This window comes from Mytilus trossulus, chromosome 12 (assembly GCF_036588685.1).
Source record: "Mytilus trossulus isolate FHL-02 chromosome 12, PNRI_Mtr1.1.1.hap1, whole genome shotgun sequence".
NCBI lineage: Eukaryota > Metazoa > Mollusca > Bivalvia > Mytilida > Mytilidae > Mytilus > Mytilus trossulus.
Genome location: NC_086384.1, coordinates 12588916 through 12661004, shown reverse-complemented (window position 1 = coordinate 12661004; position 72089 = coordinate 12588916). Strand labels below are relative to the sequence as shown.

The 72089-nt window shown below is 31.2% G+C and overlaps 2 protein-coding genes across 3 annotated transcripts in view; one reads left to right on the top strand and one right to left on the bottom strand.

The window, feature by feature from the left end:
- The window catches only part of LOC134692756 (uncharacterized), a 20711-nt gene extending 7746 nt beyond the window's left edge, over positions 1-12965 (top strand). The window contains exon 2 of the mRNA XM_063553271.1: positions 10545-12965. Coding sequence (XP_063409341.1) covers positions 10545-12958 — 2414 coding nt within the window. The 3' untranslated portion in view covers positions 12959-12965. The remainder of the gene's footprint in view (positions 1-10544) is intronic.
- A 7556-nt stretch (positions 12966-20521) lies between these two features.
- LOC134693899 (uncharacterized) lies at positions 20522-46702 on the bottom strand. 2 transcript variants are annotated; one of them, XM_063554843.1, is made up of 14 exons: positions 46063-46702; positions 45094-45178; positions 44162-44323; positions 42653-42805; positions 42256-42328; positions 40595-40773; positions 39221-39260; positions 36509-36606; positions 32503-33261; positions 31719-31805; positions 29426-29626; positions 28518-28573; positions 27884-27991; positions 20522-26579 (listed from the first exon to the last, which is right to left on the bottom strand). In XM_063554843.1, exons 1-14 carry the CDS (start codon positions 46099-46101, stop codon positions 26490-26492), a joined length of 2130 nt encoding a protein of 709 aa, XP_063410913.1. In that variant the 5' UTR covers positions 46102-46702; the 3' UTR covers positions 20522-26489. The 2 variants fall into 2 exon arrangements, with proteins under 2 accessions (XP_063410913.1, XP_063410914.1); XM_063554844.1 differs by lacking the exon at positions 29426-29626.
- Between the last annotated feature and the right edge of the window lie 25387 nt (positions 46703-72089).

Genomic DNA, 72089 nt, shown 5'->3' with positions numbered 1-72089 from the left:
ATCTAGTCATAATATGAACCAATATTAACTTTATCATCTAGTCATAATATGAACCAATATTAACTTACATGTTTATTTAGAATAAAGAGAAACGTCTATGTTTCAAAGGTAATGATAAAATAAAACAACAACAAAGTAAAGCGCTATTTTTGGAATTACTTTAACTTCTTTAGCATTGTTTGAGATTTGATAAAAATGGAATTTATTTTCAATATATACATTTATATAATACACACACAAATTCCATATTAATTAAGGAATTTTAACAGGTCAAACCGTCTACGTATTTGTGTTTATATATCATATACACATGTAGTTGCATGTATATAAGGGAATGTGCATAGATACAAAATGCTTATCTTGATTTGGGTATATTATATATACTGGTACATATATATTTAAAAAATATATACTTTTTGTTATAATTAAAGCATCTTAGAAAAAGATAAATATGTTCAAATTAAGTTTCATATGAGTTAATATACATGTACATGTACTTGAATGGGGAAATTTCTTGCATAATTAAATGTTTTATAAATAAATATGAAAACAAAACAAATGTTTTCATCTATAGATTCTATTTCTATATCTAGCTGGAATGTTCATGGATTGGGACAGAAACACAGAGACCCTGATTTCTTGGAATTGATAAACCATGACATAAATATATTGATAGAAACTTGGAAAGGGGTAGAACCTGATGTCCAAATACCTGAATATAATTATTATTGTAAGCAAAGAACTAAAGCTAATAAAGCAAAAAGAAATAGTGGGGGTATTATTGTTTACTATAAGAAAAAGTTTGAAAAAGGGATTACTTATCTAAAAAATGTAACCAAATCTCAGAATAGATTATGAATGAAACTTGATAAGTCATTTTTTGGACTTCAAGATGATTTGTATATATGTGGCATATATATTCCACCAAAGAATTCCCCACATTACAATAATGAATATGAAGGTTTGGAATCAGAAATAAGTTTCCTTTCTAGCAAAGGAATTTTTTTTGTTAATGGGTGATTTTAACTCAAGAGTATCTAATTATTCTGATTTTGTAGCAAATGATGAAAACAACATAAATTTGACTCATATTTTACCAGATAACTACAAGTCAGATTTTCAACTGACTAGAAAAAGTCAAGATAAAATCATAAACCCACAAGAGAGGGATTTACTAGACCTCTGTGTTTCTGCCCAACTCCGTATTCTAAACGGGAGATTTATTGGAGATTTGTTAGGAAATATGACATTTTTTAGCATGAAAGGATGCAGTGTAGTTGATTATGCAATAACTAGTGAAAGTCTACTCTCCTCAGTGAATTATTTTATAGTAAAAACTCCATCATACTTTTCAGATCATAATCAAATTGTTACCCATTTAAAATGTGATGGAAAACTGCCAAATATAAATAATATTTATAAAAAAATAGATTTTGAATTCAAGTGGACAAACACTTCCAAACTCTTGCTTGAGAATGAGCTTAAAGAAAAATATATATATGAAGAATTAAACAATTTTCAACAAACAAACTAAGAAAATACTCAAGATGGACTGAACAGAGCTACAGACTTAATTTCAGACATTTATATAACTTTATCACATAAGTGTATGAGAAAAAGATATTTTAAAAAGAAAAGAAAAAGAATATCAAACTGGACAGACTCAATTTTTTTTGCATTAAGAAGTACTTTTAATCTGTATAGTAAAAAAATAAAGTTATCTCCCTTTTATCAATCTATAAGACTGAAATACTTCTTTTATTCTAAACAATTAAAAACAGTTTCTAAACTTAAAAAAAGAGAATTTAAACTTAATGTTCTGAATAAGGGAGGTACCATTTGATTTTTATGGGGGGGCTAGGAGGAAAAATTTTGTCCTGCTTTTTTTTTTAGTTGAAATCTCTGTCCTGCCTTTTTATTTTTTACTCTATTCGGTCCTGCCTTTTTTTTTACTAGTTTATCCTGACTTTTTTTACCCAAATTGTCATCCTGCCTTTTTTTTTTTACCAAGATGCTCATCCTGCCTTTTTTTTTACTCAAAACTCCTGTCCTGCCTATTTTTTTCAAATTTCATCCTAGCCCCCCCCCCCCCCCCCCCCCCATAAAAATCAAATGGTAGGTCCCTAAACTAGACAACATGTCACCGAATGAAAGCAAGGAATTTTGGAAACTATTAAGAACAATAAAAATTAATAAGGACAAGAATGATGATAACATGCTAGATTTAAGTCAGTTTGCAGATCACTTTAATAATCAGTGTAAACCTGAAATGATAGATAAAAATTTTGAGAAAAGTATTTTTGAAGAATTATGCAAAACAGAGAAGTTGCTAACATCAAAAGAAAGTGATACACCAATAAATATATCTGAAATAAAAACACAAATTAAAAGATAAAAAAGTGGGAAAAGTTGTGGACCAGATAAAATATGTTATGAAATTATAAAACATAGTAGTTCTGTAATGTTAACAAGACAAGACAAGACAAAATATTTTATTTCCTCAGACACGAACGTGTACAAGAGGTCAAAACATAATAAAGTATACATATAAATCGACAGCAGAGTAGTGTACGATAATAGCACGTGATTTTCATGACATTGAGACATATACATTTTATATATTACCTATTGAGTTTAAAGGATTACATATGTACAGAATTCTTTCTTATTGTTCACTGATTGTGAGTACATAAATATATATAAATGTATAAAAATTGCATCTACAAAAAATAAGTAATCTTTCTAAGGAAAGTACATACTTTCCTATACACCTTTATGTTGCAAAATGAGAGTAAACCGATTAATTTTTGCCTCGATGGATATTGTAGGTAATAATTAGGTACAAGATTTTGTCTAAGAAGTGATATACTAGGATGTGAACAAACACACAAATAGTGATATTCGTCGCCAATATTTTGATTACATAGATGACATATCCTATTTTCTTTTAAAATATTTTTCCATCTTCCCGTTTCAATTGGGAATTTAAGATTTGAGCATCTAAATTTAGCCATATACAATCTATCAGTATTTCCTAATCGAAGTAGATAGGGTTCTAATTGAAATATACTTTTGAATTTACCATAGAATTCTCCTCTAGAAGAATTATTAATTACAGAAAACCATTGTTGTATAAACTGATCAACAAGTTTTTGTTTGACAAGAGATTTCAATATTTTTCTATTCATAGGTATTTGATCATTCCATATAAAAGTAAGACCACATTCATCAAAAATGGATTTAATGTACGTAACCCATTTAAATTGTGTGGGTTTACTCTGGTGAAGTTGTATCATAAGTCTATATAATGTATTAGATAATGTATTCTCACTTGAGAGCATATCATTCCAAAACATAACCATACGTAGCTTAATAGTAATATCAATGGGATAACGACCCAGTTCCCCGTAAACCATAAAATTTGGCGTACTTTTCCTCACGTGCAGAATATTTTTACAAAACTGCAAGTGCATCCGTTCCAACCCCTGCTTATTTTCAAATCCCCATACTTCACTAGAGTAAATCATTATAGGTAAAATAAGACAATCAAAAAGCTTAAGCTGTATTATATCTACGGGTATTGCAATATTTCTAATCTTTCTATATAGTGCATACAATGCTTTATTGGACTGTTCCAATAATTTCTTTCTAGCTGAACAAAAAGAGCCGTTATAATTAAAATAAATACAATACCCAGATAAGTATATGAGTCTAATACATCAATATTTTTACCATAAATTTCAAAATCTGCTTTAACCTTGAATTTCTTTTTGCTGAAAATTACAATTTTAGTTTTACTTGTATTAACTGTGAGTTTCCACTCATTACAATATTGCTCAAAAACTTTCAATGCATGTTGCAGATCCTCCTCTGACTCAGATAAAATAACTGTGTCATCTGCATATAATATTATAAATATTTTTACATAACATAATAAGGTTTCTTTGCATTTATCAGATATATTTTCAAGGTCTTTAACATCATTATCTAGTAAAAATTTCTCCAGATCATTCAAAAAGAGAGAAAACAGAAAGGGGGATAAATTCTCCCCTTGTTTCACTCCTATATTACAACTAAAAAATGCAGAAATATCCTTTCCCATTCTAATACATGTCTGGATATTCTGATACATATTATGTATAACTCTCAATATTTTGCCTTGAATATTATATTGTAGCATCTTTTGCCAAAGTCCAGCTCTCCAAACTGTATCAAATGCACTTTTGAAATCAATGAACGAGCAAAATAATTTTTTACCAAATGAAAAATATAGAGAAATAAGTGAATGTAAAATAAAAATATTATCCATAGTAGAAAACCCTTTTCTGAACCCAGCCTGTGCTCCTGTAATTAAGCCTATTTCATCTGACAATTTATTCAATCTATTGTTGAGCACAGCAGTGAATGTTTTACTAAGACATGAATTGAGAGTAATACCTCTGTAAGAATTCGGGTCAGATTTTGAACCCTTGTTCTTGAAAATTGGAACCATTATTCCTTTGGTCCAACATTCTGGTATGATACCTGTATCTAACACAATGTTAAATAACATTACATACACATTAATCATATCAGCCATAGCTAAATATTTTAACCTTATATTATCTACCTCTCTATATCCTGAAAATTGGAATAATTCATTTATAATTCCATTATTTAAAAGTGGGGATCATCTTGATCCTTCAAACTACAGAGGAATTTCTCTGATGAGCTGTCTAAGTAAATTATTTAATATGGTTATAAATTGTAGATTACTTACTTTATTTGAAAATAATATATGTCACCATCAACTAGACTTTAAGAAGAATAGTAGGACTTCAGATGGTGTCTTTATTGTAAAGACTCTGTTTAATAAATATATAAATTATAAAAAGAAAAAGATTTATGGTTGTTTTGTAGACCTAAAAAAGGCATTCGATTCAGTGTGGAGGTTAGGACTTTTGTACAAAATAACAAAAAATGAGAAAATTGGTGTAAAATTTTACAATTTGATAAAAAATATGTATAAGAATGCTGAAGCTTCAGTAAAATTAAAGGAGAATATATCTGAATATGTCTCTAGTGATAGAGGAGTGAAACAAGTGGATAATATGAGTCCAAACTTATTTAATGTTTAAATAAATGATCTACCAGAAATATTTGATGAAAGTTGTAAACCAGTGACTCTGCAAAATATGTCAATCAGCTGCCTTATGTTTGCAGATGACATTTTGTTATTATCTGAAACTCCTGAAGGTTTACAGAACTCTATAAATAAACTAAATTCTTATTGTAATAAGTGGCAGCTCACAATAAATACACAAAAAAACTAAGATAATGGTCTTTCAACAGAAAAACATTTTATATAATAAATATGATTTTTACTTAAATGGTGACAAACTAAAAAAAGTTTTAAAATATAAATATCTTGGAAATATAATTGAAGCATCTGGGAAATTGACTTCATCACACACTGAATTGGCTAAGAAAGGTACTAAAGTTTTGTTTTCTATTTTTAAGTATCTTTCTCCTTTAGAAAATGTGTCTATAAAAGTATACAAAAAATTGTTCGAATCACTAGTTAAACCTATTCTTATGTATAACTCTGAAATTTGGTATATGGATTTTTATGAAAAAATAATAAGAGCTGAAAGACGAGCTCAAATTAAAGACATGAGTAAATTTGATATTTTATCAATGATTGATAGTAGCCAAGTGGAGAAGACACATTTAAAATTTTGCAAATATATACTCGGGCTTAGTAAACAATCTGTCAATATAGCTGCAAGAGCAGAACTAGCTCAGTATCCCATAGATGTCTTTATTAAAGTACAATCATTGAAGTACTTAGCAAGAATTTCTAGTGATGAAAATAACCCTTTATTATATGATGCATTTTGTTTATCTAAATGGCTTAGCACTAACGGTATATTCTCATGGTTTTCATATGTAGAAAATATAGCCAATGTAAATAAATTAGACATAAATAAAATTCAGGATATAAACTATAAACAAGAGAAGAGGTCATTCTCAAAAAATATTAAAAAAGAACTTAAAGATAGCTTTGAAAATATTTTCTTTGAAAAATTAAAATTAACTAATGAAACCAGTAAAATATTCTTGTACAGTAAAATAAAAACAAAATATGAAATAGACAAATACATTTCTAAAAATAGTTTTGAAAATAGAAAATTATTATGTAAAATGCGAGTAAGTGACCATTTCTTGGAAATAGAGAGGGGTAGATATAAAAGAATTCAAAGAGAAAATAGAATATGTAAACATTGTAATTTAAATGCGGTTGAAGATGAAACCCACTTTTTCTTAAAATGTAAAATTAATAAATCTTTACGTAATCAGCTTGAAAAAGATATAAATAATATATGTCCAGAATACTTTAATTTGTCTGAAACAGAAAGATTACAATTAATTCTATCTTCATTTGATATTATGCAGCTTACTGTTCCGTTCATTAAAAAGTCATTTGCACTGAGGGGAGTGGACACAACGCCTGCATAAATATTACTGTTTTACCACTTTATATATGATGTTTGATATGTTAATTTTTATATTGTGTATATTGTATTGTATTGTTTGTATATGCCTTCAACCCCCAGGGGTATAAATGTGCATTTCATTAATAAAGTTATTGAAGATCAAATCAGGAGACAAATTTCCGGGGTTCATTTGGGAATTTATTTGAAAGGTGAAATTAATAATTGACCATTAATAATGTAACATTCTCAAGAGCATATTTATATGATATGTAGATTATACCCCAAATCAATATACAGTTTTCAAACATAAATGCATTTTAATATAGGATGTCATTAAAAAGGAGGGTCATTCTTATATAAAAGCTCGCAAAATTATGACCCATATTTTTGGCACATCCCCGTATACCCAATAATTGGAAGTTACCCCCCCCCCCCCCCCCCGTGACACTACTGCTCTATGTTATAGGTGGAGGGTGATGCACTTTGAAACATGTTTACCCATGCATACCGCATACTGTTATATTCCTACCCAGTAGTACAGTGGTTGACATTATCATATATGGTTATTCAACTTATTAGTGATTTATTTTGTAAAGAATGATACTGTTAGTTTAATCGCTTGAATTGTTTCCTATTATCCATGTCGGGGGCATTTTGTGGCCGAATATAAATATAGATACGAAATGACGTATTCCATTGTGAAGACGTAGGGCGGCCTATAATTGCTAACTAACACTTCACCTCAACTCTGGAGGATAATTGTCTCATTTGCAATCACCACATTCCTTACTTTTATACATTTTATTTAAAGGTATCAAAATTCAATATACACAAGTAAATACGAATTTAAGAAGAACTAGTAGTATATATATGAAGATAATTTGGGTTAATTGCATGATTGGTCAAGCACGCCTTACAATCAAGTTCGTCAGATACTGACCGTCGAAATTACCTGTCCACAGTGGGATTTCCAGTGACACTAGAACAATAGAAAAGTGTCTCTTCTTATGAAAGAGATAGAAAAGGTCTAAAAAAAGGAGAGACAATTTACGCATAAAACCCGATATGCATAGGGATGAATATCTCTTAAAACACAAAACCGTATTAAAACTTTTATACAACCACTATAAATAAAGTATATGTTAAAGCTAAATGTGTTAATATATGATTTTTTAATTGCCAAACATGCTGTTAATTGAACAACCTATTGTTCAACATAGGGGAGTGTAAAAAACTGCCACATTTGACTGCATATTTTTCTTTTTTTTTGAAAAAAATATATATCAAACCTTAATAATGTAGCTTTCTGGGTATCCAATTTTTAACGTGTTCCGAAATGTAGTTTCGTCACAAGAATTTTTCAAAGTTGTGTCATTTTGTCTATATGAATGTCGGTAAATTCGTATGATCGAGCACACCGACAAGTATATCGTTGGGACAACTCGATATAATGTAATCAATATACGTGAAAGATTACCTAATGTGAAGTTTATCAAAATCATCATAACATAATTGATCAACACATTATGTTTGAACAACATGAGTCCTACAATATAAGATTTAAAGGTGCATATCATTTACATTCAACGTTTTTATTGGTATTTTTTTTTTACTACAATGTAACCTCGAGGTTCAACGTTGATAGTAAAAAAAAATCCCAGAAATTTTTTGAATGATTTGTAAATGATATTAACCTTCGAATTCTTATAACATCGGAATAGAAAATATGTGATCCGAATTAACCATGCACTTGTGTTACAGAAGATTATGAACTTTTATGATGTACAGGGGGTAAGGGTTTTTCTTAAACAATATTATGATCCCAAATTTGATGAATTTTGTTGGCAATACTTTAATATACACACTACATATAACAAAGTATATATTAAATCTCAATGTATTATTATTAGGAAAAATGTTTGACTCTGTAAAAAAAAATCTTCCCCCTCCCCCGTATTGCATGAAATGGTTTAAACCTAAAGGATTCGCACTAACTGCCTAAAAGGGGTCCGTTCCAGTCTTGAATCAGTGATATTGTTTATCATAAACAAAATATTGTATCACACTGAAAGGGGCAGCCGGGCAACATGCACAGCCCGGATTGTCAAAACAACTAAGATTTACAAAAATGATTACAAACAAAAACCATCAGTTGGACAATCTTACTGGAATCTGATTATCTCTACTGATAAATAATGCAACACTAATGACACATTTAAGTTTTGGAATGATTTTATTCACAAAGAATGTTTCTCATTGGTATACATTTCTATGCTCTTGTCTTTTCAGAGTTTATATTAGAAATTAAAAATTGCTGCATGAAAGACACTAGCTCCACATTCCTATGCATATGATTTTATATGTATGAGAATCATTCCATAAAATATCCGTTTGATATCCTTTCAATGCATGACACTGTCTAGTGGTTGTTCTGCCACAATTACAAGGAAAACCTGGCTAAACTTGTGCTAAATCAAACACTTGAATCTTACATCGCTATTGATGTTAAGCAATTATTTAAAGGGCCATCCGGAACTGTTGGGTTTTATGACAGTCTTCCTTCCATACACACCATTGCTGCAAAATAATTTGAACATTCAATTAGATGATTATAACATTATTTGGCAATCCAAAGAGAACATGAAAACATCAGCCCACAATAAACAGAGACCCCAAAAAAAGCCAATTTTACTTTACAATGAAATTGAAAAAGTAGTTAGTTACATGTCAAATCATCTTTTGGCTGTCGACAAAAAATAAATAAAATCTAAATTTCGTAGCATTTTACCCCCCCCCCCCCCCCCCACCCCTTTTTTAACTGAATTTATTCAAGGTATGGTGGTTTTACCCCTTTTCAGATTTCAGTATGTCATGTTGTATATCTTTTATAAATTAGATGAATTTCTGGCAAGTTTCTACGATATTCTTTATCATTTGACAAAATACTATGCATCTGAATTAAATTGTTTACTATTTGAAAAAGCGCGCCTTCTTTTACTTTAATTTACTTCCCTTTATTTCACATAGCAACACATATTAAAAACTGCCACATTTGACTGCATATCAATTTTTTTCCCCAAAAAAAATATATGTCAAGCAGCATAATTAACTTTACAAATTTGGAGAAAATCAAGATGTTCCGACTATAGGTTAGTAAAAAAAAAAATAATGAAAGGTTGGCATGATTCCAGGTTTGAACCCTGACGACACTTAAAATCGAAAATTCACTTATTTACCTATCATATGAAGATACGATGAGGTGATAAACTTAACAATTAATAATTTACCTGGTGCATTATCATATTCACATTACGTTGACATGTCTCAGTTCGTCTGTGTTAGCTCATTTCAAGCTCGTAAACAATGTACACCATTTCCCGCTATTCTTTACCGATTACCTCTAGTCAGAAGAGCCCACTGTTTACAGGGGCGATAATATTTTGTCACCAGTTCACGCACTGTCCAAAACTGAATTCTATGAGAAGTACGTACGTAGCATATTTGATTTAGATATCGAGTGGTTTAACTTCTTTAATTTTTGTGCAATATATCGCTAACAGGTGCAATATGCACGAGCACGAATTTCAACTGCATTGTTCATTATACAGGACAAAACTAAGCCATGATAAATAGCTATTCATGAACATGGACAATTACATAATGGCAGTCTTATTTGACAAATAGGATTTTTCATAACTTTAAATAAATCTAAATTTTGTTATATATTTATGACCAGAATCAAGATTTCCATCATTGAAGTTAGAATGCCGTTTCATCTCTCTACTTCTGTTTTTTTCATTTACAGAGTTTAAAAGTGAGAAAGGAAATGGGGAATGTGTCAAAGCGACAACAGCCGGAGGCCACCAATGGGTCTATTTAGCACTGTACGACCGTCAGCAATGAACAAATATATTCGAAAGCGTATCTCATTTTGAAAAAAAAAGTTTTTCCCACTTGTGATGCGTTTTGTTCATCATACTAGGAAATACAAAATCTATACACAGTCAAAAATATTTTTTTTGTCAATTTATATAAAGATTTTAATTGTCACAATTTCTATTTTAACAGGAAATATATACAACGGAAAGGGAAAGATACAGGTTGAAAGTTATATATCTGCGATCAAAGAATTCAGTAAAAAGTTCCCAATACGAACAATTTGTGAGATCGGATTTGCAGGAGGACATAGTGCAACACTGTTTCTACATTCAACAGATTCTGCTAGTTATACAGCTTTTGATATGTGGGATCGAGCCGAATATGAAGACTCGGCAATTGACTGGATACGGAAAAGATTTAGTGACCGTAAAATTTCGCTTGTGAAAGGTGACTCTACAAAAACCGTTCCCCAGTTTGCAGGAAAATGTGATCTGATACATGTAGACGGTGCCCACCATGCTCACTTTCCAAAGACAGACATGACAACCATGGCAAGAGTCGCCTCTGTCAATAACCTATTGCTGTTAGATGATTGTTCTAAATCTTGGCCGGCGGTGCTGAAAGGTGTTGACTATTTAAAGAATAACGATTTAGTTCATGAAATTGAAATGCATGTTCCTGAAGGTTGGATTTACAGAGGCGCCCAAAAGGGTTGGTGCATTGGCAGTTATAAAGTTAAAGCCCAGACTGTTAATACCACTCCGGTAACTAACTTGCCGAAGAGTATAACTTTTCTAGACAAAACATTTTGTAAACCACCATGGCATGGAGATACATGCGCAGTGTACGACAACAAACATTGCTCGCAATGGAGTGACGAATGTTTCTATAGCAATGTAACTGGTACTTTGTCAGTCTCTTGTGAACGATGGCATGGTGCTCAAAGCGTCGAACAGGTAACCTGGGATCAGCGTGAAACTGCAACAGATCGGAATGAGGCTCATGCTAAATCGTTTAATTTCTACCAATCGTTACCAGACAATTTAGGTGACATCATCGAGCTTGGCGCAGGTCCCTTTACCCAGTCACAGACGATCCTTAAAGACAAGAATGCAACCAGTATAACGTTGGTAGAACCAATGGCGTTTCATTATATGACGCACGTAAAACGTTGCTTTTACAAAAACGGTACTTTTATGAATTTACCGACTACTTTATTATCTATACCGGCCGAAGAACTTAATAATACCAGGAAATTTGATTCTCTTGTCATGATTAATGTTATTGAACATGTTTATGATGCATTATCTATTCTTAATTCGGCTATCAATTTGATAAAAGAAAATGGACTATTTATTTGGCATGAACGACTTTGGGATAATTACCGAGGTGTAGCTACCCCACCGGGTGATGATCGTGAATTTCAGTTGCACCCAATTCGTATCAAAACCGTGATTGCAAAACATATCATGTCTATGTTTGAAGAAGTGTATGCTTCTTGGGACACCGAGGAGCTACGTCGACTGAAGAATCAAGGTGTATATTTCATTGGCCGCAGACGTAATATGGTGGCAAAAACCATTATCCCACAACATCCTGCTTGCTTTGAGCAAAGTAAAGGCAAACAAACTGTAATATTTTTTGTTTCAAATGTTAATTCTACATTTTTACAAAGTCAGCTTATGATGGTCAATGATTTTGACAATACGAAATCAATAATACTCATACAAACTGACAATTTTACCGCGAAAGCAACAGCAGCCATTTTTAAATTTAGTAAAATCAGAATAATGATCTCGCATCAACATTTGCAAAACTGGAGAAAGGAAGTAAGTTATTATGTTGAGCCATGTATGTTTATTTATCCTCATCTGACTTCTGCTATGCTAGTAGGAGCTGATACACTTTGTGTGGGAAATAGTGGTGTCACTATTGTACTTATGGGATATTCGACGAAAAGGTTCCCCAACTATAACGAGATCCTACCTGCATACACCAAGTATCAGATGATAGACCAAATTTTATTATTATGGAATAATAAAAACGCATCATTTACGCCAAATATTAATTTACCGAAAATTACTTTCATTCAATCGGAAGTTAACAGCATGAATAACCGTTTTAATGTATCTCAATACATACGTACTGATGCTGTCATGGTAATCGATGACGATGTTCTTATAAGTGAAGCATTACTGTCGATAATGTTATTACGATGGAGTGAAAATCCGGACAGATTAGTGGGCATCAGCAGAGATATGCGTTACGTCAATTCAATGAACGAATACATTGTTAGGGGTAAGAATCCATCTTTAACAATTGGTAAAACAATGTTGTTTCATCGTAAATATTTAGTGAAATATATGCAAGATACGAAGCTCGTTGATTGGAATAGCAAAAGATACTGTGAAGATATTTCAATGAATGCGTTGATTTTTAAAGAAATAAACTTGCGACCTTTATTTGTACCGATGTCTGCACTAGCTTCCCGTAAAGATCTCTCGGAAGTAGATGGAGCATCTGTAGTTGACACAACATGGGCGTTGAGGAGGACAGAATGTGTACAATGGGCAGCTCAATATTTCCAAATAAAATTATATTAAGTTCTCATTTGGTATTAGCTAAAAATGTCCTAAACTTTAAATAAGATATATATGAGATGGTTGTATATGTCATTAATATGATTATCTTTTGTAAGAAAAACAATCTTGATTAGATGACAGAACATGTGGTATGAGTCCCAATGAGACAACTCTCTATCCAAATCACAATTTGTAAAAAAAAACAAAAAACATCACAGATCAAAGTACGGCCTTCAACACAGAGCCTTGGCTCTCACCGACTAGCTAGCTATAAAGGATCGTAAAGGGCCCCCGAAATGACTAAAAAAAGCTGAAACCGATCTAATGTATGTGAAAAACGAGAAACGATAAACCACATAAACAAACTACAACCATTGAACAACAGGTTCCCGACTTAGGACAAGTGCAAACAATACATATAAAAAACTTAGAAGATGTGGTATGATTGCCAATGAGACAACTCGCATACAGAGAACAGAATGGCACATAAATTAACAACTATAGGTCACCGTACGACCTTCACCAATGAGCAAAGCCATACCGCAAAGTCAGCTATAAGAGACACCGAAATCGCAATTTTAACAATTTAAACGAGAAAACTAACGGCCTTATTCTTTTAACAAAAATGAACGAAAAACAAATATGTAACACATAAACAAACGACAACCACTGAATTACAGGCTCCTGACTTGGGACAGGCACATACATACATAATATTGCGGGGTTAAACATGTTAGCGGGATCCCAACCCTCCTCCTAACTTTGGACAGTGGTATAAGAATGAACTATCAAAATCAGTTGAAAAAGGCTTTTAAAACTCATCAGATGGACAAATATAAGTGGACGTGGCCGGGTACTTGTACATCCCAACAACAAAAAGACACAAGGAAAAGATCTGAGAGAACTCACAGTTAACTGAAAGCTAGTACAAAGGCACTAAAACTAATACATGTCTAATTGGTTAAACATATTTATAAAAAAATATTTCCTAAGATTTTATAACAAAATTGAAAATTAAAATATTGAATATTTCAAACAGACAACATCCCGACAAAAAAGTAAAAAAAGAGCCGATCGCCCCCAATGGGTCTTCAACACATTAAGATAATCGATATAATCTAGAAAAGTAAAGAAACCCAACAGACAAAAATTGTAAATCATATACCATTCCATTCATAAAAAAATCTATAATTGCTTACGATTATCATAGCTAATGAAAAGAAAACTTCGAAAAGTTAATGAAGAAATATAACATGAAAGGAGAACAAGGTTAGATAAATCCTTCCAGATAGACAGTTGATCTTGTTGTGATTACGAGCTGATTATATATACAAGAAAGTTATTATAGCAAAGATTACCATAAATATATAAGTACATATAGAGTAGTTATGAATATGAAATGTGAGCGTTATCGTTATTATAATTTAGTAAACATTTTTCAATATTTCACCGATCACTAAACATGGAAAAGTCATAATACTTGCATGGTATTGTCTTCTATTGGCGCATATTCTTGTTGGTTATTATCATGCCAACTATCATGTAGATAAAGAACAGTAAACATTTGTAAGGGTTCCGCGGAACCCAGTGTCTCGCCTATTGTTTTATGTTAGGCACTGGCTACGATTACATGGAAATGTAACAATAATAAAAATATTATTGTTACATTGGAGACTAATTGCCGGAATGCAAAGTTGGGTAAGGAACCGATTAATTACGAATGTAACAATAATTATTGAGGCTACGGTTACATTGCGTTATTGTTACATGAAAAACAACAATGTGCGCTAGGTTTATTAAACTTAAACCTTCTATAGTTGTATTGCTTAATTCTATCATATCAAGGGGTTGTATAGTAAGACAATACAAAAAAAAAAACCAAATCCTTGTTCATATGTTACTAAATATAATACTTGAAATAATGATAAATAATAAATATTATTATTCAACAAATGGTGTTTACATAGTTTTACGTATTAATGGTTTTGGTGTTCTTAGAGATACTAAATCAGATAAGGAGTGACAAAGGCGTGAAATATAGTTCAATGGTTTGTTGTTGAGAACTCGGACTGAGAAAAGTGTTAAGTTTTACTAGTATTTAACTGCACACCTACTCTTATTGCTGTCATTGTATACTTTGAACAATGGACGAAAAGATTCCTATTACTAATTTTGTTTACGTTGAAACATTTAAATCTTGGGATGGGTTTGAAACGAGACTGTCGGAAACAATATCAAGACACAAAATTTATACAGCTATCATACATACGCAGTTCTAAAATATTGATAAACCAAAGGCAAAGTTTACTGGGAACTTCTGTATACATGACTGTATCCATGGAGGGCATACTTTCGGTCATCAAAAATTTGTCGGATTTGAACATGCTCCTAAAACCACTTACTGGATATGTTGAAACTGGCATTGTAAATAAAACCAGATGCTCCGCAGGGCGTAGCTTTATACGACCGCAGAGGTTGAACCCTGAACGGTTGGGGCAAGTATGGACACAACATTCAAGCTGGATTCCACTCTAAATTTGGATTGTGATTAAATAGTTGACACAGCATAGGTTTCTGACACAGAATGAATGTATTCAAATGAACTTAAAATTTTTGTTTTCTCTTAGAGCAATTCACTATGCTGTTGAATATTAATCCTCTCAAAAAAATGTTTGAAGAAATTTTCTTTTTATTTATGAAATTTCAAATGAGAAAAATTGAACCCAATTTTTTATTCACATCCCCCTTTCCCTTATTCCAAAACTAATTTCAATTAAAATATTCTAATGGAGTTTGCAACAATTACTACTCATTTAAATACATCATAAAATATTAAGATGTAAAAAAACTGCTTGTTATCACTGAATGGTAAAGATTATTTAAATTTACCAGTTGGTAGTAAAAAGTGAATATACATTGTATATTGTATATAACAAAGATTTAAGTTGATTCTGGACAAAGAAAGATAACTCCAATTAAAAAAAATTCTTGCAGATATTTCTTGCTTACTATACTGGACAAAGAAAGATAACTCTTAATTAAAAAAAAATTTGCTATTTCACAATATTGTGAAATTAGATATTTCTTGCCATTGCACAATACTGTGCAATTGAAAAGACTTGCTATTGCACAATACTTAATATAATAATTTTAGATCCTGATTTGGACCAACTTGAAAACTGGGCCCATAATCAAAAATCTAAGTACATGTTTAGATTCAGCATATCAAAGAGGCCCAAGAATTTAATTTTTGTTAAAATCAAACTTAGTTTAATTTTGGACCCTTCGCACTTTAATTTAGACCAATTTTAAAACTGGGCCAAAAATTAGGAATCTACATACACAGTTAGATTTGGCATATCAAAGAACCCCAATTATTCAATTTTTGATGAAATCAAACAATGTTTAATTTTGGACCTCGATTTGGGCCAACTTGAAAACTGGGCCAATAATCAAAAATCTAAGTACATTTTTAGATTCAGCATATCAAAGAACCCCAAGGTTTCAATTTTTGTTAAAATCAAACTAAGTTTAATTTTGGACCCTTTGGACCTTAATGTAGACCAATTTGAAAACGGGACCAAAAATTAAGAATCTCCATACACAGTTAGATTCAGCATATTAAAGAACCCCAATTATTCAATTTTGACGAAATCAAACAAATTTTAATTTTGGACCCTTTGGGCCCCTTTTTCCTTAACTGTTGGGACCAAAACTCCCAAAATCAATACCAACCTTCCTTTTATAGTCATAAACCTTATGTTTAAATTTCATAGATTTCTATTTACTTATACTAACGCTATGGTGCGAAAACCAAGAAAAATGCTTATTTGGGTCCCTTTTTGGCCCCTAATTCCTAAACTGTTGGGACCGAAACTCCCAAAATCAATACCAACCTTCCTTTTGTGGTCATAAACATTGTGTTTAAATTTCATTGATTTCTATTCACTTTAACTAAAGTAATTGTGCGAAAACCAAGAATAATGCTTATTTGGGCCCTTTTTTGGCCCCTAATTCCTAAACTGTTGAAACCAAAACTCCCAAAATCAATCCCAACCTTTCTTTTGTGGTCATAAACCTTGTGTCAAAATTTCATAGATTTCTATTAACTTAAACTAAAGTTATAGTGCGAAAACCAAGAAAATGCTTATTTGGGCCCTTTTTGGCCCCTAATTCCTAAAATGTTGGGACCAAAACTCCCAAAATCAATACCAGCCTTCCTTTTATGATCATAAACCTTGTGTTAAAATTTCATAGATTTCTATTCACTTTTACTAAAGTTAGAGTGCGAAAACTAAAAGTATTCGGACGACGACGACGACGACGACGCCGACGACGACGACGACGACGACGCCAACGTGATAGCAATATACGACGAAAATTTTTTCAAAATTTGCGGTCGTATAAAAATGAAGAAAATGTATGTAATAATTTAATGTATTTTAAATCTTTAACTTTTATAACTTTAGTACATATCACTAGTCCCAATGTACATGGCTGTTTTTCATGTAACAATAACGCATTGTAACCGTAGCCTCAAAAATTATTGTTACATTCGTAATTAATCAGGTCCTTACCCAACCATGCATTTCGGCATTTAGTCTCCTATGTAACAATAATTATTTTATTGTTGTTACATTTCCATGTAACCGTAGCCAGTGCCTTTATGTTAAGCGCTTAGAGTAATTTTTAATTAGATAATGCGCTGTATAAATATTGTAAATAATAATAATAATGTTCACAGACTCAACAAAGATGAGGGGAAAAATCAAGAAAAATATTCCTCTTGATATTATCAAGGAGGTTATATGACCTCATTGAGTGTAAGAAGCTTCTGTCTAAGATTGGTAAAAATCAAGGATAGTTTATGAATCTATTATTTTTTTCAAAAACTTCAACTGCAGACTGTATGTAATGTTAACTGTTACATAAAGTAAAATACAGATACACAGGTCAAAATTTAAACAAAATTTCCTACTAGCTTTTGATCATAATCAAGTTTATGACTGTCCAAGATTGGTACAAATCCAAAATAGTATGAGAAAGTTATTAAACTTTAACCGAAGTGTGAATATGTTGTTTCCTGGCAGAAATCTAAGTCCATATAAAAGGAAAATACGAAAAAATGGATTTATTTTTTACAAAATTTACTTCTGGATAATATCTGTCCAAATTTGGTACCAAACCAGTCTGAGAATAGCTTAAGAAAGTTATTAAAATCTTTAACCACAGAGTGAATGCTGTGTTTCACGGCAGAAAAATAATAAAAAAGTAGATTTATAAGTAAAATAGCGTGAATATGTGTGGAAGCCGCCAACGACGACGAATGAAGAGCATATGTCTCGCTTTTTCGACTAAAGTCAAAGGGTCGACAAAAATGACTAGCAAAATAGATAATACCGTAGTAAAATTTGTATATTTTCACGTGAACTTTGGACAATAAACGCAAGCTGACTAGGAAATTTGAATATACTACATCTTTGATGGTTTTCAATATCTCTTTTAAGCGTAATGACACAAGCTTTTATAAATTCTTAAAAACTCTCAGAATATAAAATGTTTTGTTTTTATTCAAAGATCTCAATATTCTAATCAATAATACACAAAATGTGAAAACAAAATTTGCATCACAGTGCTAGATTATATCGACTTATGAAAGCTCGAGAAACTTAAATAAAAAAAAAGACAATTACACAATCATGTATAAATGTTAGCACATATCTTAAATTCGAATGAAGAATTCCTGGAACCATAAAGGGTCAATCCCGAAATCCCGAGCTTAAAAACACCTGATCCCGGAGTCCCGATAAAAGTCCTATCCCCCTCTCCAGTGGCTGATCCCCTATATAATTAACCAAATTTTCCCCACAAAAGGGGGGATGGCACAGGATCTGCCTATGATCTCTTTTTTTCATTTTAATGTCTGATATTTTAATGCAATCTCTACGACCTTTCAATTGATATGCGACAAGCATAGTGACTACCGTCTGACTCTTCACTTTTCGCACTTAATGGCCCTATTCACCTATACATTTTCGAGATCGATATATGTTTAATGTAGACTTGATGATCTTTCATACTGCTTCAAGTTGTGACAACACCATCTCCTAGAAGGTTTTATTTTAGCATTTAGTCTTAATAATCCCATCCAACTGATATTTTTGGGGAAAGAATTTGATATTTGAAATGTACACATTATGACTTTTATTTGATATACGACAGACTGACAATCTATGTTTTGCTCTCTACGACCCCATCCAACCTATATCTATGGGAACGTCAATTTGATATTTGAAATGTACGCTTTTATAGACTTTAAAATATGCGACAACCATCTATAAAATATTTTGTACTAAATGACCCCACCCATCCCACTGGGATGAAGAAGGGGTTTAAAATTTTATATTTTGCGTAGATCTCTTTAAGACATTCAATTTAAATACCAAATGACCCCATTTTGAAAAGTGTAAAAATTTATGCAATACCAATTGTTTAATTAGAATAAAACTTATCAACCTTATAAAGTCAATGCAAAACATGAAAATTTCAAATCAATTATTTTTTTCCAATGAATGTTTTTGGTAATATATTTATTCAAAAATATCATACATTTAATCTTAATACTCTTCCATTTCTGAATAAAATCAGGTGGTATGAAACTGTTGTTGATTCAAAAATACATGCTTCCTGTCCCAAAATTTATAAACTAGATTTCTCTTACAACTGTCAACAACAGATACCTCAAATCTGCTACCTGAGTGAGAAAAGAATCAGCAGTTGAAATACAACATTGTAGAAAAATGTTCGGACAATTCCAAAGTTAATAAAGTTTTACAATGAATAATCAAATATATGATGCAATACCAAATGGTATTACCATCATTCAACTTGGGAACACTTAACCTTTTAAATGTAACATGGTCATAGTACAATTTGAAGGTCATGGTAACATTTTATCAGTACCTTGACATTGACCTCAAAATGAGGTTATTAAAATATTTCTTATTTTAGCAATTTATAGTACTAGGTTGAAATCTGTGACCCTTTCAAAGTAATACACAAGATACCTTACTTTTTAGAATTACATTGCAGTAACTTTTGAAGAATTGTAGGAATTTGATGCGACTCTCATACAAGTGAGAGGTTTAGCTAGCTATAAAACAAAGTTCAATTAAACCCACCATTTTCTACATAAAAAAATGCCTGTACCAAGTCAGGAATATGACAGTTGCTATCTATTTGTTTAATATGTTTGAGCTTTATTACAGACTGTCCATTTTGAATTTTCCTCAGAGTTCAGTGTTTTTGGGATTTTACTTTTGACATTAATATTTAGCGTAATGTTTCAAATGTAGAGCTTGTAGAGCGGATCATTCATATTCAGAAAATGTAGCAGCAATCTCTTATGGATGGACGGACGGTTAAACAGTATACTCCCAATTTTTAAAGCGGGGTATAAAAAAAACATTAGAAAAACAATAAGGTCTTTCCTCGCATAGAGGAAATAAATACCGGTATGCAAAATAAACCAACAACAGATTTAATGTGACTCAAATGAATATATAACAATATAGAAATGAACCCTAGATTTCAATTAATTTTAATATGTATATATATATGGAATGCTAACAATCACAGTTTATGATAAAACAAGGAGTAAAGACTTAATTAATGCCATTCTAAATCTACAAGCAGAAGTTCTTTCTTTGGTTTTCAGCTATAATTTAAAAGATTTTTTGTTTTCAATAAATGACAGGATTCACATTATTTGTAAGCACAATTAAAGGTAAGAATTCAAAACTTCTAAATTCTGACTTCCTGAGGTGCAAGCATAACAACAAAAAAAAAAAGGATTCTGAAAAAGATTTTTGAAAAAAGTAGCAAAATTTGGAGAGATGACTTAAAATGTCATAAGCAGTACCAATTTTTCTGCAATGGATGAGCATTTTGACAATTATTGTCTGCTCAAGGCCAAAATATTTGAAGATCAAAAGCTTTTTAAAAATATGAAAAGCTATAAAAAAAAAATAAAAATAGAGGCTCTAAAGAGCCTGTCGCTCACCTTGGTTTATGTGAATATTAAACAAAGAACGCAGATGGATTCATGACAAAATTGTGTTTTGGTGATGGTAATGTGTTTGTACATCTTAATTTACTGAACATTCTAGCTGCTTACAATTATCTCTATCTATAATTAACTTGGCCCAGTAGTTTCAGAGGAGAAGATTTTTGTAAAAGATTACTAAGATTTACGAAGAATGGTTAAAAATTGACTATAAAGGGCAATAACTCCTAAATGGGTCAACTGGCCATTTCGGTCATGTGGACTTATTTGTAAATCTTACTTTGCTGAACATTAATGCTGTTTACAGTTTATCTCTATCTATAATAATATTCAAGATAATAACCAAGAACAGCAAAATTTCCTTAAAATTACCAATTCAGGGACAGCAACCCAACAACGGGTTGTCCGATTCATCTGAAAATTTCAGGGCAGATAGATCTTGACCTGATAAACTTTTTAACACCATGTCAGATTTGCTCTCAATGCTTTGGTTTTTGAGTTATAAGCCAAAAACTGCATTTTACCCCTATGTTCTATTTTTAGCTGTGGCGGCCATCTTTGTTGGTTGGCCTGGTCACGCCACACATTTCCTAAACTAGATACCCCAATGATAGTTGTGGCCAAGTTTGGTTTAATTTGGCCCAGTTGTTTTAGAGGAGAAGATTTTTGTAAAAGATTACTAAGAATAAGAAAAATGGTTAAAAATTGACTATAAAGGGCAATAACTCCTAAACAGTTCAACTGACCATTTCGATCATGTTGACTTTTTTGTAAATCTTACTTTGCTGAACATTATTGCTATTTACAGTTTATCTCTATCTATAATAATATTCAAGATAATAACCAAGAACAGCAAATTTTCCTTAAAATGACCAATTCAGGGGCAGCAACCCAACAACGGGTTGTCCGATTCATCTGAAAATTTAAGAACAAATAGATCTTGACCTGATGAACATTTTAACACCGTCAGATTTGCTCTCAATGCTTTGGTTTTTGAGTTATAAGCCAAAAACTGCATTTTACCCCTATGTTATATTTTTAGCTGTGGTGGCCATCTTGGTTGGTTGGCCGGGTCACGCCACACATTTTTTAAACTAAATACCCCAATGCTAGTTTTGGCCAAGTTTGGTTTAATTCGGCCCAGTTGTTTCAGAGGAGAAGTTTTTTGTAAAAGATTACTAAGATTTACGAAAAATGGTTAAAAATTGACTATAAAGGGCAATAACTCCTAAACGGGTCAACTGACCATTTCGGTCATGTTGACTTTTTTGTAAATCTTACTTTGCTGAACATTGTTGCTGAACATTTTAGGGCAGATAGATCTTGACCTGATATACAATTTTACTTCATGTCAGATTTGCTCTAAATACTTTGGTTTTTGAGTTATAAGCCAAAGACTGCATTTTACCCCTATGTTATATTTTTACCCATGGCGGCCATCTTGGTTGGTTGGGGGGGTCACCGGACACAATTTTTAAACTAAAAACCCTAATGATGATTATGACAATGTTTGGTCAAATTTGGCCCAGCAGTTTCAGAGGAAAAGATTTTTGTAAAAGTTAACGACGCCGGACGCCGGACGACGACCGACGCTAAGTGATGAGAAAAGCTCATGGGCCAGTTAAGCTAAAAAAGCCAAAAAATAGAGCCCAAACTGGGCAAGGAATGAAAGCTTTGCATGAGGGGATACATTAATTTCCAAAATTTTGTAACAGCAAATTTTAGTAACATGATAATAGGTACAATTATAAGTTTGAATGAATATAACTACTGGCTTACAATTTTCACATTCATATTTATTCACTAAACTACAAAATTTGTGTCAAAAGCTAATTTGGAGTATATATATTTCAAAAAATCATATCATAATATTTACAGCAGAATTCAATGCATACAATTGTTGATATTTGAATAGCTGGAAGACAAATCTTTTTATTTTTTTCATATGCTTACAATTCATATAAAAGCAACAATGCAAAATAAAGCAACTATGCAGTATATGAAAGCAATGCAAGAGTAATACAAAAAAGCTCTGCATATCTTGTTAATCAACACACTTGTTTTGCATTGTTTGTATATACTGCATGCAAACTATTTATGAAAATACTTAAATTTAGCTGAACAAAATAACCAGTGCTTTGCTTTTGCGGCAATTGGCAATGTTTTCCTTGACAACATTTTTGGTAAACTCATTGAAGAAAATAAACATTTATGAAAGTTACATTGACAAATGGAAGAAATGTAACTGTAATATGATGGTAAAACTAACAGAATATACATTGCAATTCATATGTGCTCTCTAACATGTAATATTGACTGATTCAATCACTTTTTTAAAACAAGGGTCGTGGGTCCACAGGGACAAATAGGTACTTCTTGTCATGTTTGAAGTTTTAATTCTCAGTATTCAAATCTGTATGCATGGTACAATTCTAAATAAATTGACAATGTGTGTATGGGACACAGATGATGCTCCTGCTTGCATATATCATATAAAGTTATAAAGGAACATAACTGAATAATGGTAAAAATTACAAAAAAGTACCCAAAATTGTGACTTGATCTGAAAATATCATGCATAAATTTTATGACATTTGGTTGAAGCAAACATAAGATACAAAACAGAAGATACAAAACAGAAATGAAGTGATTTAACATTAAAGGGGCATAACTCTAGAACAGTTAATGTAATATCACCAATAACTGGACTACCTCATAAAAAAATACTTTTCAATCATTAAATGTGACCACTTTAATCAAAGGTTCTTGAGCAATCTTCTTGAAAGCCTTTTTAGTCACAAAAATGGTCTATTGTAAGTATGTGTGACCTTGGCGTTCAACAAATTCACATCTCAATTAGATGTATATATAAATTTAATAAACTTAACTGACAGACAGGCCAAGAATATTTTTACCTTGAGCTATAATGAAGTGAAAATAAAAATATTAAATAGAAAGTTGCCCTAAAAAAATGGGTTATCAAGTTTTTGTTTTGCTTATTCACAGTTAGAAGTCATTCAATGTGCATATTTGACATGAAAGAAAAACTTAATATAAATATCTCAGAGCAATAATGAACACCATCGTAAAACAAAAACATAGTGGGCTAATACAATCCAATCCTTATCAATATTCAATTTTCCTATGGATAAGAAAGTACTTTAACCATCCTAGTTCTTTTCCAACAAACATTTTAAAAATACAAATGAAGACTGATTAGTCTCATTTTCAATGAGATATTTGACAATGCACATATATAAGTCTATACTAACTACAAACAATATTTACACATTAGGCTCATTTCAAATGAGGTACATATAACGATCGCTATATATTTACATTTCCTCAAAGACAATCTTAAAATTAAGGACACTTTCAATTAATGTCATATAATGCTTCAAATATAATTGTTTACCAAAACAGACAACAGTTTACTTTTGTTTTTATTTAAACATAAAAGAGAATTATAAAAAACAGTTTGACAATTCATAAAAGCCCAAAGAAAATTAATTTTGATTACATTTTTAAATAAATTGAAACCAGATACAGACTGAACATAAACTGTCACTTCTGGAATTAAAACCATTTCAAAAATATTTTTGGTTCTCATAGTTGTTCAAAATAAGAGTTAATAATTCAAGCAAAATTTTATTCTGGTTCAAATTTCAGCACTTTATGAGAACACAATTTTCACAACAAACCTAGCTAGGTTATATGATACTTTACAACTCCTACCATTTTGACTAGTTCATACTTTTCAATTACTTTTGTATACTCCCTTTTTAGTTAATTATATGAATTTCGCTTCCATGTAAAAATGTAGTCATGTTATGCGATGAGAAATATTTGTTCTATAATATGCAAGTGTGGGAACAAAATTATTTTTCACGTACTGGTACATAAATATCAACAAGAAACAAACCCAATACATTTTTAATTGCAATGATAATAGATTATAATAAATTTGTAAATTTTTCTAAAAAGCAAATAATATGAATTAATATGTATGTCAACTAAACGCTAAATAATTTAAGAAGATGCTCATTACATAAAGGGACATAAATCAAGAACGGTGACAGTGATGCTGCCCAAATTTAAAAAAAGATCTTTGTTGGTAATAATGAGCATTGTGTACAAGTCTCATAACTTTTGGACAATGCATGATAAAGTCAGATTGTGGAATCTGCACATTTGTTCTTTTTGTCAGTTATAAAGGGACATAGGTCAGTGAGAGTAATGCCACTCAAATTAAAATTTGATCTCTGTGTGATTGTAACATGCATTGTGTATTAGTTTCATTACATTTGGTTGGAACAAACTTTAGTCAGAGAATGGATGTAAAAACGTACATACAAACAAAGTACTAACGTAACAACTTACAAAGGATAAAATCTTCATGGCACCTCCACCAAAGCGGAGTACACAATTTTTTTAATACAACTTGTAAACAGTTTATGTTATATTCACATTTAAGCTTATAACTAAGTTTACTGTTTTTTAAGCCTTTAAGCAGAGATTAAAATGTATCACCTTCATTTACAAATGGAACCTAGAAACATTTTACAAAGAAAAATCTCATTAAATAGTCACTAGATGAAGATTTATTTAAATTTCTTGAAGCAATACTAAATTGACAAAATGGTTAGTTGTATAGTGTGACTAACTATGTTAGGTTATTATTTCTGTTTTGACATTCATCAACTGAATTATACTGACCATATGTTTTCATCCCTTACAGATCAATCTAAGAATACTGAAATCTCTGGATCAAAAATACCCCTAAATACCCCCTTTGTATAAAAACTATAGGTAAATCTATTTCTATTAAAAACCAATATATTATTTAAAAAAACATGAAACGAATATATAGACTTTTATAAAAGCAACACTGTATTATAACACCTGATTATATATTAATCCAAAAAATATATATGTAATTTGTTTTGAAAATACAATTCTCGTCTTTTTATTTCAAATTCATTTCATTATTTAAAAAGCATAAAAGATCTTACAAAAATGAATCTCTTTAATCAGATCTTAATTGTAAATAATGTCAATAATGCAAGAATCAGGAGGAAAGATTTAAAGAATACATTGAACAGATCAATTTGGAAAAGGTTATAAGGCAATTTTTTTAAAGCTTATAGACAATTTAAGTTGTATTTCTGCTTAAGCATATAAGTAGTATTATTTATTGCCATATATGAATGAGTCATTAAAATATCATGTTTCACACTTAATTATCATTCACAAAAAAAAGAAGACTTGAACATTTCTGCAATCTTCTCTTCATTACCACCCGTGTAATTGTTTATTCACTGTGTAAAAATAAATCTACTTGAATGTATTGTTTAAATGCTGACATGATTTGTCCAGAAACAATATAGAATTGTTTCGTAATTAAGAACACTTATAACTGTTATAAAATAGTAATAATGTTTGAATAGTGTTTGAACGAACATATAAAACCATACTCATATTCAACATTCAATCATCATCCTCAAAACTTTCAGGAGAAAGCCTATTAAATGTCTCTTCATTCTGCAATTCATTGTGTCTTGTGTTGTTGTCTATTCCCTGTAAAATAAAATTCAATTTATGATCAAATGCATGATTTATTTTTGGTGTTTTACACCACTATCAGCTCTCTTGACTCTTTTTGTAATGTAAAACAGTCAGAGTACCTGAACTGAACCACTGGGATCATTACTGATGTGGCTTTCATAACAATATTATGCAAAGAGATTTTTTCATTAAAAAGATTACTGTTCTACATTGAGAACCCTAATACAGAAGTTCATGATTAAATTTATTCATATATATTTTATTCTAATCTTTTATTTCACTTTTGTTTTAGGTTTTAAAAACCTGCAATTTTAGGGAGATCTCAAAATTATAGTATTATATCTTGGATAGGTTTCCTAAAATAGCTAGGTATTATCTGATTGGTTCATCAAAGTGTGTGTTAACAACAAAATCAACTCTGATTGGCCAATACTTTCAAATGTCTATAGAAAGAACGTGAAATACTTCAATTTAACCATGCTGACTTATCTGTTGGTCTTTTTAGGCTTTTTTTTTAATAATTTCTTTAAATTGCTTTTTTTTTAAAGTCACAAGTGGAAAAAATGGGGAAATAACTTTTAGCAATTTTTGTTATCTTTGTTTAATAACTTTGGCAACTGATGTTGACTTATTTTACAATCTTAGTGAGCTGAAGATTTCTGGGGTTTACTGTTTCTCTCTATCAAATTAAAGAAATGGGTGAAAACAGATTTTTTTTATGGAAATTTCTCCTCTTATGGGTCAATTGATGATTTTTAACCTGTTGACTAAATTGTTAATCTCATTTTGTTGAAGATGTTTGTACTTTATTGTTGCTCTCTTATTTGTTTCTTCACGAAAATACATAAAAAGGGTAAAAAAATAGTTATTCAAGGGCAGTAACTCCTACAAGGAGTCAGTTGAACACTTTGGTCATGTTGACCTTTTTTTATTGAAATTTACTGTGCGGATCATCTTTTATGTTTACATTTTCTGTCATTCTTTTATGGTGTTTGCAAACAATGTATTATATGGACAAATCCATCTGTAAAAGACATTAGACTGTTGGTTTTCCCGTTTGAATGGTTTAACACTAGTAATTTTGGGGCCCTTCATAGCTTGTTCTTCGGTGTGAGCCAAGGCTCCGTGTTGAAGACCGTACATTGATCTATAATGGTTTACTTTTTTAAATTGTTATTTATGAAGAGTTGTCTCATTGGCATTCACACTAAATCTTCCTATATCTATTGAATTACTCTTATGTTAAATCAATTCGTATATGAAAAGAGCCATCATCTGATCCCTAGGAGTTTATAGAGTTAGATATAAAAACTTACACTATCTACTTGGTTTTGTTCATGTGGCACTGGCATCTGATGAGGCTGTACAGATATGGAATTCACCCAATGTGACAAATGTTCCTCCGGTCTTTGTAAATTTATAGTCTACAATACATAAATTTCAGAATTTTTTAGCATGTTTATAGGGTGAAGGTAAGTATATATATATTATTTATATTCATTATGTTTTCTAACCCTTTTGTAACATGAGTTACTTAAGACGATCCAACATATGTGGCCAAATTATGTATGAGATAGAGAAGACCCAGCCATGAACATTTCTTATACACTATCTTGCAAGTTTATATATAATATGTAACCTAACAGAAAATAAGATTGTTTCAAACTTTTATAACAGAGGATGTAGGAGATGATTTGGAAGTTACCCTACCATATATGCATGTGAACAGCAAGATGAAATTGTCCATGAAAACTATAATTAAAAAAAGTATAAAGTTCTTTGATCTGATTTGCACTAGGATGTGTTTATTTGTCGAATTCTTTCTCCAAGGACTCACATTTGGTTTCAAAGAAAATAAAACTTCTATCTCAGCATTCTGTTGAATTCATTTAACATGGATACAAACAATGAAGTCATCTAGTAAAGCTACAATTACAACATTTACATTACCTCAAATGACTCCAGATCTAGAATGATGCTGTCAGGTTCAAAAAGACTTTGCATTTCTGAAAAAAAGGATTACGTCTAATAATCTAGAGTCAGAAACAAGAACAAAGACACATCAACCCTATTATATTCCTGTCCACCAGGAAACTCTCTAATAAGGGTCACCATTGGTAATAAAATCTTAAATATTTATGTCACAATGATTATGTGTTATAAGTTTCAAATTGCTGCTATCTTTACATCAATACAATGTGCCTTAACAGAGACTGAACCACATTTCTATGTTCAGTGAACTGTGTAAGAGGGGTAAAAACTGTAATTTGGCATATAACATGTGTACTGAGTGGTATTTTAATTTAAAATGGGCTTTACTTTTTTAATTGCTCCATTCTATGCCTTTTTTCAGGGTTCCTCCTGAACAGCAAAATAGATCATCAATATCAAACCTGAACACAATTTAGTCATTAGTAATAGTATATTAAAATCTAAAGCGCATTGGTTGAACGTTCAAAAGTACTTTCACAGAAACGACATAAAGCGACATTTTCTAATCTCAACACACGAGACTAGGGGTGACAGACTGCCATCATAGGCTGAACGTTGCAGAAAAATATCAGATATGAGCTGTGCTGAGCTTACTCAAGAGCTATGGACCTGACCCTTAATATTATAACTATCTAAAATCTCCTATGAAAGTATCTTAAAATCAAGGGATTCTTCAAGTAACTGGATGCTAAGTATTAACTTTTATTTCACAGCACTCACTTCATACTAACAACCTTTCACTTGAGCAATCTGTTAACATATTTTATCAGTTAGTTGGAGAAGAAATCTAACTGCAATTTGGTAAACTGTTTTAGCAATTGCTATTGTGATACCACAAAGGTGACAGGTCAACCACTGTAACATACCTAAACTCTTTGATAACTGTTCCATTTGGATATCAATATAAGGCTTCGCACCATCATGTTCACTGTATGGTACAAACATGACATGATCTGTCATATTTTTCAGAGTTTGTTGAACTTTCAGAAGTACTTTCCCAGTCACAAAGTAAGGCAATACTCTAGACTTCAGACAATGTTGGTGACCATCACAACATTCTATACTGCCTAAAAATATAATAATAAGTTGTTTTATTTTTTGATTAAAAAAAATGTAATATTTCATTACAGAAAACTGTAATTACCATCCACAAACAATAAGCAACGACTTTATGCTTCAGGTAGAATAAAAAGTTTGAAATATTAGCTTTCAGTCTCAAAGGACTTAAATTGTTTTTACAACTTCACACAAGATGTCATTTTAAAAAATACTCCAAAATATATATATATATAAACAAAGTCCTACAGATACGTCCAATAAAAAGTGTTTAATCATATTGAGAAAAAAAAAATTCTCAATTGAAAGCTACACTTTAATTTTTTTCTCATAAAGTTCTTTACCCAGGCAAAGACAGCATGCACCACTGAAATTTAAATAAACTATTCTTATTATTTAACTGATCTTTAATCAGTATGACTACTGTAAAGTTAAAAACGATTGCAAATTATCGTGATTATAACAAGGTTTTAATAGTGCCAATACTGCAAACAGTTAATTATCACAATTATTAGAACTCACATTCTGATATAAGATACATATATATCTTAATGCAGACGTTTCTAAAATTACGACAATTAATCTTGCAATTTTGTCCATAATGATTCTTAAAAAATTACAATAATAAATGTACACAATATTTTCTGAATTTACAGTATTTGTACCTGGGAGCATGAGAAACAAAAATTCCAAAAGATTTAAAAACTGTGTCAAATAATTAGGATGGATTGATAATAATATTTGTTATACCAAAGACATGGATTTTCTGGGGAAAGATAAACCACAAGTTTTTAAAAGTGAACCACAAATTTAATTAATTGCGTCGCCGAGCGCAGCTGGATAAGACTGCTTTTGTTCAACCCTGAACAGTTTGGGCAAAACGTACACAATCTTCGCACTTGTTTCAGGTTTGAATTTGGATTGTAATTAAATATTTGACACATAACAGGTTTCTAACACAGAATCATTGAACATGTAGTCAAACAACTTATAATTGGTTACATGAATTTAATTTATATTCAAAGTTTTGCTTTTGTGCAATACATTATGCTCCCCCCCCAATTTTTTTTAAATTATTACCCCCCTTTTTTTTGTGTGCAATACAACACGCTGTTGCAAATTGTCCACCTCCCCTCTGTTATTTAAAAAACAATTATTTGAGGAAATTTCTTTTTAATTTCTGAAATCTGAAATTAGAAAAAAAATGCCCTCCCCACAATTTGTTTTTAACCCCACCCCTTTTTCTAAACAATCTTTCACTCAAGCTATGGTTATGATCGCAATTCAACTTTTCAATGGAGTTTGCAACCATAACTACCCACTCAAACACATCATAAAAGTCTAAGAATAGAAAATTACATACATAATTATGGCTAATATTAATCTTCCTTAATCAGCATTTAATAGTAACTTTTTTAAATAAAAATATAAATTCACAGCTCAACAACCTCAAGACAATACAACATTTCTTTATACATAATTTAAAAGCTGTGTAAGGGAGGTTATCTAAACATCAGTTTGTACTTAATTTATTGTCCATTTACCAGGAAACCCTTGTTTTTCCTCTTTGTTTTGCCACTTATTCCTAAACATTTAAGCCATAACCCCTCAAATCCAACACTGACCATCCATTTGTGGTATGGAACTTTGTGGTATAATCTCAGAGAGATCCATAAACCCAAACACAAGTTATTGTCTTCAAAATACACAAATGCTCATTTGGGTCCCTTTTTGGTCCCTAAACTGTTTGGACCATTACCTCTTAAATCTATCTTAACCTTCCTTGTGTGGTTATTAATATTGTGTTTACATTTCATAGATATCTATTTACTTATACTGAAGTAATTTTCAAGAAATTTAATGTTTTCAGATGATGATGACGACGTGATACAAATATACGACTGCGAAAGTTTTTGGTCGTCGTATAAAAAAGTGAAGCAAATTTAAATGTTGGAGCAAGAATAATTTTTTCATAGGCTTTGATGCAGATTTTTGCAAAATTATGAGATCAAATATAAACACAATATATGTGTTCCTAAATCCACAAAGAATAAATGAATCCACAGTACTTTAAATTATAAATTAAGATGAATGAAATGCTACCTGCACATGCTGTACTAGGTCTGTCCTCTCCTGATGATTGCCAATATAGACGATATACAGAAACAGAAACAGAGGAGCTGGCATTCACTAGAAATTAAAAATAGTCATATCAATAAAAGTTATTGTACTTTTCAGCAAATTTATTCATGTTTTTAATAGTATGAAAATTGAAAAGTGTAAAAGTTCCAAAATAAGTCATATTTTAATTTTAATAGCATTGTTTGTATGTATCATTTCCTTTAATCTATCAAATTATCTTGCAATACTGTCCATTGTTTAAATATTGCAATACAAATGCACAAATTTATGAGTTTAAAAATCATTTTTACCAGGACAAAAAAAAAACCTGCAGTAAACATGGTAACTTTCAAAAGCCTCACTGATCTTATAATCAAAATATTGAAATGCCCTTTTAAGATGTACAGGGAAAAAGCACAGTTTACATACGCATTTTATTATTAAATACTTGCATAGACAAGTTTCTAAATACAATTTGGAATTCTTTCAAAATTGTATACATTGTACATGTATTTATTACTATTTTAAAGACAGTACTGCTCGCCAGATTTGTGGTTTTTATATTTTATGAATTTCTTTAAAAAAAATATCTTGTAAAATGTTATTCTGTGTCTGCATGTTCTATAGCTATCTGACGAAAATACAAAGTTTTCAAAACTATAGTGTAAAATTTGTACTTTCTTCCTGCAAACTATTTTTAATGGCATTATAGATTATAGTTTGAGTTCCTGCAGGTATATGTTTAACTTCTGTATCATCATATTACCTTCAGATAACATTGAGTCTACATGTAAAATTGGTACATTAGAAGTAGGCTCTTGTTCCATTGCTTTTACATTTGTGTCCTTCGGTAAAATTATATTTTTTAACTCTGTGTCTACTGAGTTGTTTCCATTTTCACGTGTTGCAAGATTATCAGATGATTGAGACAGCTGCCCTGTTCTATTAAATTCTTCACAACTATCTACAACATTGTCAAATGTCTGAACAGATGCATTCTTAGATTTAGCACTTTCTCTCATAATTTGATTTGGAAAAAGATTTGTAACAACTGATTCAACATTTTTCAAGGTATCTGATTGGTTTTCTAGTTGCCTTTGTATGGCCTTCAGTATAATTTCACTACTGTCATTCTTGGTTTTCCCATTTATCACACCAGACCCACTGGTCTGACAACTTTCACTAGATAATTGATCAGCACCAATATCTGGTATGCCACTATTTCCCGCTACTATCAAATTACTGCCAGGTTCTGAAGTCTGTATTGTTCGTAAGATATTTTGATCACCAATTCTTATAGTGTTAAGTGGTTCATCACTTGGAACATTAGAATCAGCTTTATCCCCTAAATCATTTGACTTCAAAGTTGTTTTTGGAAGTAAACTTTCTCTTTCTTCACTGTTCTTTTGCAATTCTTTAACACTACTATTTGAATGTTCAATTTTCTTTGACTCATTAGTAAGGTTCAAGTTTGGGATGTTAATTCTTAATTGATTCAAAATTCCAGGATTTTCTTCGTCGACATCTGTACAAAAAATAATTGTAATGAATTAATTATATAAACATAGTAATGACATTTATTAGACAATAAATTTTCTTTCTTTTTGTTGTATCAATAAGGACACTTGAACTAGCGGTGTAGACTGCAACTAACGGTCAGACCTAAGAAATGTTTCAAGTGGAAACGTTTTTCAACCTCATTAAACAATAACAAAGATTATTCATAAAGTCAAAAGTAAAATACATAAATACTGAATTCCGAGGAAAATTCAAAACAGAAAGTCCCTCATCAAATGGCAAAATCAAAAGCTCAAACACATCAAACGAATGAAAAACAACTGTCATATTCCTTAACACCTTAACCAATCCAAGTTTGGTTCAAATCATAAAAGTGTTTACAGAAAGAAGACATACAATTCATTCTTTTTCCAAATAGGTTTCAGTTGGAACTTATGTAAATCATTTCAGCAATGTATGCTACAAGCCAAGCTCATTACAAACAATTTACTGTACATTTCACAGACACAGCAAAAAAATATAAGTAAGAAATAAATCAAATGCTATAACATCTGAATACCAAACAATAAATGCTCACACATCAGCATACCAAATATGGTTGACCTACAACTAAAACAGAAATAATCACAATCTTATACATCTAAACTGAGCAAAAATCAATAGACCAGGACTGAGGGGTAGAGCCATTTAATCTCCATGGAAAGAGAGTTTTCAAATACCTTGTTGAGACAAACTTTACAATAAGATAACGAAAACGAAAAATTCAGCAATTTATCTATTTGTAACTCTCGAACAGTCAATACCAAAAATTTGTAAGGGTTCCACGGAACCCAGTGTCTCGTCTACTTTTGCTGTAAATCGCAGGCTCAACAAAAAGGAGGGAAAAAATCAATAAAAATATTCCTTTCGATTGTAAGAAACATCTGTCCAAGTTTGGTAAAAATGTAGGATAGTTATAAATGAATATATAATTAATGTTTTGAAAACTTAAACTGCAGACTGTATGTAATGTTAACTGGAAGAAAAACTAAGTCCCTTTAAAAGTAAAATACAGAAAAAAAATGGAGTTATCTTTTTACAAAATTTACTTCTGGATACTATCTTATGATCATAAATAAGCTTATGTCCAAGTTTGGTATAAACCCAGGATAGTTTAAGAAAGTTATTAAAATTTTAAAAACTTTAACCACAGAGTAAATGTAATGTTTCCCTGCAGAAAAACTAAGTCCAATTAAAAGTAAAATACGGAAAAAATGGATTTATATTTTTACAAAATTTACTTCTGGATACTATCGTATGATCATAAACAAGCTTCTGTCCAAGTTTGGTACAAACCAAGGACAGTTTTAGAAAGTTATTAAAATTCTAAAAACTTTAACCACAGAGTGAATGTAATGTTTCCCCGCAGAAAAAACTAAGTCCATTTTTAAGTAAAATACGGAAAAAAAAGAATTTTATTTTTACAAATTTACTTCTGTATACTATCTTATGATCATAAACAAGCTTCTGTCCAAGTTTGATAGAAATCCAGTATAGTTTAAGAAAGTTATTAAAATTTCAAAAACTTTAACCACAGAGTGAATATTTGTGGACGCCGCCGACGCCGACGGAAAGTAGGATCGCTTAGTCTCGCTTTTTCGACTTAAGTCGAAGGCTTGACAAAAATCAAATTCCATCTGTAGTGCGTAAGCTTGTGTATATCAAGTAATATAATATTTTGTTGAGGCAAACTAAGTAAGAGAACTGACTCGAAAAATTCAGCAATATTTTCATTTGAAAAGGGGCACAACTCTAGAACGGTAATAATGATGCATACAAAATTCAAAGTTGGTCTGTATTTTGTGGTAATTAGCACTGTGTATAAGTTTCATCACATCAAATTAGGATCATGTGGAGTAAAGTACTCCATGAAAATATAAAATACAACAGTTATGATACAGAAAAGAGCAGAACAAGAAAATTCACCCCACAGAAGTTTAGTTATTAAAAATGAACATTTGTTTTTAATTGCGAATTTGAAAAGGACAAATTGACTGTTCAATTATGTGGCATGACCTTGATACTAGTATGGAAAACTAATGACAGGAAACAAGGAAGAATACAACAAATTATTCATTGCTTTTGTTTCTTAACACCATCAGAGAGAAACAGTCATGTTTTTAATTGCAAATATACCCAATGCAAGCACAGTACATCACCCAGCTTGAATCATAAATTTTCCATGAACAATATGTTTCAAAAGTTTTTAATTTCTTTGAAAAAGTAAAATAAAAAAAATACTGAACTCAGGGGAAAATCAATTAGGAAAGTCCATAATCACATGGCAAAATCAAATAATAAAACGCATCAAAAACGAATGGGCAAGAACTGTCATATTCCTGACTTGGTACAGGCATTTTCAAATGTAGAAAATGGTGGATTAAACCTGGTTCTATAGCGCTAACCCTCTCACGTTAATAACAGTCTCACCAAATTCCGTTATATTTACATAATGCGTTAAATAAATTGTCACAATTAATAAAATAGTCAAAATATGGGTACATCAGTCATCATCGTATAACAATTTTAAAAGGGGACAATTTAACCGAACACAAAAACATCTTCTATCTACGAACACATTAATTGATTTGAGTGTCTGACGTCAGAAAATTTTATACGTCACATAAATTTGTCGTTCAATGTGCATACAAACAGTTTAAAATTTACATAGGCAATGTAAGCATACAGGGTTAAAAAATCAAAAGTATGTAAGAATAAATTACAGAAATAGACCGATATTAAAACTAGTCCAAAAGTTATAGGTAGAATTTATAAAAATCCAAAAATAGTAAATACCACTACTCGATTGAATGATTTTGACGTTTGTGGTTCAACGTATATAGTAATTCATAATAGAAATAAATCATAATGACATATAATAGACCAATATAATACTGACGGGATCTTTTAAATTACAGAGTCACGTAATAAGAAGAAAAGAAATACAAAAAGTCGCATATACAAAACAAACCACAAAAAAATGAAAGCCAATACAAACACATTGACGAAATAGATGCTAGCGGCACTGACATTCATTGAGTTATGTTACACATTCCAATAAAATGACATAACCACTTATACATTGTTGACACTGTCAACACTGCTGTCAAAGTCTGGCCTGTTCAAAAATCATTTTGACAGGAAAATATGTAAAATTGTTTAAAAAAAAACACACTCTCTATATTGTAATTAAATCATATAAATACATATTATACCTTCCCTCCTCAATTTTCTTTTCAAAACTATTACCACTAGCATGATTAAAAGACTTATGATTCCAGCAGTGCCAATTATCAATATCACTTCCAAACCACTGTAAAAAATGGAAATTTGTAGAATTTCAAAACGTTTTGTGAATGTGTATACATTTTTGTACTAATTCAGTCAAAGAGTGTTTGGATTTCATTCAAAGCGAAATAAACCAGATGCTCCGCAGGGCGTAGCTTTTTACGACCGCAGAGGTTGAACCCTGAACAGTTGGGGCAAGTATGGACACAACATTCAAGCTGGATTCAGCTCTAAATTTGGATTGTGATTAAATAGTTGACCCAGCATAAGTTTCTGACACAGAATGAATGTGTTCTAATGAACTTAAAAATTTTGTTTTCTCTTAGAGCAATTCACTATGCTGTTGAATATTAATCCTCTCAAAAAAATGTTTGAAGAAATTTTCTTTTTATTTATGAAATTTCAAATGAGAAAATTGAACCCAATTCTTTTAATCACATCCCCCTTTCCCTTATTCCAAAACTAATCTCAATTAAAATTTCTCATGGAGTTTGCAACAATAACTACTCATTTAAATACATCATAAAATAATAAGATGTAAAAAAACTGCTTGTTATCACTGAATGGTAAAGATTATTTTAATTTATCAGTTGGTAGTAAAAAGTGAATATACATTGTATATTGTATATATAACAAAGATTTAAGTTGATTCTGGACAAAGAAAGATAACTCCAATTAAAAAAAATTCTTGCTATTGCACAATATTGAGCAATTAGATATTTCTTGCTTACTATTCTGGACAAAGAAAGATAACTCTAATAAAAAAAAATTGCTGTTTCACAATATTGTGCAATTAGATATTTCTTGCCATTGCGCAATACTGTGCAATTGAAAAGACTTGCTATTGCACAATACTTAATATAATAATTTTAGATCCTGATTTGGACCAACTTGAAAACTGGGCCCATAATCAAAAATCTAAGTACATGTTTGGATTCAGATTATCAAAGAGGCCCAAGATTTCAATTTTTGTTAAAATCAAACTAAGTTTAATTTTGGACCCTTTGGACTTTAATGTAGACCAATTTGAAAACAGGACCAAAAATGAAGAATCTACATACACAGATAGATTTGGCATATCAAAGAACCCCATTTATTCAATTTTTGATGAAATCAAACAAAGTTTGATTTTGGACCCCGATTTGGACCATCTTGAAAACTGGGCCAATAATCAAGAATCTAAGTACATTTTTAGATTCAGCATATCAAAGAACCCAACCAATTCATTTTTTGTCAAAATCAAACTAAGTTTAATTTTGAACCCTTTGGACCTTAATGTAGACCAATTTGAAAACGGGACCAAAAGTTAAGAATCTACATACACAGTTAGATTCGGCATATCAAAGAACCCCAATTATTCAATTTTGATGAAATCAAACAAAGTTAAATTTTGGACCCTTTGGGCCCCTTATTCCTAAACTGTTGGGACCAAAAGTCCCAAAATCAATACCAACCTTCCTTTTATGGTCATAAACCTTGTGTTTAAATTTCATAGATTTCTATTTACTAATACTAACGTCATGGTGCGAAAACCAAGAGTAATGCTTATTTGGGCCCTTTTTTTGGCCCCTAAATCCTAAACTGTTGAAATCAAAACTCCCAAAATCAATCCCAACCTTTCTTTTGTGTTCATAAACCTTGTGTCAAAATTTCATAGATTTCTATTAACTTAAACTAAAGTGATAGTGCGAAAACCAAGAAAATGCTCATTTTGGCCCTTTTTGGCCCCTCATCCTAAAATGTTAGGACCAAAACTCCCAAAATCAATACCAACCTTCCTTTTGTGATCATAAACCTTGTGTTAAAATTTCATAGATTTCTATTCACTTTTACTAAAGTTAGAGTGCGAAAACTAAAAGTATTCGGACGCCGCCGACGACGACGACGCAGACGACGACGCCAACGTGATAGCAATATACGACGAAAATTTTTTCAAATTTTGCGGTCGTATAAAAATCTGTAGAAAAACAATGTTTTCCTCTGCATATTTCAAATCTTCTTACTATTTTTACAAAAGCCATTTACTTCTATAAATAGTAGGTTTTCAATAATTTTCTTGCAATAAGTCTTTTCACTTTGATTTTAACTTAAAGCTATATCCTTTATATTTTTGTAAGGTCCCTATTATGAATTAATGAAAAATTCTCATATAAAACTGTTTGATTTATGATTGAATTGATAAGTAACACCTAAATATTTAACAGCTCTTCGTAAAATTGAAACAAATCTAACCACATGTTAGATAGCAAAATATCATAATATTGTTATGGTTTAGATTAAATAAGGAAAATATCTGTTAATTTAATTTCTTCTTTAAGGAAAATCAGTTACAGTGACATGAATATCAGAAAAAACAACTTCCAAATTGAAAATCATAAACAATGTAATTTACTGTATTTGAATTATCTACTTTTTTATCATTTGAATTGTTTCACATTTGGTAATGTCTGGGACTTTTATTACGGACTATGTAATATGGATGTTTTCTCATTGTGGAAGGCCATACAGTTACCTAAAGTTGCTCCGGTTCAGTTGAAGTCTGTTGAATATTCGTCTCATTGGCAATCTTTATTTTCAACCTTAATGACAAATGCTTCTAAGACATTTTTTAAAGTTTTTTTTTTATTTAGAAAACTCACATGACAGGTTCTTCTTCAGTACCACTGTTTGTTGTTGTATCTGAAAATTTACAATTCAATATTTGAATTATGAAAAGCAATTATTTTATAAAACAAAATGGTGAATTTTGCCAGTAATGAATGGCAAAGAAATAAGTGAAAATAAAAACATGATTTGTTGTCAAAAACTAAAATCCATACATTTAAGAATCCAAAAGGTAACTTTAATCAAACCACCAAATTTGATACCTACCAATAAAAGTATGGAACCTGTCAGATTTCCGCTATTCATAGTGGTTTTCAAATTTAACAAAACGTGCTTTTCCCCTTATGTTTTGTATTTAGTTGTTGTGGCCATGTTAGTGAGCATGAAGAATCATCTAGCAATTTTGAATCTAGATACCCCAAGGATGATTGAAACAAATTTTGGTTTTAATGTGGTCTGTAGATTCAGAGGGATTTTTTTTTGTAAAAGTTAATAGAAGAGGAAATAAAGAAACCAAAAGATGAGAAAGACCCTTTGGCCCAAGTAAGCTAAAAATGAGAACTCAATAATCAACTAATAAATAAAATTACTTGAAAATCTGCCATATCTTTTCAAAATACATGAACTGTTTATGATACCGGTTCAAAAGAATAACCATTAAAATCAGAGACATAGATGGCAGGACTTCATATCAGCAAGTTGATTATTATAGAAGTTAGAAAATGTGATATAATTGCCAATGAGATTAATATCCACTAAAGATCAAAGATCTCGGACTTACCTGGGACAATGGTGTAACTACATAACAATAATCAAAAGAACAAATTTGAGGGATGGCTTGTATTCAGATGCTTAGAGTGGGATTTTTTTCTTGTTTCATTTGCAGTTGAGTTCTGTTATAACGAAAATAAGTGTTTTCTCTAAACAGACTTATATATACATACCATTCTTAGTTCAGACGTCAAGTTTAACATGAGATATAACCTTGCCACTTGCTACTGTCAAAGCTGATTAAAGATTATATTTAGTCATTTGGAGAATTTTGTGTTGATATTAAGTAAGCAGATATTTCAGAGTCTGTGTTAAATCTATTCAAAATATTTCAGGGCATTTGAATGCTTAACATATTAACACCTGTTTATTTTTGAAGATGCCTAGATGAGTTTTGTTTATCTGATTAATGAATAATCTAATTTTCTTAATAAACATTAATGTACAATTTAGAGAATTCTATTGTAAATTTAGTTTGGTGTGTATAATCCTTCAAGAAAATTTTTATGTATCAAATTTATATACTGGATTATAGGCATACACTTGCTCAAACTGTATGTTTTTAGGAACATTTATTCTTTAAATGTACAATCATGCAAAATGACAAAACAAACTTCTTAATAATATTTTGACCTTACCATTAACAGTCATTGAAGCGGATGGAATACTTGTATATCCTTTAGTAGAAGTAGTTGAGACAGAAGTGGGAACAGATGTTTTATTTCTTTGGAAAGGTGTGGTGACAGTTGTTTGCAGTTTGCAAGTCCTCTTTGTTCTGAAATCTCCTGGCTGATTGACAACATATGGATGTTGACATCTGCCAAAAAAAAAAATCATAGGATAAATGTTCGTTGTTTATGATAAGAAAACAAACCATTTTAATTTTATGAAATTTTAACTTAACTTTTTCACCTTAAGTTTAATGTAACTGTTGCAACTGATACCGTATATACTGCATTGAACACAAAATTTTATCCAATTTGTAATATAGTGAACATCTACATCGAGGATTTTTTTTTATACCTTTAGGCTAATACACACATGCACATCTAAAAAAGCAAACGAGTCTTAAAGCAAAGGAAAGGACAGTATGAATGTTGAACAGGCGGTCTAAGGACAATGTCTTATCAATGCCTCAATAAAATAAACTGTCAAGTTCTTTGCTTACAAATGTCAAATCTAATTTGTACTGAATGCACTAAAAATTAATTGCAAAGATCAAAAACATTTTTTTTAAAATGGCTATGACAAGAAAATACGTTTTTATTGAAAAACGCCCAGACTATAGTGAATGTACAAGTAAGATTTAATTTTCAGATAAGTAGACAGTGCGTTAAAGGTGACTTATATATGCATGCTACTGACTTCTCAGTGTCACACTAGTGATTTCAAGTGATTTTCAACGTGTTTTGAATATTTATTCTTGAAATTTTAATCTGAGTAAATTGTGCATATATTTTTAAATATTCATACCTGGACTCTCATGATACAAATCTAAATGATCAATCTACGAGGTGAGATATTATCTTGAAACGAGCAGCAAGTTTTCAAATTAGAATGTGACAATGCTGACAATGACATAAACTGTGAAACTATTTTCATAAAAAGAATGAGATAAAAATCAAATATGTTTGTATTTGTTCAGAATCGAATGGAATCAAAAACATCATTCCTAATTTGGTAAATTTCCTGCAATAATAACTGCAACAACTTCAGATTTACAAACATTTATACAATACTGTACAAGACCTTTACTATAAAATTTGCTGATGACACATATCATAAACAATATGAAGAATATAAATTTGTACATATTTCCCAAGATGGGTAAATAACTGACCAATTCATCAATTAAATCATTTCATGTTAAACATTTTACACTAGGTATCGTTAATAACATTTGATTGACCTGATCTTCTGTTCATGTACAGCAGAAAGGTTAATTTGACAAAACCAAGAAATTTCTGTTTGGCTTTGGTTCAATCCACCTTTTTCTACATTAGAAAATGCCTGTACCAAGTTAGGAATATGACAGTTGTTATCCATTAGTTTGATGTGTTTGGACTTTTGATTTTGCCTTTTGATTTTGGACTTTCCTTTTTGAATTTTCCTCAGAGTTCAGTATTTTTGTGTTTTTAATTTTTTGATAAACCTCAAAACTCAATCAACAGAAGTTAAAAAATAGTTGCTGCAAAGCTCACCATACTTTACAAGTGACTTATTTCTATGTGAAGGATTAAAGGGAGAAGAATTCAAATAATGTCATCTGAAATGCATTTGAATGCCAATGTTTACTTACTTTGACTGTTTTTTACATTTCCCATGTCCAATCTGTTCTTTGTAAAACTGATCTGCACACTGTAAACAACTACCTAAAAATAATTATTTTACAATTTGATTATTTCATTCAAGCAATGCGTATACAAAATCAGAATAATATTCGATTACCATTTAAAAAAAATGTAAACATTGAAATTAAAGTTTATAAATCAGAAGTATACATTTTTCCAATGACACTGTACAATTTTTCCTGCAGATTAATAGTAATCTAACATTATTCTGATTTTTCCACTTTCTATCTATGGTTATCCCACCTATTCAAAGCTTTTTAACTTATTACATGTATTATAGAGCTGGTTTTTTTCGAATATCATCAGAAATAAGAGATATTTATAATTTTATGTTATGTTACATACCATTCAATGCAAGTTCAAACCCAGGGAAAGAGCAAGGATTTTCTGACAATTTACACAGCTTTGGATCACTACCAAAGTAACCTCTTGATACATCACACTGACATTCTGGATTTAGGTTATTTAAACATTCTCTTTGATTTATAAGTTTGGATTCTGAAAGATAGTGGACAAATTATATATATAAGTTCGTCTGAACCAGTGACGACTCTAAAACAGATAGTGTCAATCGGATCACCAGCAGTGATGGTGATACAAGGCTGAATATACATCTGTAGATATAATTCGTCTAGAAACAGCCCAACAATGCTAGATCTGTACATTTGATTTCGCACATGTGCTGTTCTTCCCTCGCCAGGATTTGAACTCATGCTACTGAGATATCGTTGTACCAAATAGCCTGTACTTTGCCAGAAGCAATAGACCACTCTACCACCTAGGCTTATTATAGGATTAAACACATTTTTTCTAGAGGTTATTGATGTGTAAACCGGGCCGATTAACTTACAAACTGTAAAGTTTGTGAGTAAGAGCCCCGGTTTACACATCAATAACCTCTAGAAAAAATGTGTTTAATCCTTATAATACATAAGCCAAATATTTACGATTTAAGAAAACATTTTGTTTGTGTAGAGGCTACTATAATCATCATCACATACACAACTGACAGGTTGTAACTAAGAAGTTGGCCGCCATATTGACTTCCTTAAATCCATAAATCTTCGATGAATGCAACGGAATCTAAAATAAAATAGCCCCTACCTCAAAAACTTCATTTTAATAATATATATTATCCAAATTTGAAACATTCACGTGACGAAATAATCTTTTCCTTGAAGGTTTTCATTCGTGTGACATCGATTTTTGCCATGACGAAAATTTGACAAATTATGCATGAACTTTCTATGATATGTAAATTTTATTTTTATACATTTTCGAAGCCTTAGTGAATTTCTTTTTATTTCGTTTTTGGTACATGTATATATGAATTAGAATAGAAACAACTCTTATGCATTTTATTGTTTAATCTCAATTTGCTGAAAATCCCAGTTACCCTGCAAGAAAGTGTATCGCGCATGAATAGATTACGAAAGTAGTATCGAAAACATGGTTTATCGAAGTGTAACCTAAGAGAAAAACTCTAATTGGTTAATCCAATTCAAGTATTTATGAATATGCAAATCATATAAGAATTATATATATTTATATTGACCCATTGGTGGCCTTCGGCTGTGGTCTGCTCTATGGTCGGGTTGTTGTCGCTTTGACACATTACCCTTTTCCTTTATTAATTTTTATATATATACAAAAATGTTCAGTGCTTGAATAGAATCGTATAAATCCCGAATATACTTCCTCAATGTGAGATTAATAAATGCATTTCAAATCGTATGTTGCAATAAATTATTTCTGAAAGTTTTTTACTTTCCTGGCTACTAACAACAAGTTACTTACAGGAGCTTACTGATGATTTAACTCGAACGATTCATAATATGTTTTTTTTGTACATACCAGCAGCACAGACACATTCTTCACTAGGATTTTTACAAACATCAGGTGGTTCATAAAAAAATGCTGAATCAAATTTGGCTACTGAGATTGGCCTTTCTGGTGGACATTCAACGCACTTATCATTCTTGCCATCACCAAGTGTACACGGTTCAAATATGAAATCTGAAAATAAATTCATAAGACCAGATTTCATATAAATAAAAGCAAAATATAACAGGTATCAATCAATGCATATGCTTGTAAGCCGAAAAACCACGAAATTAAGAAGCTCAGTAAAACTTATCCTCAATCGACACAAATTGATTCCAACCTCCTTCCCGCAACTATATTTTATCAATCATGTTAATTAGTAGTATTTGGAAGCATTTTTCTAAAACTTAAACAGTTCAAAAATGTTCACTTGTATAAACTGAAAGGATCCACAGATTAATTTTGGTAACCATCTTGTGTCATTGTGTCCAGTTGTTCCTTAAAAAATTTGTGACAAAATTATTCCGACAAATGGATGCAAAATGAACACATCAAACTGATTCATGTTGACACGACGGGGCTATAATAATCAATAGAACAACAACCCTTGCAACGCACAACAATTAACCACTGTTAAAGACGGAAATGTCAGTCCAAAAGAGTAGTTTGTGACAGACAGTTAAAGGTAGGAATTGCATTTATTATCAATCTTCAAAAGTCCTGTTTTAACACTTCAATAAACAGAAAATATGCATGAACAATCTATTGCTCTTCATTATATGGTATTTTTATTCTACGTAAATAATGTCTAAACGTGTTAAAAGAGAAAAAGAATAATTTTTTTTTAAGTATCTTGGTTATATTAACCAAACATTATAATAACTAATAATATGTATTAGGAGTATCCCATTCCAACTCAGTTTTAAGAACCATGTGTAATGTGTGTTGAAGTTAAAACTTACCTTTTGGACAAACAATCCCCAGACATGTAGTTTTTATTCCATTTTGGAAGAACCTGGTTCTTGTTTTACAAAATACACTCAAAATCTGAAAATTCAATATGTTCATCATGTTCATGTTTGTAAATTTTGAAATAATAATGTGTGGTATGATTGCCAATAATAATTCCCTGTCGAAGACCAAATGAAGTTTATAGGTCACTGTACCACCTGTAGCAAGCCTGTTTTAACTGAATTCTTATACTTTGTTCTTTAAGTTGTGCTGGCCTAAGTCATTGTATTAGGGTAAGCTTATGGTTGAGTGCTCACAAATGTTCTACCCCACCAATTTATTCTATATGCGCCTTTTTCATGCCAATTAGAGGTTGTTATTGGTTGCAGTCTGCTATATGTTTTTGTTTGTTGTTGTTTTTACCAGAAATCAGGGTCAAATTTCTATTTTGATTTTTTTTCCTACCAAAGCATTTTGACATGTTTCTTGTTAACATAGTTTTTACTTATTGTTGAAGGCTGTTATTATGTTTATATAGTATCCCTTTCTTTGTCAACATCCTTTCCATATGGTCTTTGGCAATTCTACATCTCTCATGATTTCTAATTAAACATCTTTAAAGAAGATCATATGATCAGTATAGTTGTCATACATTGTACATAATTCATTTAGAAAATTTGTAATAAATATTGACAAATTTCCCCTTTTTAACAGGAAAACTAATATTTTACCAAACTCTATTCATAAAAAAAGTTCCCTCTAAACTTAATAAAGATAAATTTCAAGTTTGTAAACAAAATGTAAATTAAGTTAATAGTTTATACTAAGTCATATAAAATTTATACATATTTTCTTAGTCATGTTAGTACAGAGAATTGTTGTTTTTTTTTTCGCTTGTTACATTCTATCCATCATGTCCATTCTTTATACTTAGAAGACAATAATACATGCATAAAAAACATTCCATAAGTTATACTTACCAAACATAATAAACAAAATACAACCAAACTTTTCTTCATTATGAATTCATTCACACAATCCTTGAGCAAGCATTTCAATGAGCATATTTATATAAAATGTTGATTTAAGAATTAGTCTTTGGAATGTTGATATCTCTCTGAGTATATTTGCTGCCGTTATAACATCAAAATTTAGTCAAGACTGTCAAAGCATGTACAGCATAAAATATGTCAACGTTAGCAAAACAAGAATTTTCAAAATTAACAATTCAACCCTGAAAGAATGCACAACAGAACAAACTAAGTGACAAGTATATGGACGAATTAATACTGACAATTAAACAGCCACACAATATTCGCATCCTCAAATTCCTGTTGTACAAAATATATCATGGCACATTGTCAGCTGTTGATAATGACAAAATCACTGTGTAATGCTGCTATCTATGTAAATGTTTAAATATTAAGAAAAGAAATAACTGTTTTTGTGATACATTAAAGCTCTGAGTGATTCAATAGTGTGTGCTGAGTCAAAATATGAAAGTTTAATTATGAGTAAGTCCAAAACATCTGAAGAATGCTCAATCTCCAAAAGCTTGTGGTTGGTTACAGCTGCTTCTATTCTCGTTGGCATCTTAATTTCCACACAAAAGGACATGAAGAAAAAATTCTGTAAAAATATATATTACAAATCAGATTGATAAAAAGTAATTAATATCATCGATTCAATTCTATATGTTTTCAGTTAAGTCACCTAGCTATAATTCTGTTCCGATATGAATTATCATTGACATGGTCATATTTATAAATTAACTGTTTACAAAACCGTTATATTTTTTGAATTACTATAAGGCTTTTCGGCCTCAGGAATAGATAACCTTAGATGTAATGATGTATTTAGCAAAACATTGAGGAATTTTGGTCCTTCAACGTAGTACTTTATTTGGCCTTTTTAACTTTTTTTGATTCCAGCGTCACTGATGATACATGGAAAATATACACATGTAAGTGTTGCACGTTTTATACTTCAAGGACTGAGCAAATCCGTTGAGCGTGTGAGTTAGTATCGTCGTGTCATATGTTTTTATTTTATTACATTGTATTATCGGATACCACTTTTTTTTCACAAAAAAAGCGTAACGAAAAAAGGCCTCCATTATTTAGGTACAGGAAAAAAACCCAAATCAGGACCAACATTTTTTAAACAGTTTTCAACATTAATGGCCAATGCAACAACTATTACCGAGTCAAGTATATGCAAGGTTACCCTATTATCCTCACAGTCACAATCTGAACTTATCTGCCAATCACTATGTGAGACAACTAATACCAACATCAATAGCAAGGAAACCGTTATTTCAACCTTAAAATGTTGAGAAAAACTGCCGTATTCATATTAGAGCTACTCAGGAATGTAGATATTCTAGCTATACAGGAACATTGGTAATGGTCTTTTGAAAAATCAAAATCAGAAACTTTTGCTGCTGAACGCATTTCTGGACTCGTATACTTCAAATCAGAAGCTTTTTTTGCATCCTATATTAATGATATGTGAAACTGTTTAAATTAAGTTTGGGCAAACACAGGACTTGACTCTATTTCTATTATGAAAGCTAATGTAAAAGCTAGATTACTTACAGGAGTGTATACACTGCAATCAAATCGTAGTAGATTTAACAAGTATGACGTAAGTGCGATATGTCGTCCATTGTGTATGGATAATGTTGAAGATATACTGAACATTTCTTGCTACAATGTACTACATGTAGTACATATATTGTGAGGAGTCTGTTTATTTCAAAGCTAGGAACTCTGCTTTATGAATTTAACCATGAAGTAGGAAATCTAGTATTCTCAAACAAATCAATGCTATTGAGAGTGATCATGGATGTTTCTAATCCACAAGTTCTAATATTAGTATAGACTTTCTTATTTATGGAGAAAATTAAGGCTATAACAAGCTTAGAGGAAAGGTATATGCCTTACACAATAAAAGATGTTCTATGCTGGATGTAGATGGCAGCTAGGATGACAATGTCATTTAAAATCATTTAATAGCTTAAAATAAAGTAAAACAATTTATTAAGTTAACTTTACCCTTACAGAAATGAAAAGTTTGCTGCAATATTGCAACAATATAGCGGCAATATTGCGGCAAACAAATTTGTTTGCAAGAAGTGTTTGCAAGAAAGTTGCAGGTTGTTGCAGCTACCTGCAATATTCCCGCAATGTTACTGCAACAAAATTTGTTTGCAAGAAAATTGCAGCAAGTTTGCTGCAATGTTGCAAGAAAGAATTTGTTTGCCAGAAAGTTGCAGGAACCTTTTCTTTTATTATTTAAGGAAAGACTATTTGCAACAACTTTGCAAGAAAAATTTCTTTAATAATGTCAGACATGTAGTAATGCACCAATATTTCAAGCATTTTAAAATATTACATTTTTAAAGATTTAAGGTTCAAATAATACACAACGTATGGTTTCTTTGAACATTCAGTTATGGAATTACTTCAAATTATCTAAATTTGTTATGGTCATACTTTATTTTACTCAGATAAATCTGGATATTTGAATAATTTATTTGAAATAATCTTCAAATAACAATTAATGCTTATAAAGAATTCCTAAACTGCACGTTTATCACAATTTTAGATATTTTGTAAGGAAAGAATACTTTGGTATTCATTTCAACAAATTTAATCTAAATAATTGAGTCATAATACTTTTTGTTCTATATGTATTATTATGCCTTTTTGTCACTTTTTTGTGACATTTTTCTATAAACAATATTTTTAATTCTAATATTTTCCATCAAATGAATTTAGCCTCACCTGCAGTTTAATTTCTAGTATCATTATTTTAAAATTATTTATACACAAATTATCTTTCTCATCTCAATAAGTAATATGAGCTGGTGATAGAAATGTAATGTGCACATCTGGTTTTCATTATCTGTGGAGCTGTAGAGACAGGAAGTACCATAAATTAATGTACACAGAGTTTGAGGCCAAATTAAGGGCAGAGCATTTCTTGTTTGTATATATTTCCATTATAACTTATAAAACCAAAGATAAAAAAGATGTATTTATAATTATTTATATATTATAATAAATAACAAATATTCAAGATTTAGGCAATGGATATTTATAATTATGGGCAAATTTCAAAGGGATCACATTGAAACAATACCCTATAAAGCAACCTTGATCAACATATATTCAAAATTTGAACTGGACATAAACATGCATACAACAAACAAAGATGTCTTCTATCAGGAACAAAGTAATATGAATTTTACAATGGATTTAGACATGTTAGATCCAAAAGATCCAATTGATTCTATTGACACTGGGTAATGCAGATGCTAGCCTTCAGTTGACATGACTCTTGGATTCAGGAAGATTGGTGTTTACACACAATTTGGACAACATCTTTTGGTAAGTAAAATGGAGTTGAATGTCCACCATTTTGAATAAGTGCATGCTCTTTAACAGTTCAATTAGTGATAAATAAAGAGTCTTCTTAATTTAATAGAGTTGGCAAAAGTATTAGACAATAGATTTATGCACATGAATATTATCAATATTGTGTAAGACAGGAGATATTTTTTTAAATCTTTTAATTACTGTATGTTTTAGAAATAACATTACTTATATTGAAACAAGAAATCTTCTAATAAAAGCAGTTTGGTATTAAATTAGAGATCTGTGATTTAACTGTGCCAATAAGAGGTTTGTCAACAAATGGCAACAACGAATGTATAGCTTTCATATATATATATACACAACTTATCACAAAAATTAACATTTTAAAGAATAGACTAGACCAATTATGTTATATTTCAATGAAAAACAAATATTCAAAAAAAACAATAACAACCTAGTACTGACATGAGGTTAAATGTATTCTATAGTTATATGCAATTTCTAGAAGGACTTGATCACTTTTAGACTTTGGCGCTTTAAGTGAAACAAATTCACGCGTAGCGAGTCATTTAACAGTGAGCACCAAATTTGTTATGTTATTTTGAATAGACAGAAAAAATATTACAGTCATTTCTTATAATTTAATACTAAATTCCATTTTAAACCGTAAAAAGATATGATAAAACGTTGATGATATCACGGTCACAAGACTAAATTATGTATATGGGCTGATAACAAAATAACGTCAGCCAATCAGAAGACAAGTTACATCCAAAATTAAACCATATAGTAGTAACTTATATCTGTGTATCTTTATAATTTTAGTTATTTTTTTTATGTCTACTAATTAAAATTCTTCAACTTTTATTTTGCAGTATTTTTGAAATCAGAAAATTCAACTTTAAGGACAGTGAGACTTATAGAGAAACAGAACTGAAAGCTACACGGATGTAACACGACAACCTATAGAGGACAGAGACCATTTTCAACCTACAGAGGACAGAGACATTTTTTTTTATTATTAAATCATAAATTATTAAATGTTTAGTTCTTAATTCCAAATTTTACACCTGAATTGTTGAAAGATTTGCTGCAATGTTGCCGCAATATTGCAAGAAATTAATTTTCCTGCAATATTGCTGCAACATTGCAGGTAATGAACTTGCCGCAATATTGCTGCAACAATCACAGCTACTGATTTTCCCGCAAACATTTGCTGCAATATTGCCGCAATTTGTTGTGGCAATGTTGCAGCAACTGTTTGCAAGAAAACTAATTTGCATACGAAAAATGAATATTTGCAGCAATATTGCCGCAACTATTTGCAGCAACATTGCCGCAAATATTTGCAAGAAGCCTTATTTTTCTGTAAGGGTAAATCAAAAGTTTAAGGTTTAATATGAAAATTTGATGTTAAGTATACATGGTATAAGACTTGTATTCTTATATTTTTGCAATACTTATATTGCAGTCAGTTAGGATGAAACTTCAGGGTTGATATAAATTGTTAAGTTGTTCTATTAACTTAGATATATATATACTGGAATTTAAACCAAAGATAATTTTTATATTAAGGTATCAGGAAAATTCTACACAGCTAATAGGAATATATGCCCCAATTAAGTGATAAATTAACTATTGTTTTTTTTTTATTGAAGTAGGAGTTATAAGGCTACTGGTGCAGTGTAAGTTAGGCGACTCAAGAGAGGTACCAATAAAGATGCGCATATTGGTTTAATTTAAAATGACAATAGAAAGTTGAGATATATGGCGAGTTATAAACTGTCACAGTTACATTGATAACTTGGTGGCGCATGAAGTGTTTTTAGATTTTAGTGTATGCCACAGTGCATGAACTTTTAAAGTACTATACATAGATTAGTGTATTATTGACGTAATAACATGTGTGCCTTAAATGGAGTACAAATGTATATAGTATGTTGATGGAACAGTTTCCTGCACGTGTACAAATGTGAATTGACATTAGGTTGTTTTAAATCTACTAGTATCTCAAGCTTTCTTTTTTTTTTGCGTTGTAAATTGGTGGTAGGTACGTCAGGCTGTGTTGATATCCTGTATACCATTATCTCGAACAATTGATTATAGGCGAACTTATACTGGTTTGTGCACCGATCATATTCACTGTAAATCATTCCTGCACATGCACACAGATGCTTATCCGTGCTACACTACAAAAGTAGTGGTACTCCATATAATCGAGGAAAGAATAAAAAAGAAGGTAATGTAGTGCTACTTTTAAAGGAGGCTCATACGGAGACAAGATTATTTTTTTGTAGACGAAATTTCAAACGCGCGTCTGGAGTAAATACAAAATGTAATCCTGGTATCTGTGATGAGTTTATTCATGTGTTATTTGTTGACATAGAACAGTGCAATATTGTCTAAAGGAAATGATCACCAAAACAAACTGTGTACTCGGACTGCCTCCATTTCTAGGACGTTCCCAATGTTGGTTGACATATTGACCTCACACATGGCGAAAAGACAAACACCGTTTCTATATTTAGATTTGACAAATAACTATAATTTGACCAATCGAAAACATTAGTGAGATTTAAATTTTTTATAAAAATCGTAATTATTGGCAAGTGTTATAAAAAATAAATAACTTGTATGACAGTTTAAAGAGAATTACTAGACCAGTGCGTCACACCCAGTCACATGAGTCATGAGTCTGAGACAATTACAACTTTTATGTTTATTATTATTTTATGACATTGATTGCTACATGTACATGGGAAAGTTTGGAATACACACTTACCTGATTTCGATAGAGTAATTGTGTATCATAGCGTGCTATAAGTATGATTTATACTTCACTAAATTTACACATATAACATGATATCAGCAATACAAATAGCGATACGACCGGGAATAATGCGCATTACATGGTTTATAAATAGATCGGAAAAAGCCAACCATTAAATATAGATTATTTATGAAATTTTCTATAAATAGATTGATACCGATCCGTTAATATTTAAAAGTAATTTTATCAATTTTAACAAAAAATGTGTTCCGGCGTGACAACTGTTAATACTTTTTCTCGGAAAGACTTTTATTATTATTTCTTTTTCTACTCTCTTCTGGATCATAAGTGTCATTTTTAGTTTTATTTATTGAATATGTTTATATTAAACTTTTGCTTTACTCCACATGATCCAAATTTGATGTATACACTTTCTTTTTATTGCATTATCAGAGGCGGATTTAGGGGGGGGGGGGGGGGTCAGGGGGCCCGGTCCCCCCCTTTTTGGGGAAAAAATTGGTTGCTTAAATAGGGAATCACTGAAGCGTGACTGGAACGGGCCCCTCTTAGGTCAGTCAGTGGGCCCCCACTTATGAAAATTTCTGGATCCGCCACTGATTATCAATACAATACATGTTTTTATAATGACTTAAAACTTACATGACAAGTGTTCAGTATATAACTTCGATAACTTTTTTAACCAGTGGAACATATTTCACAGACAAGGAACTAATTTCACCAGGTGAGGAACAAATTTCACATATCCAGAACTTATTTCACCAGGTGAGGAACAAATCTCACAAACATGGAACTTATTTCACTAGGTAAGGAACAAATTTCACCAACCCAGAACTTATTTCACCAGGTAAAGTGTGGAACTTATTTCATAGAGATGGAACAAATTATATAGAAATTGTCTGTGAAAAAAGTTCTCCCAGAACATATTTCCTGTGAAATTAGTTCTACTGGAACTTTTTTCACAGGAACAAATTTTGGCTCACATACACAGGGTAAGCTTGTCTATTTCTATTCTAAAATGAGTTCGTTAACCTTAATCATGCTAATGCAACTTAATTGTTTGCCGCAAACTTGCAACAGATTTGCAGCAAGCTTGCGGCAGACAAAACGTTTGCAGGAACACAGAAAATAGTGTTTGCAGATGTTTGCCGCTAGCTGCAAACTTCTGGCAAACATTGCAGCTTTTTTCTGCAAGTTTGCAGAAATATCAATGTTTGCCATAAGATTGCCAGAAACTTAACATGGTTAAGATAATAAAGAATGTTTGCCGCAAGATTGCAGAAAACTTTGACCATTTTATATGTTTGACGCAAGATTGTCGAAAAATCTATATGTTTGACAGAACATTGCAAGAATTACACAATTATATTGACTGGGCATGTCTATTTGGCACTTCCTGGAAACTAACCGATGAATTTGAAATAATGGCTATAGGTCATGTTGATTGTGTTTGGGAAATGCATTCGACATTTAACATGTTTAAGAGATCAAGTAGGCATTTTGGTTCAATAATACAGAATATTCAATATGAAATTTTGTAAGTACAATGTACAAATAATTCATAGAACTGCACGTTTTACATGTTTTAATAAAATAACTAATTTCAAATCATACATAATTAAGTATAAATATATATATATATCCAACTCGTATAAACATCAACCCAACAATGACAAATGAATGATAGATCTGTAAATTTGCTTTCGCAAATGTTTTGTTTTTCGCTCGCCAGGATTCGAACCAATGCTACTGAGATATCGTGACACCAAATCGCCTGCACTGTAGTCGTCCCACTAGACCACACGACCACCTGGGCTTCAAATAATAAAGCTTTCGGTGTTATCTTTCCTCGTCAGTTTTAATCTAGCGGCGTACTACAGTACATGATATATAAGGCATGGAGATGTTATTGTTACAGATAAGCTAAATTATCTATAGTAAAGGATCCTACAAATTAATGCAAGATACAGTCACAGAAAATAATTATATTTATAAGTACGCGTGAGTCAGTGACAACTCTACAACAGATTTATACATCGGATCACTATATATATAATATTATAGCTAGCTTTATTCCCAATACACATTTGAGATAAATTCTTTTTCATTACTTAATACAGGTATATAATTTCATTTGAGAATGACTCCTGCCCTCTTTTTCAAAACTCAAATGCATGTTTGTATTTCCTTTTAATCTTTAAGTTTGCAAGTATTCTTTCAATGTCGGTTTGTATATAGACAGGAATTCTTTTTAAAAATGTTGCTGTGTTATTTAAAAGAGATAAATGCCATTGGTTTATGTGTAGTCCCTGCAAATTTGCCGCAAGTTTGAAACAAACAATTGCCACAAGCTTGCAGCAAACAATTACTGTAACCTTGTGGCAAATCTTATTTGCATAACTATAATTGCAGCAATCTTGCCGTAACCTAGATTCATTTGCATGGGAAATCAGTTGCGGCAGCTGTGTATTTGCAACCTTAATTTATGCAGAATAACATTATATTTATAAACGAACAAGACATTTGCAAACAACAATTATCATTTGAACAGTTGTCTTCTTGTTGTCTACTTGGAGGTTGCTATTTTGTACCAATATCCACTCAATGGTGGTAAATCAAATGAAGTAAAACGTTAATTCCGTTCCTACAACATCTTTTTTTTTCTAAAACAATTTTATCGGATATGTTCGTATAAAACATGTAGTAGAGAGTTCCGTTTCCAATTTGATGTAAAATACTGTTTATGTATTGTTATTATGTTAGTAGGTCGAAAATACAATACACGAGGATATTATTATACCTTACATATATTTTAAACAATATCCTTCTCGTGTTGACAATTTTGAATATTCACCTTTTCAACGGGCCATAATTGTATAATGTCATTATCAATTGTGAGGTGGTTTTTTTTCTAAATACACTTTCAGAAAAATAAATAATTGTTAGCTGTATTTTGGGGCATGATATCATCATTTTAAAATTTTATTATAACAGTTTTATTACAGTTTGAAAAGGTAACTTCTAAATTAAAGATTATTCGATACGACATCCCTGTCCACCCCCCCCCCCCCCCCCCCCCCCCAAAAAAAAAAATCAGTTACGGTAATGTTGGTAGCAAACTTGCGGCAAATGTTTGCCGCAGGGTTATTTTTGGTAAGGGTTGTCAGTTTGTCAGTTCAGTTAATGAAGAAGTGGTGTGACGCATATATACTACACGGAAGTTCTCCAAAACGAAACTATCAATTCTTCTGTATCAGGTCCGTACGCTCCACAGCGAGTCAACATTGTAAACAAGAACACCACTAACGCTTCCCAGCCAGTATAAAGCCTATTTCGAACATTTGAGAGTACCCAGATTACCTTAATAACATGAACAACCTTAAGTACCAGTCCGTTCATCGCCGCGTCTAGTAAGTGTTCTACTACTAATCTATCTAATATTAAAAAACTTGTTATTACCTTTTGTAATAAAGCTTATATGAAACTAATGGTATTTAATAGTTTTGAAGTGTTTTAAATCCTTTAGAGTTTTTAGATAACCTACATGCTTTTGATTGTATTGTTATTTCGATGGACAGTTAATATGGTTAATTAGCTGGTCTTTTGAAACGTCACATTGCACATTTATTCACTGTAACTCGTTTATAGTCTTTGTGATGTGAAGATATAGATAAAGCTTTATTTTATTTCCTGGACAACATATATAGATATAGGAAGATGTGGTGTGAGTGCCAATGAGACAACTCTCCATCCAAATAACAATTAAAAAGGGAACCATTATAGGTCAATGTACGGCCTTCAACACAAAGCCTTATATGTACGTTTTTGGCGATAAATGTACCGACAAGTAGTAGATATTCCTCTGAAGACTAAATGCAACAATTTAATAACAAATTTGATAGCATATAGCTACAATTGATGACTATAATCAGCAAAGTCCCATCGATATATATAACATCTGATACATTGGCTCGCAAAATGAAGACTTCAGTATATACACTTAAAGTGATATTTCCTGCAGAACTGACTGTAAATAAAGCGAAAACTAACAATAAAAATTGCCCTTTTCTGAATCTTTATATCTATATCTTTAATGGGAAGCTAAGTACCAAAATTTATGATAAAACAGATTTCATGATTTTTAATTTTCCATTTTAAGATGGTGACGTTCCCTTGCACCATCTTATTGTGATATCATATCTCAACTTGTTCTATTCACTCGTGCATGTAACAACGTATTTAATTCTAACGATAGAAATCTCTGTATCACTGAAAAACTATTAAAATTGATGACTAAAATCATTTTTCGATATCGCAAACTAGTCAAAACATTCACTAAATGTTATCATCGTTACACGGACATCATACGAATATATAAATCAACATTCAGACATATTATACGTTTAGGTATTTCATATCCAATATTGCATGGTAATATTCTTTACAAAGCACACAAATGTCGGCATTCACCTCAAAAGCTAACCAAATCTTTAAACAAACTCATGCATTCTGAAAGAACATAGCTACGATACTGTTGTCAAGTCATTAAGAATTGCATACATGGTTTTTATATTGGTTCACTCATAGAGTCTGTGCATCGGTAATACACACATTTATTCTTAAACTAGTTGTTAGCATGATACAGGGTAAGTTCTCATAAATTTGATGATGGCATTGCTACAAATGGGGGTAGGGATTGTACTTAATTTTCATATGATGCATACAAAAGCTTTCAATCAGTTTAATTTCGTTCTGGGGCTGGCATGTCAGTAACTGCTAGTATTTTTTTCATTTCAAGTTATGTATCATTTAAGGAATAAAAGTACAGTAGTTGAATATTTGACGGTCGCAAATGCAGTTTTACTGGCGACGCGTAGCGGAGACAGTAAAACGGAGATTTGCGACCGTCAAATCAAAATTGACGGTTGCAACTCTTCAACTACAGTACTGTTATTCCGATTCTAATGCACTTCAAAAAGAAAAAATACGATAAAACTTGAAAAAAGGTCTTAATTTGTCAGATAAAAAAAAAATCCGCGAATCTTCATGAATGATTTTGGCACAAAGACATCATGGCTAAACGTGACGTCATACAAATGAAAACTTACAAGCTGGAGGTTATTACGTTACTTGTACGCTTCAAATTCGGATAAAATTACATTAAAACGGCGAATTCGAGGTAGGTGTTGTTTTATTTTCGATTATATAGTAGTAATCGAACATTTGTTGATTCATCAATTCAAAATGGCGGGTCCCTCCTTAGTTACGCCTGGTCAACTGTGGGTTTGACAGCCACTTTTAGCCATGCAATGAAAAAAATTGTTACATCCAAATTGCATTAGAATGTCATTTTGCATAGTTTTTATTGTTACCTAATCTGATATCGAACTCGGACTTCCTTAAAGTCATATGAAACGAGTAGGTGGTGAAAAAAAAATGTTTGTCCAATTCTTAGTCCTCTGTTCACGATTTTATCATTATTTTCGCAAATATGTATGATATAATTATGATAATCGTAATTTTTTTCTCTCTCTGTTTGTTATGATTTAACCTATATGGCTGGTCATTAAATGCCGTGTTTTGAAGCCGAGATTTACCGATTGTCACCTTATAGTAAACAAATCACAAAAAGCATGGGTATTGAGCACGTGTTTAACATGTATAATCAGATATTTGTTTATTTTAATGACAGATCCATGCGTATTGTGGTCACCGGATTTTTACGAGGAGGGTTACGCTCGGGTCACTATGCATACGGAAAATATGTCGGCGAATTGCTTCCTGGAAGCAAGCAATTAAAAATAAGTAAACTTCTTCTAAATGTGGACAAATTAAAGAATTTTCCTCAGAAAAAAGTATGTGTACATAAGTTGTATAATGAAAACTATCCATTTAGTTATAAAAAACATATGCATATTTTTTTTTAATTTGAGTTTTTTTATGACTTTAAACTGAGTTTTACTTTGTGTACTACTATGTGTATCTTTATTCTATATTGGGCCAGAAAAAAGAATACGTTTGTGTGCCCTGACCGTACCTACCCAGAAAATAGCTGTCTACTAAAAATTTTGTTTGGCCTTTATTAGAAAAAAGTTTTTTTAAATCAGATCTGCATGAAAAAAAAACCCGACACTCCAATATCTCCTTTTCAATTTTTTTTGTTTAAATTTGCCTACCTACCTACATTCCTACTGTGTCTACCTTTAAGTAGGGTTTAGGCAAACCAAAATATTTGTAAGTAAGGCCTTGGCTAGAGGTATAGGGGGTTGAGATACCACACAATATGTCTAAACCCGCCGAATTTTGCGCCTGTCCGAAGTCAGGAGCCTCTAGCCTTTGTTAGTCTAGTATGTTTTATTATTGTAGTTAATTTATATGTTTTGTAGTTTAGTGTGACATCAATTTTCACTGAAATAGTATGCAATTTTATTTAGGGGCCACCTGAGAACCACCTTCGTGTTCAGGATATTCTCGCTGCGTTGGAGACATATTAGAGGCTTTCGGTTGTTGTTTGCTCTTTGGTTTTGTTGCTGTCTCTTTGACATATTCCCCATTTCAATTTTCAATTTTATTATTCCTGTATTGCAATGAATCTCAGTATATGACCAAACTCAGTAAAGCCACATCATTGTTTCACTTGGTTGATAAGTCAACAATAAAATGTTGTATTGTTTTTAATTTTTAGAAAGAAGTTTATATTGGGTTACATATCGATTTGTCATAAGCAAATTAAAACATCACTAAATTTGTATTCTTTTCAAACTGTTTTTTTGTTGTTGTAAAAATACACATTCAGGTTCATTTTTTATATATATAATACTCTGAAATGGTTTACTTCTTACTATTCGACTGCCGGTCGATACTTTTATTTTTGGCTTTGCACAAGTCATGTTTTCTCACAAGTCTTAAATGCCATATATCTGTACTCGACCAGTCTAAGTTGGTCTGAAATTTGCTCAACATTACTCGACCTCACTCTGAACCATACTCGTACTGGTTTTTATCTTATCCTTATCTTTGACATTGAAAATAGTCAGAACTGTTACTTGGCCAGTCTTAAACAGTCTTAACCCATATTCGACTTGTACTCAACCTATTTTTTCAGTCTACAGCATACTTTATTTAAGGTCTGGGCATTACTAGACTTGTCTGAACCATACTTGACCATATAACTTCAATTTTTTTCTCATTCTAATTTCAAATTGTTGCTAAAAATTTTAGCCAGCGAAATAGCTGTTGCTTAAAACAAACAGTTTCTAAATAAATGAAATACAATAGATAGAAGAAAAAAGGTCTTGGTTTATTAAGTCTTGTCGGGTATGGTTCAGACTAGGTTTAGTATGGTTTAGACTAGGTCAAATATAGTTCAGACTATGTTGAGTATCGTTCAGAAGCGTATATAATGATTAAGTATACTGGTCGAGTAAATTGAATTTCAGTGTTTCACGCTACACTACAGTCGATTAATATCAAGTATATATAGCCCATTTTAGACTTTGAGTGGTTTGTAGTGTCTTTGAAGAATTATGACGTTAACAATTCAAATCCCTGGAATGTGTTTCAGTTTATTTTAGTCTTCGATGCATGCTTATTTTAGTATTGATTGTTTTGATTTTTAACTAGCTTTCAGTAAATGCGAGAACTCTCAAATCATACGTTCGTGTTAATTTGACCTGTTGATACAATTTGTATTGCATTTTTTGCTATCTAATATTTACTTATTTATTGTTATATCTCGTCTCTTTATTTTAAATATATAACTCTTTTGTTGAGTGTTCAGTATGACTATACATTTCTTTTCTGGTATTAAACGTGAAAACATACTCATTTACCAGTGAATATTAATTTATTTGGCTGGCATTTTGTTCACGTTTGTTTATTGTTTTTCTTTCTGATATTGTTTAACATCTCACCTCTCATTTTTCTAATTGATTTCGTAGTTTTACTTTGTGTCATAGATCAAATGTATACTTTCAGTGTATGTTCACTTTTTTGTGTTTATATATCTTTTGATTTAGTTAAGCCATTTCAATTGATATTTTATAGTGTAGATTCTTCGAAATTCTTAAGAAATGCTGGATTATTTTAAATCTCGGGTCTTTATTCTGAAATAAGTTCTATCAAAACTTTTGATTTTTCGACCCTGTATACCCCATTTCCCAGGTGAAATTGAAAATCGCCTGAAAGAAATAATCTACAATGCCTTTCAACATAAAAATGGTAGTATACGCTATAAAGTTATTACTTTATGATACCATAAGACATATTTTGTCAATATGTTAGTGAACAGAAGGGTAAAACATGATACAAAGAGGAACAAGTGATCAGTATATGCTTGAGTTTCTTATCGACAACATATTTTTTGAATTTGTCAAGATATTGTCGGTATCCTATGGAAACGAACTCTCCTTGTCGATCCCTTTTTATTTTCATCTGTTTTTTAAAGTAAATCATGTTTTATTGATAGTTGTCTTATTTGTTAGTGGATCCATCAAATACCGGTACCTTATCCCGGCCTCGTTAATTGTAGTAGTATATTTTCATATGAATTCATTTAGTAATCCTTTAGACACAAGAAGATTAAAGCCAGGTCATTTCATGTTCTTTCCATTACCAATCTGAGCTTTTCTGACTGGGTTCCATTAATGTATCCCCCAGAACTAGAAATTAGAGAAACATAAGACACGGCTTCCTCCGCCTCATTTATTGACTTGGCAACCTCGCGCTTTGAATAATTAAATCTAACTGTCTGAAGTGGAGAAATATCGTACCACATTTGTTGCAGTGTAGGAATCTATATTTCCCAACTTATTCGGTATTCAAGAGCTTGCAGCTCCTACTCAGACTTTAGAAAAACGTCACCAGTTTCTGAGTAGAAAGTTGATGAACCAGGGATACGTCAAAGCACGTCTAGTTCTTTTTTTCTAAAAATTAATTTCATTGAAAGGTACATGTACCAAGATCTTGTTGGTAAATTTTGCATAGCTACTTCACAAATAATACACGACGGTCTTGAAGTATACATTCTGTGTACTGATTTATCATTTTAATACGTGTTATTTTTATTTGTCTTTATTGATATTACTTTTACTGTTTGGTTTTGTTTAGATACTATCCATTTGACGTGTCTTTGTACTTAAACATCCCATCATCGTGTTGTTTGCATTATCTTTCATATTTGCTTTTTCCGTGTGACGTTTCATGTCTCTTAGACCTAAATGACGTGGCTCTTTACTTAAACATGTTAAACATTCCGCTATTGTGTTATTGTTCTTTTATATTTTTTGTATTCTGGTCTTTTGTATTTGCTAATGCTCTGCCTATATGCCCTTTTGTGTTTCTTTTACGATGCATAATGATGTAGCTCTTCTTTTTTTTATATAGAATAAATACACAATAAGCGTATAGACAAGCGGCAAGAATGAAAGGTAAACTTCCAATACACATTCTGCAAAGGATATGCCTATAGAACTAAAGAGCTAAAGACTATAATATTTTCATACTTAGAACGACAAAATTATTTTATACATCTACCTGTGTGACGTTAACATTCTGACGTCAGACGCACGATTCTACGGTAGAGTTAATGTTGGTCTAAGAATTTGGTTCCAGTACTTAAAGACTTTAAGTCGTTTAAGTGTGGATATGGCATACTAGTACATAGATAAAATTTAAAATTGGGCAAGCGATTGGTGAGGTTGTTAGGTTTGATATATGCCTTTTTGAGCTTATTTGTTATTTATGTGTTTGATTTTGTTGTGATTAAGATGCTAGTGTTTACGTCCGGTCATTTTTTTTGTGATATTCCCGTATGCATCTGGCGTGGCTCTGTGCTTATACATACAGTTATTGTACTTAAATTGTAAAACTTTTTTGTTGCTTGTCTTTCAGTTTTTGCTTTGTGCTTTGTCTATATGCCTTTTTATGTTTCTTCATTACATATATGACGTGGCTCTGTACTATTGATCACTAATACATCGAATCCCGTCATTGTGTTATTGGACTTTTTTGCCATTTTGTGCTTCCTTGTTACATATTAGGGTTTTTTTTCGTGATTAATATTATATATATTTAAAATGTTTACCTATTATGTCTGTTTGTTTTGTTCACGCATCGATTTCAATATAATAGAGTTTGAAAGAAATGTCTATTTGGAATTTTCCTCGAAGTTCAGTATTTTTGTGATTTTCCTTTTTTCTATGTTATGCAGTTACACCATTGTTTAAGCTAAGGGTGAAAGTTGGAATTGCAGATTTTTTTTAAACAGTTTATAAAGAATGCACAACATGTAGTGCAATACGGGTTAAATATTGTTCTGCATAAGAATATTACTGCAGTTTATTCTTCGCCGATTTCTTGATATTTTGACAATCAGAGAAACGATAACTGGGCATATTTTCAGTTCTTTAATAAACATTGGGTTTACACCCTAATTGCAGAATGAGATGTCGGCCGGGTCGTAGAATGCGTATAATAAGTTTTTTCATTGGAAGAAATTTCGTTTATAGGCTTAAAATTGTTTAAAAACACCGACTGGCTACACCTGCTTGTATTTTCACCATTTTAGGTAGCAATAAACAGTTAGGAAAAAATACCAAAATTTGCCCTTATAAATTTTACCAACCCTTTTTCATTGATTTCTTGCAATATCAAGCTTACTGTTTTTGTCATATATGGGCATATGTATGTAATCAGAATCTTCCATAGATTGTATATTTAGTATATAAAATGGTAAAATATAATTTCATTTTGGTGTATCCATGGCAACAATCTGCATTTATTTGTTATAAAATATTGCAAAAAGGGGGGAAAGATGTCACAAGTTTCCCCAAAATTTGGCTAAAAGTAGAATTTCAATCGTTTGAAGTAATACCTTTTCTGAAACTGTGTACATATATCTTTCAGCAAATCCAATGAAAATCATATGTCTTTCATCTCATTTTTTTGTAAAATTGCGTCAAAAACTTTGTGTATAAATAGAGTGTTTGTAAACAGTACATTAATTTCTGGACCGATGGCCGGTCTAGCTATGAAAATACGGATGGTCAAACAGAAAACAGCCCATAAAACATGTAAAAAATAATCTTGATGCTCTTATAAACCATCTTTGAAGGCTAAATTAGCACTAATCTGTCTAAAAATAAATTTTATTACACAATAACTTTCCTATTTGAAAAATCCACAGGGGCCATAATGCGAAACTAAACTCCTAACTGTGTATTGCTACCTTAGACAATTAAAGTCCACTTTTCAGACACTAGATCCGCACCGACGCCCTTCATAATGACATTTTTCTTGGCAACTGTATTAATTATTATAAATTAAATGTTAATAACAATATCAGTTTCATTAGAAGTAGAATTTTGCATGCATTTAAATATAACTTGTCCCTGATTGCATTTTTGTTTTTTTATTTGTCTGCAGACGGTTGAACAACACTTCAAAATATGTCATGGCATGTATTGATTTTTCTTTGTTTTCTGGAAGGTAAGTTGGAAAAATATAAGATCGTTATTGACATTGAAGTTTAATTGTGGAACCGGTTTGCAGATTTAAATTTTGTTAAACAATGTTTTTTAGATTATTTGTTTTTGCATTTTCTGTTTATTTGTATTACACCATTAACGTATATAACTTTGACATCAATATTTAATGGTATCTAGCAATGTATAGTTTACCTTCCTTTTTTCACTATACATATATATACATAATAAACTCCGCGTTGCTCAAAACGAGAAATATTTGTGATAACGTTATATACGTTAACAATGTAACATACTTATAGTCAGGAAATGCGACAGAAAAAATAGATTTTTTTTTCATCTTTAGAAAAAAATTGATTGAAATTTTAATTTGCTGATTGAGGCTAATGGTAATTGGTAGTACAATTTACTTCATGCTCGAAGGACAGTTACATTAAAAAGCTTATATCAAGGCTATAAACATCATCAACAACAACAACCATTGTCAATCAAGACGCTCCGAGGAGCAGTTCAATTACAGTTAAAGCTAAAATATACAAATAGTTGTGAAGATGTGTTTTAATGAACTATTAGAAATGACAATACATGAAAGTACAACTGATACCATAAGGGAAAAGGGAAACAATGAACACAGTGTATTCTGAAAGATAATGAGTGAGTGAACACAATCAAAACAGTTGATTTTTGAAAGTAGAGATGGTGTTAATAATATTTTATTACTTATTTTTGCTCTTCTAGTCTTTATCAAACTGGTTATTAATTTTATAATTATGTTATTTACCACTGATATCAATCATACACATTTTAATTGGCCATTTAGAAACTTAGAATCAGTAATCGTAGAGAATAAATCTAAAATGAAACTGAACCTTTCAGGTTTTAGTGATGAACATTAAATAAGGAAATGAATTCCATCTTTAACAATGTCATTATTACATAATTAAAAAAAGGGCCCAAATAAGCATTATTCTTGGTTTTTGCACAATAACTTTAGGTTAAGTAAATAGAAATCAATGAAATTTAAACACAATGTTTATGACCACAAAAGGAAGATTGGTATTGATTTTGGGAGTTTAGGTCCCAACAGTTTAGGAATTAGGGGCCAAAAAGGGACCCAAATAAGCATTTTTCTTGGTTTTCGCACCATAATGTTAGTATAAGTAAATAGAAATCTATGAAATTTAAACACAAGGTTTATGATCATTAAAGGAAAGTTGGTATTGATTTTGGGAGTTTTGGTCCCAACAGTTTAGAAAAAAGGGGCCCAAAGGGTCCAAAATTAAACTTTGTTTGATTTCATCAAAATTGAATAATTGGGGTTATTTGATATGCCGAATCTAACTGTGTATGTAGATTCTTAACTTTTGGTCATGTTTTCAAATTGGTCTACATTAAGGTCCAAAGGGTCCAAAATTAAACTTAGTTTGATTTTGACAAAAAATGAATTGGTTGGGTTCTTTGATATGTTGAATCTAAAAATGTACTTAGATTCTTGATTATTGGCCCAGTTTTCAAGTTGGTCCAAATCTGGGTCCAAAATTAAACTTTATTTGATTTCATCAAAAATTGAATAAATAGGGTTCTTTGAAATGCCAAATCTAACTGTGTATGTAGATTCTTCATTTTTGGTCCCGTTTTCAAATTGGCCTACATTAAGGTCCAAAGGGTTCAAAATTAAACTAAGTTTGATTTTAACAAAAATTAAATTCTTGGGCCTCTTTGAAATGCTGAATCTAAACATGTACTTAGATTTTTGATTATGGGCCCAGTTTTCAAGTTGGTCCAAATCAGGATCTAAAATTATTTTATTAAGTATTGTGCAATAGCAAGTCTTTTCAATTGCACAGTATTGTGCAATGGCAAGAAATATCTAATTTCACAATATTGTGAAATAGCAAATTTTTTTTTAATTAGAGTTATCTTTCTTTGTCCAGAATAGGAAGCAAGAAATATCTTATTGCAAGAATTTTTTTTAATTAGAGTTATCTTTCTTTGTCCAGAATCAACTTAAATCTTTGTTATATACAATATTCAATGTATATTCACTTTTTACTACCAACTGATAAATTTAAATAATCTTTACCATTCAGTGATAACAAGCAGTTTTTTTACATCTTAATATTTTATGATGTATTTAAATGAGTAGTTATTGTTGCAAACTCCATTAGAATATTTTAATTGAGATTAGTTTTGGAATAAGGGAAAGGGGGATGTGATTAAAAATTGGGTTCAATTTTTCTCATTTGAAATTTCATAAATAAAAAGAAAATTTCTTCAAACATTTTTTTGAGAGGATTAATATTCAACATCATAGTGAATTGCTCTAAGAGAAAACAAAAGTTTAAGTTCATTATAACACATTCATTCTGTGTCAGAAACCTATGCTGTGTCAACTATTAAATCACAATCCAAATTTAGAGCTGAATCCAGCTTGAATGTTGTGTCCATACTTGCCCCAACCGTTCAGGGTTCAACCTCTGCGGTCGTATAAAGCTACGCCCTGCGGAGCATCTGGTTATATTTACCTTTATAATGTTATATGCTAGCGGAGGCATCATCACCATGACTGTATGACATTTACACTTTAATACTTTATGATGTATTGAAATGAGTAGTTGAATAATTACTGTTGCAAACTCCATTAAAAATTTGATTTGAGATCATTTTTATACAACTGCAAAAATTGAAAACTTTTTGTTGGTTGTACATTGGTATCAGGTTGGCATCATTGTCTTCATCCAAAGACATTCGGTTTTCGCACTCTAACTTCAGTAAAAGTAAAATAGAAATATATGAAATTTAGACACAAGATAACTTAAGTATTAGTAAACAGAAATCTATGATATTTTAACATAAGGTCTATGGCCACATAGGGAGGGTTGGGATAGATTTTAGTAATTTTAGTTCCAACAGTGTAGGATTTAGGGGTCAAAAACAGGCCCCAATTAAGCATTTTTCTTGGTTTTTGAACAATAACTTTAGTATAAGTTAATAGAAATCTATAAAGGTTGATGACCACAAAAGGAAGGTTTGGATTAATTTTGGAGTTTTGGTCCCTAGGAATAAGGGGCCAAAATTAAACTTTGTTTGATTTCATCAAAAAAATGAATTACAGTATTGTGCTTCTTTGATGTGCCAAATCTAACCATGTCCAAATTCTTAATTTTAGGTCCTGTTTTCTAATTGGTCTACATTAAAGTCCAAAGGGTCCAAAATTAAAATAAGCTTGATTTTAATAAAAATTGAATTCTTGGGGTTCTTTGATATGGTGAGTCTTAACATGTACTTAGATTTTTGATTATGGGCCCAGTTTTCAAGTTGGTCCAAATCGGGGTCAAAAATTATTATACTAAGTATTGTGCAATAGCAAGAAATTTTCAATTGCGCAGTATTCTGCAATGCACAGTATTGTTCAATAGCAAGAAATGTTCAATTGCACAGTATTGCACACTAGCAAGAAATCTCCAATTGCACAGTATTGTGCAATAGCAAGATATTTAATTGCACAGTATTGCACAATAGCCAGAAATATCTTATTGCACAATATTGCGCAATAGCAAGAAATTTTTAATTGCACAGTATTGCCAATTGCCAGAAATATTCAATTGCACAGGATTGTCCCGTTTTCAAATTGGTCTACATTAAGATCCAAAGGGTCAAAAATTGAACTTTGTTTCATTTCAACAAAAATTGAATTCTTAGGATTCAAACGCATTGATCTCAGCAATTTCTTCACTGTCGTTCCCTCAATAACTGCATTAAACTGTTTCTAATCATTATTCATTCAAAACCATTTCATTATACCATTGTCTCACACACAACATATTATAGTATACTGTTGTCTATCAGTCCATCATCCACACTTCAGACAATAACTAGAAAACACTTCCCCCTACTTTCAAGAAACTTTGTCGAAATGTTTATATCTATTGACATTAGCTCCACATCCATTTTATAAATTTTAGAATTTTCATTTCCATGTTATGAAGAGAGATTTTATCCTTAAAAAAGAGAGAATTTTCCAATTTTGAACAATAACACAAAAATGCATCCATCACCTTTAATTAAACTTTGGTGAATTGTTTACACTATTAACCTAAGGTCCCTTTTGATTGTAATAAATTTCAGATTATACATTTCTGTGTTATGAATTTTTATATATGCTAAAAAAAAGACGGGATTTTATAGTTTTTGGACACCTATAATTGCAGGAGTTTCTGGCTACATTGAAAACCCATTGGAGGCCTTCAGCTGTTGTCTCTACTCTATGGTTGGGTTGTTGTCACTTTGACACTTTCCTCATTTCCCATCTCAATTATTCACATAAACACTTCCACATCATTTTATAAAACTTGGGTGAATTGTCTATGTCTGTTTGTTGACTTCAGCTGCATTCCAAAATTTAAAACAAGATTAACAACTACAGGTCCCCAAATAGCCTTCAACAATGACAAAAGCTCATACAGCACAGTCAGCTATAAAAAGACCTTAAAGTGACAAATATAAAACAAATGAAATGAGAAAAAAAATAGACTAATAATGGTACAAAACAAAATAGTTCAACCTTTAAGCAAGCTTAAAAGGAATCAAGACATACAGTCTTACAGTGCAGTTATTTATTAACAAACTCCATATTCAAACACTCAAACAACTAATTCATAGAGAGGGGTGGAAGTTGAAGCCTCCTTTTTTATCAGTCAATGCATTTGAATGAAGACATGTACACATCAACTCAATTTGTTAATACACATTTCCAGTCTAGCTTTCAATACATTTGTAACGACCTTTAACCCCACTGACAATTTGCGTCTGTGTCCATACTTGTTACATAATTAACAAAATCTTTTGTCTATGAGTAGTGCTTTGTGTATTCCTTTCTCTTCTTTTTCAAGTTCATGGTCTCTGATTCTAAATTTGGTAAACTCATTTATTGTTTTACATTTATTAAACAGTAAATATGTTTCAAGGCCAGTATTCTTTTTAAATAGTCTATAAGTTCTTATTGTATGTCCTTGCGCATTGCTAGGTTTGTCAATTTTAATTGATTAAACTAAATGTTATCATATTTAATTTTGAGGTTTTTTTAATGATAATTGACCTTTTATTAGACATGTTAGATAAGCGATTCACCAATTATTATCGAGCTAAACTAAGATATTCAAATAATGAATAAGTGTTTCGCTAACAATTGTCCCATCACTGCTAGTTGAGTTGTCCTTCTTGGTACATTTGGAAAAATAGTTATCGTTTGATGATAACTTATTTGGAGAATATTTCTAAGCCATATAATAAAATTAGCTTGAGCATGTGGCAAAAAAAGATGTAAAACTGTTTTAATATTAGGTTTAAAATGAGTAAAATATATAAAGGTGAATTGGAAGATTGAAATTAAAACGAGTGTAAACGGGAAAATTGGAATTGAATACAAAAATAAAGAATTTTGACATTCACAATATAAATATCGAGATGTGTGAAAGATTCGAAATTACGCGTCACAAATCATAATCAATGGTCAGGTATTGGTGTATCTACTATTATAACCTAACTAGTATACCCCCTTGACGTTCACTGCTTTCAGGGTAGAGTACATGATACCGACAGATTTTGTACTAATGAAATATGTGATACTGGTCTTCTGACAAACCCAAATAAATCAGATGCAACTTTAAAAGTAAACTGATATATATTTTAAAAAAGAAATGTAGCGGTAAGGGGTTAAATATAGGTTGCGTAACACCTTTTTGTAGAACTATTTTGGTTAAAAGATAAAAGACTAAAATCTAATTTCAAATGAGATTATCTTACCGTTTAATGATTGATCGTGAGATTTAGGTAAAATGGATGTCAAATGGAAGTTTAGTCTGTTAATGTTTTTGTTTATAACATGGTAGAATCATTACATAGAACCTCATACTATTTATTGTAAGACCCAAGGAACCAACTCAAGTTTACCGCTAGAGAGATTTTCTTTAAACTTCCAAATCGTGCAACATTGTTTATTTATTACGTGACGGGGTATGCAGTGGGATGGCGAAATTAAATATATGCAACGTTTCCGAACGTTACACGTCAATAGTTTACATAAAGATTTCACACACCAAGGACATTTGATTAGGATAAATCCTTCTGCTAACGGTCTGGGATGTATGATTAGCATCAAAACATTTTACTTTCAGAGATTTTACTTTTTCATGAAAAATTATTGACTGTAAAAGTACTTTATCGTGTTTGGCTTTCCATGAATATTTTGCTTGACCACAACATTTTTTTCCATTACATCGGGGATAAGAATATTTATAAGGGAAAAACCGCAACCGCCCATAACCCAACTCCCTTGAAGTTACTTGTTAGATAGTCGTTCACTAATGTGTGCGATTTTGACATACACAATTATTAAACGAAAATATCGTTTATAAATAAAGGCAACAGTAGTATACCGCTGTTCAAAACTCATAAATCCATGGACAAAAAACTAAATCGGGGTAACAAACTAAAACCGAGGGAAACGCATTAAATATAAGAGGAGAACAACGACACAACACCGAAACGCAACACACACAGAAACGGACCAAGTAACAGACACACCACGAGAATAACAAATATAACATCAAAACCAAATACATGAATTTGGGATAGACAAATACCGTGCCACGTCTTATCTCAATATCTCAAAAATAAGAGAAAACACAAACGACTCAACGTTAAAATGCAACACACACAGAAACGAACAATTTTATAACAATGGCCATCTTCCTGACTTGGTACAGGACAGTTTTAAAGGGTAATAAAAGTGGTGGGTTGAACCTGGTTTCATGGCATGCCAAACCTCGCACTTTAACGGCAAAGTTAAATATAACATTGAAATGACAACATAATATTACAGGACTACAATACAAAAAAAAAGGAGAACATATTAGACAAAGAAAAGCATGATTAATAGACAACAAAAAGCATCAGGTTTAAAATTCAATACGCCAAAAACGCGTCTTGTCCACACAAGACTCACCAGTGACGCCCAGATATAAAAGATCGAAAGTGAAAAAAGTACAAAGTTGTACAGCACTGAAGATCAAAAGTGGAAAAGGTTTTGCCAAATACGGCATTGTTTGTATGCCCGGGATAAGAACATTCTTATTATATAGAACAATTCATGCTATTGCAAACAGTAAATTTTATCAAATGAATATGAAAGAGATATACATAATGAAACTGAAGTATTAACTAATTACAGAAAACTAAACCCGAATACATAACGCCCAGATATAAAAGATCGAAAGTGAAAAAGTACAAAGTTGTACAGCACTGAAGATCAAAAGTTGAAAAGTTTTTGCCAAGTACGGCATTGTTTTTATGCCCGGGATAAGAACATGTGCAAATCATGACGAACTGAACTAAATATTTTTAAGAAGACAATTAGACATTGATCATTTTTTTAAATTCCTTAATAATAGGTGTGGTCGAATTTATTATTTTGTAAAAAGGTTTTATATAATCTAGGAAATAAATTTGAAATGGTTATACAGAAACCTGTTGTATGTGGTTAACATTTCTCTAGATTTTGATTTACTACAAGTTCTGTATTTTCGTTATTTTAGTTTTTAGAACTGAAGATAAAACATGTTTGCATATTTTTCTTTTGGTGAATATTATTTCAGGTGTTGCACTATCATACAGCAGAGATAGAGTGGCTCTTGCTATTTGCACAGCCGAAACTAATGGCTCCTTGTCATTTTATGCCAGGGTTCTTGCTGTAAAAAGGAAATGTGCTTATCCAGGAAAAAAGTGTAAAGACGTATGCAAAGAAATGGGTGCATCGTAAGTAAACGAAAGAGTTTTTTTGCTTTACATTTGTGAATAAAAAAAAAAGGTTTTATGTACGGTACTGCAAAGGAGCATTAACTGTAAAATTCCCTTTCATCGATTTGATAAAACTTTTCATATTTGATTTACAAAAAATGAACACAAAAGTAGACTTCATGCGTAAAACGCTTTTTTTCTTCAGTTACCTTCTTCGTGTACCTCAAGGACGAACATCATCTGAAAGCCAATGATCCATAGGAACCGAAACAGTTTAAGAGCAATATGACCAGAGATACATAAAAAAATCGCCAAATCCATCTAAGTCAAATTTTAACGTTTTTTTTTAATTTTTATCATACCAAAATCTATAAACTTAATATTTTAGAAAGGTTTATTTTTAAATATCATGTCTGTACCTAAGTATTAAATGCTTAGCTGATGATTCTCTCGGGGACTGATAATCTACTAGCGAGGTTTCAACCAAGTGTTTTACAAAATAAAACAAAACATTATAGATTTCAGGCTTTTTGTTTTGTTCTATTTTTATTGAATGA

Bases quoted from the DNA above. Each gene is read 5' to 3' on its own strand.
- LOC134693899 (XM_063554843.1), bottom strand. From the start codon at position 46,101: ATGAAGAAAAGTTTGGTTGTATTTTGTTTATTATGTTTG. The intron at 40,774-42,255 runs GTAAGTAAACAT...TTTTTTTGGCAG, and splicing joins AAATGTAAAAAACAGTCAAA to ATGTCAACATCCATATGTTG. The intron at 39,261-40,594 runs GTAAGGTCAAAA...GTAAATTTTCAG, and splicing joins CGCTTCAATGACTGTTAATG to ATACAACAACAAACAGTGGT.